General features: G+C 45.1%; 1 protein-coding gene across 1 annotated transcript; it reads right to left on the reverse strand.

Moving 5' to 3' along the window:
• Positions 1 to 722: 722 nt before the first annotated feature.
• ADPGK (ADP dependent glucokinase) lies at positions 723 to 27,096 on the reverse strand. The gene is made up of 7 exons (XM_065871742.1): positions 26,864 to 27,096; positions 19,857 to 20,082; positions 15,952 to 16,014; positions 9,244 to 9,364; positions 4,643 to 4,839; positions 3,922 to 4,020; positions 723 to 1,271 (listed from the first exon to the last, which is right to left on the reverse strand). The coding sequence occupies exons 1-7, from the start codon at positions 27,094 to 27,096 to the stop codon at positions 723 to 725; spliced, it is 1,488 nt and encodes a 495-aa protein (XP_065727814.1).
• Between the last annotated feature and the right edge of the window lie 44,993 nt (positions 27,097 to 72,089).

Genomic DNA, 72,089 nt, shown 5'->3' on the forward strand with positions numbered 1-72,089 from the left:
CGCAGCCCTTCAGCTCACAGCCCCACCCTGCAGGCCAGGCAGGCTCCTCAGCTGCAGAGTGACCAGCTCCCTCAAGGGAACCACGAGGCTCCCAGCCTCTGCTGTGTCTCTGACGCACAGGAGGGCCTGTTTTGTCCTTCCTTGTGGCTCTGTCCTAAGTTTGAGAGCAGAAGACTGAGAAGGTGTGCTCATTAAATTTTTTCATTAGAACACTGAATGGAAATCATGATCCTGCCGTGCGCGCTGAGCTGAGAGAACGCGAGAACTCACACTGCACTTTACCAGAGACATGGGAGCGGGTGAGGGAGCACGCACTCCCAAGGTTGGCAAGGAGGAGTGCTTTCTCCAAACCGACATGCTCTCGAGGGTAAAGAAGTCAGGCCTAAAATACTTGAAGAGGGGATCTGGGAATCAAGTTTTCACCCCTGTAACACACAACATAAAAAAAAAAAGACAAACAACAAAAAACAAGAAGAAAAATCCAGTCTTGTTAGTAAATAGCTGAATTTTGATTAAAACCTGAAACGTTTCTGTGTAATCGTCAACTGGCTGGAATGTATCTGGTATAGTTTAATCTGCTGTTGTTTCTTTGGCTGTCTTCCAACTAGACCTAGAAACGGTTTTGGCACTCTCAATCCTGTTTCCCAAACCACTTAATTCCTGTCATTCTTAGGTTGGCTAGTTTTCCTCCTTCAGAAAAATGACCCACGACAATCTTCCTGCTAGTGAGAGTGTACTTCTGAATAGAAGAGTCCTTCGGCTGAAATGGCATCTCCAAGGCCCACAGTTCGAACAGGATCTTTACACACCAACACTGGCGTGAAGTGGAAGGACACTCCCTCCCTGTGCCATTCGACCACTGGCTCGTTTGGGTTTAACATGACCCTGGAGGCAGCCGCCGAACGGGAGGTCATGAACTCACGGGGCGCCTTCAGAGACACTCGGCGGGTGTCTATGGTTTCTGTCGCACAGGCCTGTGTCCCGGCCACGCGAGCTCCTGCAGCCACGGCCGCCAGCTGGTTGGCCCAGTGTCCGTCCACAGTTGCCAGGATGTGGTAGGCCAGCGTGTGGAAGTGGATCCTGGTGAGGTCTGAGGCTCTGCTTTCGCTCTTCCCATGTTCCTTCAAGATCCAAAAGAGGATGTCGCTGACCATGCCCACATCAGGAACACCGGTCCAGGAAGAGAGGGAAGAGTGAGGTCCAGATGCCGACTGGCTGAGAAATAACAGCTCCTGTTCATTCAGCCCAAGGGAAGTCACGGCAGAAAAGACCTGCTAACAAAAACAAAATGCGGGTCTTTTTCTGATGGACATCTAGCTCCTAAGTATCCTAGGACACAGCCGACGACTAATGTCAGGGAAGGCAGGTAGGGCCGGCATCCTTCTTCTTTACCACAAGACTCCCTGCTCCTGAAGTCTGCGGGGGGAAGTGACAGATCAAGGTCCCTATTTTGGCTATTACACCTCTATCTCCACGCTCATCATCACTTGTGGTCAACTGGAAAGTTGCAGTAACTCTGTATTAGAGCCAGTCTTCTGTTTATATGCTGGCATACAAAGGCAGAGGGGTACGCTCTGTACTTCTTTCCACGGTGCCCAGTTTCTGCCTCTGCACACACAGCAGAGGCTCTCACCACCGACGGGGCCTGATCTCAGTTCCTGAATGTCAGCAGGTGTCACACCAGTACAGTGGAGAAGCCCACAGGCAGGGTTGTAAAGGTTCCTCGCACGCAACACCAAGAAGCAAGGAGAGTGGCTTCACGTCTGATCTAAGCTTTCTAGGCAGGTGTGGGTTAGGAAGACTGAATTTAGTAATGACACTGTGTGTGAAAGGGCACCAAACAAGAGCCATGGTTTTCTATCTTGAGGGGTACCACTATGTCCACCTTGCTATCTTTCTTACTTAGCACTTCCTTCCTTAGAGCCAGGGACCTGAATAAGGTGAATGTTTGTGCAAGAGAGATGAGCCCTGTGGGACACACCCTGCAGGGGTGTGTCTGCATGCGCATATATTTTTTAAAAAATCAAGGGCCTGGGAATCCCCTGGCGGTCCAGTGTTTAGGACCCTGCACTTTCACTGCCGAGGACGTGGGTTCAATCCCTGGTTGGGGAACTAAGATCCTGCAAGCTGGCACGGTGTGGCAAAAAAAAAAAAAAAGAAAGAAAATCAAGGGCCTGTCCCTTTGCTAATGTAACACCACTTCCGTTTACTGCATGTTCTGTTACACATCGAGCTACTGGCTCTATTTCATTCACTTCTTACTGTAATGCTCTGAGGGAAGGAGGGATTGCCTCCATCTTACAGATAAGGGGACCGAGGCTTAGAAAGGTTAAGTAGACAGTTACACAGAAAATGAAATAAAAATGGCTTTTTAAAGAAGTGAAAAAAATAACCTCAAAAAGAGAAATATGAGAATAAAAATTATACCGAATGGGACTTCCCTGGCAGTCCAGCGGTTAAGACTCCGCGTTTCCACTGCAGGGGGTGCAGGTTCGATCCCTGGTCAGGGAACAAAGACCCCACATGCCGCAAGCTGTGGCCAAAAAGTAAAAAAGAAAAAAAAAAAGATACTGAAAAACACCAGGAGTGAACCCTAATGTAAACGATGGACTTTGCGTGATGTTGACATGTGAATGTAGGCTCACTGACTGTTGCAAACGCCCTACTCTGGGGCAGGGGATGTTGATGGGGGAGGCTCTGGGTGTGGAGGGCAGGGGCTACATGGGGCTCTACATTCTGCTCACCTGTGCTGTGAACCTAAAACTGCCCTAAAGGTAGTCTATTAAAAAAAATTATTCTGAAATACCACTTTTTACCTGTCAGATTGGTAAGAAAGCATGTTTTTAATCACATTCCAGTGGCAAGGATGTGAGGAAACAAGCACTTGTAGAGAATTCCAGTGGAAGTAAACTGGTACAGTGCTCATGGACGAGCATTCTGCAATATCAAACTTACAAATGCTTTTTGTGCCCCAATCTAGCAATTCTACTTCTGAGAACTTATCATACACATGTACCTGCTCATGGGCAAAATAAACTCATGTACAAAGTTACTTGCTGAAGTGCTGCATGGGGCAGCAAAGGGCAGACAGCCCAATGCCCAGCTGTGGCTGGAGTCAAAGACACTGGATGTACCACACGCTTCTTCTAACCAAGTGATGACAAAGAGGAGAGCTCCAAAACGCATCCAGTGAAAAAAAGCAAAGTGTACAACAGTGTATGCAGTATGCTATGCTATCTTTGGGGGTAAAAAGGGATGAAAAAATAAGGCTATATTCCCATATTTGCTTATATATGTACACACTAACTCTGGAGGGAGCAGGTGAAACTAGTAAAGAGGTTACTAACAGTGGATACAGGGGGCAGGAGGAAGCGAGACTTCATGTACATATTTTAATATTTTTTGAGTTTTGAACCACATGAATATAGTACCCATTAAAGAGGTTAAATAACAATAAATGAAAGGTTAACTAACCTGCCCAAGTTCACAAAGCTAGCGAGTGGCAAAGCTGGCATTCCAACCTGGTTTCCAAAGTCTGTGCTCTTAAGTACTGCACTCTTGGATTTATCTGATCATTGCTACTGTCGAAAGGCTGAACACCTCAGGGCATGACGGTGAGGGAGTGAAGCGCCCCCCCAAACTTCCTTTCTCTGAACTTCCTGAAGTTCAACTGAAAGCACCCAAGTTGGGCTTTCAGTTTTCTCCTTTGAGTTCTGCTGCAAAAGGCATTCACTTCTAACTTCCCCATTCCAGAAGAAGAAACACGCCCCAAGAGCCCATCAGTAACACCGCCATATTCCTAATCTAGTAGGAGATCCTGTTCCAGCACAGTCCTGGCTCCTGGACTTGGATCTCATGGACCCAGGTCTGAGTGAGACAACACCCACACCTCAGTGACCCCCCGTGCTGCCCGTGGGTTACCTGATGCACAATGCTGCTCATGAGCTCCCTGTTGGTCATGCTGGCCAGCTCCAGGTGAACTGGAATACCCGTGGGGATGTCAGAAATGGAGGTCATGACCTGCAGAGACAAGAGGAGAGCACTGCCATCAGAAACGGAAGGAAGTCAGGCAAGAGGGAAGGAACAGGTCCCGAGAGGCAGTGCATCCTCATGAAAGCTCCCGGCCACGTGGGCGGCCACAGACACTGTGGACAAGGGAGGCTTTTCCCAACAGGGAAAACCAGGCTCTGCAGAGAGGCACTGGGGTTAAGGACTCAGAGAGCACAAGGAACCGCCCCTAAACGTTCACACAGCCAGCCTCTGCCTGGGGACCTAAACTGAGCAGTCAGCTTCAACTGCTGTGTGAGTCTGCAGCACAGCTGATGTGAATGAGACGATACAGAAAACACAAAGGACACAAGCTACAGACACTGCAGTCTGCAGCCACGTTCAGCTTAGCACGGGAAGCAGAGGCTCGGGCAAGACGATGTTCTGATCTGTCCTACTCAAGATGCTGCCCGTGCCTGAGAGAACCCCATGAGGAGCCTCGCTGGAGTGGGAGGCAGGCTTCTCGGCTGCCACGACACGTCCCGGGAGCCCAGGACCCAGGGCAAGGCAGCGCAAGCTGCAGGGGCTGAGAGAGGCAGGGATCTGAAGGAAGACGCTAGCTGCGATCTGTGAAATCCCGTAACAGTGCTATTACCTCCAAGAGTCTCTTCCTCTGGAACTCCTTGCTTTGTCCCTCCATCATGTGCAATCCAGAGAGGACCACCAGGTCTGGCTGGAACTCCTCCAGGCTAGACACAAACACCTCCAGCATATTCATGGCCCCGTTGGAGAGGTCGTGGGAGAAGATGAATCGGTTGGCATGGGGAGCTTTTAACTGGCCCCACTCCTCCCCTAGAAAAGCCCAGTCGACACAATGGGAAGAAAAGGAAGAGGCTTTAAGTCTCCTAGCTGTGTGGCGCCTGGCGGGGGCCTCACTGGAGCCTTGGCTCTGGGCAGGCTGGCCTCTGGCTGAGTGGACCCCAGCTGCCATGGCCTAAGGGAAGCATGGTGCCGCAGCCAGGAGGATGGCGGTCAGAAAGAAACAAACCCAAAACCCCAACCCCAGCCCCACAAAAACACAGAAACACAGCACGGGTGCTGTGTGCCTTTGTCAAGGAGCTGGCAAGTAGCTCCCCTCGAGTCCCAGGGAAGCTCTCCTGTCCAAACACAGGATGCCCGTGTCCCTCCCAGTCGCAGAGCACAACTTCCAAACACTGGTGCACAGTGGGCACCATGCGGGTCTCCGAACGTAGGACATGCTGCCTTTCCCAAAGCACCTTCCACCTCACAGTAACGCCCCAGCACCTGTCATTTAGCTGGGACCTAAGGAGGCTGGAATGACTGTACCTCCTCCTCCCTGCCGCCCACTGGTGGTTCCTGGGCACTGGATCCAGAAGCTAAGAGTATTTGGCTGCTCTAGCCTCCCGTGAACGAGCTGCTTTGAAATAATGAATAATGAATAAAAGACTAAGTTCAAGTGTTACTACCTCCTGAAAGGGCTGCCAACTGCTCCAGCCTGAGGTGTACTCTCACTGCTTTGAGGATCCAGAGATTCTCCTTTACGTGGTTTGGTGATTCATCACTTTGCTTTGAGTTCTCTCTTCTACTAGTATTCAAACTTGTATCATTACTTCACTTTTCGCAGGTTTGTGCCCCATTCCCCCTCAACACTGTATGTCTCTGATTCCCACAGCCCAGTCACAGTCCCCTGCACAGAGTGCCCACTCAGCGTTCACTAATCTGACTCAAGCAGAGGGAGGCCAGACCCTCCCCGGTGGGGTCTTGGGCGGGGGCAGGAGCTGGGAATCTGTGTGCAGCTACAGGGGTGCCTCTCAGCACCGCGGCCGGGAGGAAGCATCTCCAGCGGAACCTAGTTTTTAATGTGCAGGTGGCAGGGCCCCACCCCTGGAGACCCGGATGTGCAGTCAGGTGGGGAACTACCAACTGAGAGCCCCCAGCTGCCAAGCACTTGAGGGGAGTGCGCCAGTGCCCGAGTCCTAGGGGAGGGGGGGCAGTGGGGGGCGGAGAGGCCTCTCCAAGTTCACTAGGTGCCATCCCACGCGCATCCCACATTCTTCTCCTTGAAGTCTTGAAAATCTCAAAACTCAGCCTGAGGCAGTGCCTTGGAGGCCATGTCCCCCGAGCACCAGGAGGAGGAGTCATCCCCAGCCTGGCGCGCTGCCCGAGACTGGGGGGCAAGGATTTATGACCTAGGGTTACACAGCTCTCCCTCCACGCAAAGGACCGGTCCCATTTACAAAATCAAAGCCCATATGCTGAAGCCTAGTCTTTCATTGGTTTTATCATTTACTGGCTATTCCTTCAGAAAGTTTTTCCCCACGGCAGCCACCCCAGCAGAGGGTCTCCTCATGCTGCCGGCTGATGTGCCCCCCGCCAGCGTCAGGGCCCTGCTTCCTGCTTCCTCTGCCAACAGCAGCAGCCCCGCCTCCCTGCAGAGTGTGCGTGGGGGGAGGGGAGGGGCTTACTCTAGAGCGGGTGTCAAGGCGGGGGAAACCTATCCTTCCTTTGCTCTGAGTTCACTTTTACCGAATCCATTCCTCTGAAAAACATTTCATACGTGGGTCATTTGTATAACAGGAAAGAAAACATCACCTATTTCCTAAAACCTGATGCAATGGTTATACTTGTTAAAACACCACGTTCCTTTCTTAACTCCTGGCCCATGCCTTATTATTTGTCTAAAGAAAATACCCAATGGTGATCCACACGGCTGACAGCAGCATTCCAACTCTGCTTCATTTCTGAAGACCCAACGCAGGGACGGCCTCCCCTAGGAAGCCTTTCCGAACTCTGCCACCTCCAAGCAGACTCGATTACAGTACCTCCTTCCCTGGGCCACCACTGGGCCTTATTATAGGACTTGGCACATAACTGTGCAATCATTCATTCAAGACTCCACCACCTGTAGGGAAATGTGGACTGAGGGTAGGGCCTGTGTCTTCTTCTATCATTATATTTCTACTGCTTCATATTGCACCCAGCATATAGCCACACGATTGAGTCAGCAAAAGAACACACGAGGAAGAGAACAGAACGATGACTCCAATGTCCATGACACAAAAGATGCAGGTATGAATTCTAAACGAATACTTCCCCAACTAACAAGACGCTGTACAATGGGAAAAACACACAACATGAGTGTCCTCCATGAGCAGAGACCTGGAACTGCCACTCAGAGTGAAACTGTGAATAAGCACTATCTAACTTACCCTAGGAGAGAAGAGCCACATGGCATTCAAAACAAATGAATCTGCTCAGGGAAAAAGTGAGACAGGCAAAAATAAACAGGCTTCCGCAAGGCAAAGACAAGGAGGGATGTGGAGAGCTGTTCGCTGGCAGCTTCCACAGGACGCAGGACTGACTGACGGAGTGGCCCGAAAAGCAAAATGACTGAAACGCAGACAGGGTGAGCCCGTAATAATATTCAGTGCCCCTCTTTTCTCACCAAGCTTTGAATTTATTCCCTTAAGTGACCCCTTCTCTCAATTTATGATCTTGCCCTTCAGTCAGTTAAGTCAGCAAAACCTATGCAGTGACTCACTGGATCCCCAGCCCAAAGCCTGAAAATAAGCTTCTCTGGAAAGGTCTGGTAGGAGAGAAGGAAAAAAAAGTTGACAAATCCCCTCTGGGAATTTATTCATTTAGAGAGAAGCAGGGGATGGATTTCTGTTAAGAGAGATGACCTGAGGGCTGCTAGACTAGGTTTCCTCCAGGGGCCAATGAAAATGTAACTACATAAAGTTGAGTGGAAGGCCACTGCTTTGTACTAAGAAATAAGGCACAGGAAAGAAAAACTGAAATGGGAAGCTTGTAAACCCAAGGATGGAGACAATCTCCTTTCAAGATAAGCTGTGCTGTCTTCTGAACCACATACAAGGCACAGCTGTCAAATACAACAGCAAAGTCTTGGTGAAGAAACTAGTCTCTCTACTCTGTAGTCATCAGGGAAAATGACAGGCACAGGGACCAGAAAGGTCCCAAGTTCATGATGTGAGCGCCAACAGAGCGGATGTGAGATGAATCTGGAACTGGCAGCAGCAGCAGCGCCTCAAAGGCATATCTTCAGCTCTTCTAGATCCTTCAACAGACTTGCTCACGCCTTTCATTTGAGCAGCTCACTCCATACCACTACCTTCAGGCAGTAAGAGCCATCATTCTGATTTCCCACTGAGAGAAACTCAAAAACTGTGCAAATGGGAACTGCCCACTCGAACATCTTGTCTTTAATTTTCTGACCCTGCCCTTCCTAACTCCCTCATTCTAGTAAGCACCCCAAAGAGAACCAGAAACAAGAAACAATTATTTTTTTTTGTACTTGGCGGAAGGCATAATTTTTAAGATATACTATATTTTGTATCTTATATTAAAGTCAATTACTCTAGTAGGTGAGGTTCTCTTAATCGTCTGACTTGGAAGCAGTTCACTGATGCATATTAAGCAAGTACTGCTCTAAGGTACCAATTAGTCTGTTTAGATGCTTGAATCTTTAACGTGAATTAATAATGTGTTGAATCAGAAATTCAAGAGTCTGAGTTCTGAGCAGGGAAAATACACGGGACCAAATAAACAAAATTAGAATACGTTCAGGTATTTAGGATTCTCTCAGAAATCAGATCTGTAGTCTGTATAACACATAAAATCTACTGGGGGGAGGTAGGGTGGGATGGGGTGGATTTGGAGTTATAAACATTGGAACATTATGTAATGGGAAATAATATGTGTTGTTACATACAAAACACTTCCACTTACACACCCAAGGGAAAATAAAATGCTTCAGAGGAAGTTTGCCAGAGGCCTGGTATTAACCCTAAGCCGCTTGGAACAGCTGGCCAGAAAGGCCTAGGACAGAACCCAGCACAGAGCTCAGCAGATTCTACCTGCCCTTCTTTCCTCTTAGTAATAAAGAAAAACTTTATATATATGCATTTAACACGTTTTCATTTTTATTCAAGATGCTTGCTTTCCTACAGCCTGATATCTCTTGGGTTCAGATCAATTACATTTGCAGACCTGGGAATTTTCTTCAGTGCTGTAATACTCTATCTACATCACTCTCCCTTGAGACAATGGTCAGTACCAACTTAGCAGAACCAGGGGCCAGGAAGCTTTTGGTAAGGCAAGAACAGGATCCTGCCAATTTACAAAGATGAATTTCTAGCACAGTGATATACCCCCATCTGACAACACACAGCCCTCTAGCCAGGTTTACACCATTACTTACTCATTTCCTCTTACCTGCCTGATACTCTAAAATGAGGTGGAACTCATCCACTTCCTGCAGTGACTCTGGTGGAACAAATACATTGTCATCAAGAAGTTCATGCAGCTTTGGACCAACCGGACCACAAAGAAGAACCTGGAGACAAGCAATACGAAGTCTATCAGGAGATCTGCCCCTTGTCCCACGGAATCTGTTCAGTAAGGTACATCCAGCACTTCTATTCATTTCAACAAAATGCTGGATTCCAAATCCAATTCTGAAAGCTTTTGGTTTGGAGGTACGGACTAGAGGGGCTACTACCAGGGCCTGGGGGGTACAGACACAATGTACCCAGAAATGAGAGGCTGATAAAAGACCCACATCACACATGTTACACAGGTACCTAGGCTGCTGCTGAATCCCATGCACCCTGTTAGGGACTGAATGTTTGTGGCCTCCCCACCCCCACCCCAAGTTCCCATGTCGAAGTCTAATGGCCAATGTGATGATATCTGGATAGGGTTTTCAGGAGGTAAATGAGGTCATATGGGTGGGTTCCTAATTCAACAGGATTGGTGGCCTTATAAGAAAAGGGAGAGAGAGAGAGAGATCTCTATTCACCACACCTGTTAAAGAAAGGCCATGTGAGGACATGCAAGTAGGTGGCTGTCTGCAAGCCAGAAAGAGAGCTCTCATCAGAAACCAAACCCTGCTGGAACTGTGATCTTGGGTTTTCCAGCCTCCAGAACTGTGAGAAAATAAATTTCTGTTGTTTAAGCAACCCGGTCTATGGCATTTTGTCATCAGGGCAGCCTGAGCAGACTAAGACACACTGTACCTCACTTTCTCTCTTTTCTTAACTGACTCACATCCTGTGTAGGCAAACAGATACAGGATGCTGTCTGCTCAAAAACTGCCAGATGAAAACAGCTGTTTGAATTTACACAGTATAGAAAAGGACCACAATAATCAACCAGGGGACCTAATTTGTGGGATCAGGCTCCCTACTATACTTAGCTGCTTTGTGAACAAGACGGCCTTCCAAATAGAAGAATTAAAGAGCACCTCGATTCTGAAAGTATGGGGGAAAGTGCTCTGCGACTTTTTAAAAAGCTTTTCTTCAACTCCAACCTGGGCCTCTTCCTGGCTTTTCCTTCTAGAAGCCATTTCACACCTGCTGCTGTTTCTGCCATGCCGGCTCTGGCCCGACTCATGACCAGGTTAACAGACTCAAAGCCCCTGAACCAGGATTCGAAGGAAAGTCCTCAGAGATGATTGTAACCATTTCAGATTTGATATGTCCCATCCAGAAGCTTCCAAAAGCATTTTTCCTTGCGAATTCACTGCTTGTTTGTACAGAGGCATTTTCATGCATCTAAGAAATCCCAGCTTCCGAGTGAAAATACACTTCCCTCTCGACACATGCTCGCTATTTGTCAATTCTGAAAAGTCTTGCCCCTATAATTTTATTTCTTTTCTCTAATTCTTGGCTAGAACTTCAGCTTCCAAGATGAGATAACAAGGGCCAGATTTACCCTCCTGCCTGACACAACAACAAAACAGATAACATGTATGAAATAATGGTTTTCAAAACATTTGGGCACTGGGCAACAAAGGACAGTGATCCCTAAGAAACAGAAAAAAAACTGAGTAAGCCCTACAGATCCTGCTGCAATTTAGCCTAAAAGAGTTTCCAGATATACAAAATCTGAAAGAATTAATCACCAGCAGATCTGCACTACAGGAAATAGGAAATCCTTTAGGCAGAAGGAAAATGATACCAGATGGAAATACTGATCTAAACAAAGGAATGAAGAACGCCAGGAATGGTAACTCTGGGTAAGTATATAAGATCTTTTTCTTACTATTTAAATGTCTTTAAAAGATAATTAACCGTTTGAATAAAAATATTTAACAGCATAGTATGAGATTTATAGCCTATTTAGAAGTAAAGTAATTTTACTTACTACTACTTAATTTGCCAATAATAGTATAAAGACTGGAGGGGAGAAATGGAAGTATACTTCCATTCCATGAATAAAAATATTTAACAGCATAGTATGAGATTTATAGCCTATCTAGAAGTAAAGTAATTTTACTTACTACTACTTAATTTGCCAATAATAGTATAAAGACTGGAGGGGAGAAATGGAAGTATACTATTTTAAAGTTCCTCCATTCTATCTGGTGGTTTAATAATATCACTTGAAAGCAGACTGTGATAAGCTAAAAATGTACATTATAAACCCTAAAGCAACCACTAAAGAAAACAAGTAGCAAGGTGTCAGATTTAAACCTATCTGATATAGCAATAATCATATTAAATGTAAATGGTCTAAACTCCCCAAATAAAAGACAGAGAATGTCAAAGTGTGTTTAAAAAGCAAGCCCCAACTATATATTGCCTACAAGAAACACATTTTAAATATAAAGACACAAATAGGTTAAAAGCAGAAGGATGGAAAAAGATATATCATAACACAATTCAAAGCTGGAATGGCTATTTTAATCAAAATAGATTACACAGCAAAGAATATTATGAAATTATTTTCTTTATCCCTGGTAATGATAAAAGGGTCAATTCATGGAGGGAGGTAACAATTCTAAGGAGTTATACATCTAATAACAGCTTAAAAATACATGAAGCAAAAAAGTTATAGAACTGCAAGGGAAATAGACAAGTCCATAAGTATAGCTGAAGATGTCAATACTCCTCTCTCAATAGTATTAGATAAATCAAGTGGACTGAAAATCATTAAGAATATAGAAGACTTGAACAACATTATCAACCAACTTGGCCTAACTGACATTTATATATAGAACACTCCACTCCAAAACAGAAAAATATGTACTTTTCAAGTGTACACTGAACTTCACCAAGATAAGACTATACTCTGGGTCATAAAAAAGTCTCAATAAATTTAATAGGAATCAGAGAAGCATATTCTCTGATCACAATGGAATTAAAATAGAACTCAGTAACAGAAAGATATCTGGAAACCCTCCCAATATTTAGAAACTATATAACACACTTCTAAGTAGTACATAGATGGGCCATTAAATACCTCATCTCAAGAAATCAAAGGGAAATCAGAAAGCATTTGAACTGAACAAAAATAAAAACAAAAAGTATCAAAATCTGTGGGATACAGCTAAAATAGTACTTAAGGGGAAGTTTATAGCACTAAACACCCTGTACCAGAAAACAAAGGTCTCAAGTCCGTGACCTCAGCTACTACCTTTATAAACCAGAAAGTTAAATTCAAAGCAAACAGAAACCAATGAAATAGAAAAGAGAAAAATACAGAAAAAAAAAAAAAATCAGTAGAATTGAAAGTTCATTGTTTATTGAAAAGATCAAAATTGACAAACCTATAGCCAAACGTATCAAGGAAAAGAAAAAAAGAAAAAGACATAAATTACCAGTATCAGGAAAGAGAGAGAGAACATCAGTACAGATTCTACAGACCTTAAAGGAATAAGGGAACATTATGACTAACTTTATGCCAATAAATTCAACAACTTAGATGAAATGGACAAATTTCTTGAAAGGTTAAACTACCAAAGCTCACTCAAGAAATAAAAAATTGGAATTTCTCTTTATCTATTAAATCGAAATTGTTAAAAACCTTCCCGTATCAAAAACTTCAGGCCTAGAGGGCTTTGCTGGTGAACTCTACAAACATGTAAGGAGGATGTGATACCAATTCTACACACACTTTTTTAAAAAAATTGAAATACTTCCCGATTCATTCTATAAGGTCAGTATTACTCTGATACTAAAACCAGACAGATATACAAGAAAAATACAGACCAATATCCCCCAGGGAAATTGATATAAAAAATTTTAACAAAATTTTAGTAAATTGAATCCAACGATATATAAAAAGGGTAATACATCAGAAGCAAGTGAGGTTTATTCTGGGGATACATGGTTGGTTTAACATTTGAAAATCAATGTAATAACCATATACCAAAGTTAAAAAACTAAAACCACAGCAGCATTTGACAAGATCCAACATCTACTTCTAATTCTTGGCTAAATTCCAAAATATATTCCATAAAGACACTGCTCTCTTCTGCAATCTGGCTTCTATTTCACCATTCCACTGAATTTACCTTTACTATATTCACCAGGGTCTATTTCTGAGACAACATAGCTTGGTTGTAAAGAGCATGGACGCTGGAGCTAGAGTACTTGGGTTCAAATCCCAGCTCTACTCCTTCCTAGGTATGTGACCTTGAACAGTTTTAACTTCTCCATGCCTCATTTTTTCTATCTACAAAATGGGGATAATAATAGACTTCCCTTATGGGGCACTGTGAGGATCAAATGAGTTAATATAATATAAAGCACTTAAGACAGTGCCTGGCATACAGTAAGAACTATGCAAGTGTTAGTGATTATTATTGCCTTTGGAAAATACCTAATCCTCAATCTGCGGTTGTTCTCAGATGATCACTTGGTCCATGTCGAGAAGCATTTCATCAAGTTAAATTGAATCTCTCTGAGAGAGCAGTATAAGGTGGTGAGGTCATGGCAGAGCCTAGTGTTGGAATCCTGGCTCCATCATTTACTAGCTAGGTGACCCTATGCACAATACTTAATCTCTTACATTACTCAACCTCTCTGGACCTCCTGTCTTTAAAACGGTGATAATACCTTAACTTCATCAGACTGTTGTGAGGACTGAGTAACAGATATCCCTTTTCTTTCCTCAATCTTCTACCAAGGCCAGACATTTTTTTTTTCTTTTTTTAAAACTCAGAATGCTTTCCAGTCGGACTGGTCTCAGGCCCAGCTTCTCCAGAGACCAACAGCAAATACTGGTCCCAGACGAGGGCAATATTGAAAGGTCAATGTAACCCAGGACTTCCAGGGCCAGAATTACTTCTCAGGGTCAAGAGAGTGGCCTTTTATGGACCCATTCAAATGCCCAGGATTCTGGTGGGAAGGGCCTGGGTTCTCTCTAATTAGCTTATGACTGATCTTTCCTTCTCTTCCATCCATTAGCTGGTAATACTTCTGAAGGTCAGCCCTGTAATTTCTAATATTCTCTGTTTGGGAGTTAATTACTATCTATAAAGATAATGACTATTTAAAAAAAATTTCCCACACCCTAATATTTTATGAAAACTTTAATTCTTATTAAAATGTGAATGTTCACACTTTAATATGCTCTCCACATCTAAGCACATCCATCCCTCGGTGTACAGTGTGGCTCCATATGAATTTTTCCCCCTCAGACTGTTGAACATTTATCTGAATTTTTGGGTCCATCTCTGGGCTTCTGATTCTGTGCCCCTGAGAACTGTTTATGGTTTCCTTTCTCTGTCGTCAGTAGCCACATTTATTCTGCACTTCTCAAGCTCACTTACTCTAGAATCATCTTTGTTAAACCTATCTTCTTTGTCCCCATGCATGGTCTAGCACCAAGTGATTCCATTTTAGTAGGCTTTAGATAGGCTTCTCCTCTTCTGGCTACCATATCCAAACCTCAATCATTTTATAGCAAGACAGCAGCAATAACCTCCTTGCTGTCTTTCCCCCTCAGACCTATTCCACTTGTAGCAAAAGAGCTTCTTACTCAGATGTTATTTTGAACATAGCAGTAATTTTTAATTCTACTTAAACCAAATGGCTTAAGACTTGAAGACATGTCCCTATCTAGTGGCGTTCATTTTTCAACACTCTGGATCCAGGCTCACAGAACAGTCAATTAAGTCTTCTCTCATCACTGTACAATTCCCAGCCTCAGGCACTGACTCCAGAGCCCACGTGCTCTTAACCATTACATGATAAGGTACTCAAGAACATGGACTCTGGGGTCCTAGGTTAAAACTGTTCTATTTCTTTTCTTTCTTTCGTTTTTTTTTTTTTTTTTTTGCGGTACACGGGTCTCTCACTATTGTGGCCTCTCCCGTTGCGAAGCACAGGCTCCGGACGCGCAGGCCCAGCGGCCATGGCTCACAGGCCCAGCCACTCCACGGCATGTGGGATCCTCCCGGACTGGGGCACGAACCCATGTCCCCTGCATCGGCAGGCGGACTCTCAACCACTGCGCCGCCAGGGAAGGCCTCTTTCTTTTTTTAAAAAATAAATTAATTAATTTATTTTTGGCTGCATTGGGTCTTTGTTGCTGTGCACGGGCTTTCTCTAGTTGTGGTGAGCGGGGGCTACTCTTCTTTGCGGTGCGCGGGCTTCTCACCGTGGTGGCTTCTCTTGTTGTAGAGCACAGGCTCTAGGAGTGTGGGCTTCACTAGTTGTGCTGCATGGGCTCAGTAGTTGTGGCGCACGGGCTTAGCTGTTCCGTGGCATGTGGGATCTTCCTGGACCAGGAATTGAACCCAGGTCCCCGGCACTGGCAGGCAAATTCTTAACCACTGTGCCACCAGGGAAGTCCTTGTTCTATTTCTTATTAGCTATGAACTTCCCTATGCCTCAAGCTTCATGTGGAAAGCAAGACAACAGCAGTACCAGCACGAGTACCAACTAGCCTTACAGGTTGTTGCAGGGATTAAATGAGGTAATCCACATCAAACACTAGCAACAATGTCAGGCACACAGTAAGCACTCAGAAAGCATTAGCTACCACTCCTCTCCTTCCACTACTATATTCCTAACAAGAGCCTCAGGGTCTGGCACAAGTTGAATCAAGGAACAGAAAGATACTCATTCTTACTCCTAAAATTACTTAAGCACTAGTGAAGGACACAGGTTTTAATCTGGGAATTTGACTTACCTTTAAATCTGAGTTGGCTGCAAATTTCTGTCCAATTAAAGCTGCATTTCCTCCTACATAGTGCTATAAGACAGTTCAAGGTTATTAGACAGTATTTTAGCATTAACTATGTTACTCAAGCTTAATAATGTTTTGGTTTATTGAATTTACAGTCCATTTTTTTCCCAAAAAAATTTGCGGTGACTTCATAAGTACATACAGATGAGGTTAATAAAAACATTAACCCCATAGGTTAATAGACAATGAGTTATAAGGAAAGGTGGAAAAAACATATTGCTACACTGGAAATTAGTATAATTGCCTTAACTGTACATCAAATTTGGCCTTGAGCTTCCAGGGAACCAGAACAGATAAGGAAACGAAAGGAAATATGACAAGCATGGACAGACCTTATCTTCAGCACTGTAACCCTTCTAAAATGAGTATATGACTATGACAGTCTCCTCCTGAAAATCAATCAATAAATACTACAGCGAACTAAAACCAACTCAATTTTTTTTATCAAAGCATAGTTGATATATAATATTACTTAAATTACAAGTGTACAATAGAGTGGTTCACAATTTTTGGAAGTTATACCCCATTTACAGTTACTATAAAATATTTTCTATATTCCCCATGCTGTACAATATATCCTTGCAGCTTATTTTATACCTAATAGTTTGTACCTATTAATCCCTTACCCCTTTACTGCCCCTTCCCCATTTCCCTCTCCCCACTGGTAACCACTAGTTTGTTGTCTTTATCTGAGTCTGTTTCTTTTTTGTTATAGTCACTAGTTTGCTGTATTTTTTGATTCCACATATAAGTGATATCATACAGTATTTGTCTTTCTCTGTCTGACTTTATTTCATTTAGCATAATACCCTCCAAGTCCATTCATGTTTCTGCAAATGGCAAAATTGCATTCTTTTTTATGGCTGAGTAATATTCCGTCTCTCTCTCTCTCACACTCACACACACACTACATCTTCATCTGTTCATCTACTGATGGACACTAAGGTTGCTTCCTTATCTTGGCCACTGTAAATAATGCTGCTATAAACATTGGGGTGCATGTATCTTTCCGAATCAGTTTTAAAATCCAACTCTTAAGTGAGGCACACAGGCCTTTCTTTATCTGTCCCCTGCTTTCCTCTCTACTTCCATCTCCTGCCCTCCCTTCCGTACCATGCCTGCAGCTCTCCAAGTCTGCCTTCCTCCCTGTCTCTGTGCCTTTGGCACATGCTGCTTTCTTTGACTAGGATGCCTCCCCATTCTCATTCATTGGTAAGACCCTGATCACTTTTGAAGTATCAGCTGCAGCATCACCTCTTCTGCAATGCCTTCTGTCTCCCTTTTCCCATGGCCACCTCCACCTCCACAACCCCCCTTCCAGACAGGATTACAGATCCCTTGCTACTCGCCACCCCTATACTCAGAACAAACCTCCATTACAGCCCTTGTCCACTTGGGCTAATGTCATCTGGGGACATGTCTAGCTCTTTCAGGGCAAGGACTGTCTTCTTACAATAAGTGCTCAGTAAATGTCTGTTGCTAGATTTTGAGAAAGGAAGAACACACTGATGCATCAGGAAACATAAGAGCTTTCCTGGGAGTAAATTCTAAAGGTAACAGACTCCAATAGAGGACAATGTTTTCTCCTAAACACCACATCTCTCAGCTGAGGACCTAGAGCAGAAGAGCAAATAATTCAAGGCTAGTATTCCATTGTGCTAAGGACGGATTCATGTGTTTTGGAAACCTGACAAGTAGGAAATACGGCGGATGCTCTAGTTGAGAAACCTCATCAACAGCCTTGCCTGGGAGGAACGCTACCACCTCACCTTCCTAGTTCCCAGTCCCATGCAGAGGCACAGAATAAGTAACTCATCTCTGGATGCTAGACCTCACTTTCAGCCCAACCAAGGTTTGTGTTGACTGATCACTGGTTTCGGGTGGGACAGTAATGGCTTACTATAGATAAATTTAAAACTGTGATATACAGGCTGAAATTTGGCCTTTTAACATGTTAACCTTATTTTTTATTTACTATGGTGGCTAGAAGAATTTACTAAAAATCTTGGGTGAGACATTAAGATTCCATGAAGTGGATTTTAGAGTTTTCATATAATAGTTATCATTAACTGCTGTTTATCAGTCAATCTGCCTTATAGTTTAAGGGAGTTTGACAAGGCACCAAATGAAGTGTCACACTAGTGCAAGATAAATAACACATTTTAGGTTTTACGATGTTAAGAAATAATTTAGATGATGTAAAAGCTAGATAAAATTTTTGTAGAAAAAAATGTTTGCATTATGAAACAAAAGGCCGAAGAAACTAGAATAGAAAGCAAATTGGTGGTTTAAATACTACAATCTTAAAGACTTTTAAGCAGTTGACTTGCCATCTTTTTAGAACTATCACGATTCTTTCATAAAAGATAAGAATCTCAGGAGTTCCCTGGTGGTCCAGTGGTTAGGATTTGGTTGGGGAACACTGAGATCCTCCAAGCTGCGCTGTGCAGACAGAAAGGAAAAAAAAAAAGATCAGACTCACTGCCAAACTCAGCTGTCAAAATGATTGTAACTGAAGTTTTAATAGCTTTGCTGTTTCCTTTAGAAACTCAGCTGGGTACTGCTCATGCCCATTTCTAATGTTCACATGGGCGGCTTCAAAGGGAAAAAAAACTTTAAAATCTTAATAGTTATAAAAATAAGTGGTCACAAAGAATGGTCTATGAAAGGTACCAATCAAAAATGGCATTAAGAGCTCCCCCTGTGAGAAGCACACCCAGAGTGGGGTGATGGGCCAAAGGAAGATTTTAGGTAAGAAAATTTGGGGGTTAGATGTGGTGGGGTGGAGAGATGCTTAAACAAACAACCAAAACTGGCCGGTAAGAGGTGTGAGGGCAGGTGTAGCAGCAGGTGTGTGAGCCTTGAGGAAGTGTCTGGACCATGCAGGCCCCAGGGCTTTGTTTATGATCACCAGGTGGGCTTGGGGAGCTCTAAGTTCTATCTCTGAGAGGCTCTACCCTGTAGAACAATGGTTCTCAGAACAAGGTGTTCAGAACAACAGCATCAACATAACTAGGAAACTAGCTGGAAGGGTAAATTCTTGGGTCCACCCCACAGGCACTGAATCAGAACTCTGAAGTGCGGCCCAGGAACCTGTGTTTCAATATCCCTCCAAGTGACTGTGATGCACACTCAGGTCGAAGAGCCACCGAACTAGACCAGTGGTCCTCAACCAGGGTGATTCTGCATCCCTCCTCTCCCTGACCCTGGAAACATATAACCATGTCAGGAGACATTTTTAACTGTCACAACCGGGGAAGAAGAGGAGTGAAACTGTCATCTACTGGATGGAGGCCAGAGATGCTGCTAAACATCTTACAATGTGCAGGACAACCCCCACAAGGAAAAATTCTCTAGCCCCAAACGTCAATAGTGCTGAGGATAAGAAAACTTGCTCTGGACCAGCAGAGCAGAGGTAAGGACCCAGCTCCCTTGTTCCCAGGTAAAGGCTAGAACTCTTTCTCTGTGGGTTTGGCCTTGTTTTGCTTAGGAAGGACTCAGCCATATTAAGATTACTGCAAGTTATCAGCCAAGCAATACCCTAACAAGTTTGGAGTAGATATCTTTCCTACCTTAAACTTGAATAACACGAAAAAAGAGCAATTTAATGGATAACCCAGAACCAAAATTTTAGGAAATATGCTTCATAAACGTTGGCTGAATTGCACTGACTAGAAACAGCTGAGTTAAAGGAAGGTCAGATACAGTTTTCAAAAAAGAGAAATACACTGTAGAACTGGATTCCTAACAATTACCCTCTTAGGGCAAAATGGAGAAAAAAGCTGCTTGGTTGCTTTTAGAAACCATACGAACAAGGTGTCTTTCCCCACCACCACTGGCAAACAGACCTGGGCTCCTGGGAACTCTGATGCAATCTGGGCGATGTTATGGAAAGTTTCCTTATCACTGAAGAAGCGTTCAGCAGCTGCTCCCTTCCCCATGAAGTGAATGAAGGCTTCTTTTAGATCATTCCTCGAACGCAGCTCAGTGTGATCTTTCCCATTCCCAGGATTCAGGCCAAGTGCCTGCAAGAGCTTCACCCCTGACAGCACTACATCCACACATGCATTGACTCTGGAAGGAAGGAAGGAAGAAAGAGACAGTGTGAAAGAAACAGAAGCACTGGGGCAACTACTACTTTGCATTTAACAACAGGGAAATGTTTCAGAGGCCTGTATTCAAACAAAAAAAAAACTGATGAAGTGGATTTGAAACCTGAATTGGAAAGTAAATAGCATATGGCAGAAAGAGGATTACTTTATCTGGATGTATGTCTTAGGATCAGAACACAGGACTCTTGGCAAGAGTTTGGCAAACTTTTACACTAGGTACAAAGAGAGTAGACAGATGCTCAGCATTCCAGAACAAAGTATCAGGATAACACAAATTCAGCATTTCTGAGAAAATGGTGGCAGAACCAAACTGTCTGGATTCACCCTGGCTGTGTGACGTGGGCAAGTCACTTTAATTTCTCTTTGTCTCAGTTTCCTCATCTATAAAATGGTGTAATATGAGTATTTAACTCAGAGCTGTTGTGAAGATTAAGTTAACAAATGCTTACAAACACTGCTTGCTGCAGAGTAAGCAAAATAAAAGTTTTGGTGAAAATCCATCTTCCCCTGAAAGATATATTAGGATGGTGGTAAAATACACTAAATACCTAAATGTCTAAATACTCCCAGTTGAAATTCTTAGAGCTGAGTGGTGCCTTAAAGACTTAAGTGCACCTTCAGCCTGTAACAACTCATCACTTCACAGGTGTTCACCGGACCCATCCATGAACTTTAAAGGCTGGTAAGAAGCCAGTGCGACATCACTTGGTTGGTGCTACAGAAATTATAAAGTACATATAAGGCTGTCTGGCATGGCCCCTCCTATGTGTGCATGGAAGAGTTCTGGCTTACATTTTCAGTGTTTCTTTGCTAAAAGTCATCCCTTAAACAAGAAGTTCCAAACACTTTGGGTAGCTAAATGAGGTCTTCCTGCCCCACCACAGGCACCCTTATTCCTGCCTCTGCCATCCCTGCCAGTGGGGCTGGAAGACCAACCGAAACAGCTTCTGGTGACAAGGCTGTGCTTCCAGGTTAATTCCGAGTAGCTCTGAAACCAGAAGGTAAACTCATCAATAAAGAAGGTCCAATGGATTGGATTTTAGTGTATAATATATAACTACAGTGTTTCCCTTCCAGTCTCCTTTAAAAATCTCCTGATCAGATCATTAATGGTGGCCAACTCTAAGATGAGGAATGAGATGGTGGTAAGGGAGAGGAGATATATTTTTTTTCATCAGATATATTTCTAATTTTTACAAGCATACATTACTTTTAGAACTTAATAACAATTTTTAAAAGGTTCTCATGTGGGCTAGATATTATTTACATCACTCAAGGAAGGTTTACAAGGGCAAGGAAGAAACACATCCCTCCTCATGACGCAAAACTGACTGCATACTCATCATAAAGATTCTTTTATTAATTCTTCCCCTATGAATCCCAAGGTTTTGAAAAGGTTTTTGCCTACCGCACAGCATTTAAATACTCAAATGTTCTTATTCCTTTAAAGTCAAACACACATATAATTACTCTCGTCAACTGGAAAAGCATAATCTAAAAGTGAGTATACTTTTCAGCACATAGAACACATTGACATGCATGTGGAAGATTCTTAATGATACATTTAAAACATAATCCTTTCACAGCCTTACATACTAATGAACCAACACACCTTGTAAACTGGTCTCAATCCTACCTCACAGGAAGTGTCCTTTATTTCTACTGGATGCAACGTTAGATGTCTGAAGGGTAGAATCTTAACAGGAATACAGGCATCCCTGGCTCTCAGACTCCAGTAGGCTACCAATGTTCAGACAGTGAGAGTTTGGATAGCGTGAGACACCCATTCCCACCAAGCAGCCCCACCTAGAAAATGTATCCAAATGGATTTGGGTCCTGAGTCTGGACAGCAAAAGTTCAGATACTGAGGGATATACCCATATTTGGAAATAACGACTTCAAAACCGACTTCAGTAAACACCACCTCCATATCTAGTTGTGCTGAGACTTTAAATAGAGTTTGATTCTTTAAAGATGAGAATGGAGGAAGCTGCACTTACAGAAAAATAAAACTGAACGGAACAATGTTCAGCACATTTTGCAGCACAAGACAAAACCCAACTGAACAAATTTTGAGTTAAAACAATGTAACTATCATAGGAACATTTTCTATCCCCCACCTAATCATGTCATGAATACTAAAGGAAAAAATCTTAGGAAAAAATTTACTTGGTAGCTTTTTAAAACAAAAAAATCATTGAACACTACTATGTGCCAGAGAGTAAACAAAGTACTTTTAGGTGTGCTTTCTAGTTATATTTTATAATACTTCAACCAGAACAAGAATCTTTCTCTGCACTTCAACGGCGTACTAAAATGTAAACAAGCACCTAAGGTGCTTTCTTATCGGGGAAAATTAAAGGGCGGCGGGGAGGTAAAAAAACCAGAAGACAAAATTATGCTCATTTGACACTTAGGCAGAATTTCACACCTCAATAAGAAATGTATAAAAGATTACAATGTGAGTTTTGAGAAAACACAGACACAGATGAAACAACTGGAAGATAAAGTGAGGCAACAGATGCTGAATGCCTGAACAAGTGGCTGTGCTAGCAGAGAGGATGCTGGGAGCCAGGGCTGCCAGGCATATTATTAGAGACTTGGGGGTGGGGTGGGAATGAGGGACAGTTTCTTCTGGATCGTAAATTCCTTAAAAACAAGGACGGTGGTCTTTATCACCTCTCCTCTGTTTTACTGTCTGTAAATGGTTTCCTAAGGTTCTTTCTAGCTTTCACACTCTACCTGAGATATTATGAGAGCTAATCATAATCGCTGTAAGATACAGAACCGTAGAGAAGAGAAATTCAAGAGGCAGGAATAGTGGTCCTTGGGCCACACCCTGGATGGTGCTCTGGACAGAGAAAGAAGACAGGCATTTTCAGACAGACCACACCAATCTGCAAAACATTCTAAGATAGGGAAGTAGTCATCACTGCTTGCAGCTGAGAAAAGTGAGGCTGGGGGTCAACTAACATTCCAAAGGCCATGACTGGAGAAGCCTAAACTCAAACCCAGATTTATCTGATACTGAAACCCACAGGGAGCATACACAAGCAAAGATGTAGACAAAGGGATTAACCTTGTTTCTGGACACAATAGGAATACTGATCCAGTTAGAGGAGAGTTTCAACAGGGGAGAAGAGCTAGACAGGCTTCAAAGGTCAGGGTGAAGCCAGGTAAGGGAGAATGAATTCTAGGATGAGGGGTTCATCATTCACCCAATGAACCTTTGGACCAGGGCCCGATTCTGAAGCAGGGGAGGGAGAACATGCTTTAGAAAGATGTGGCAGTGGGCTCGCCATTGACCATCTTCTTGAAACCTCTCCTATCCTTTATTTCCCTGTTCCCTTCCGACCTGCCCCTTACATAGATGGCAGTGCCTCCCCGAATCCCACCCTTGTCATTTACCTTCCCTTCTTTCTCTTCCTGGGTGATGCTGTCCAGTCTCTGGCCTCAGCCTAAATGCTGGAGTCTCCAAGGTCTACAACCCTGCTCCTCAACTACAGCCTCTGGCTGTCAGCTGCTGAGGGCCCAGCTTCCTCTAAAATTCCACAGGAAAGAACATTTCCCCTCCTCTGAAATCAAAATGCTTACCTTCCACCACAAACTTGTTCCTTTCTCTTGATCTCTTCGTGGCAACAACGTGGCACGAAAGTGGAGCCAGGAATGGGTTTAGGCTGCACCTCGGGCATTCGACAGTTGTGTGATCTTAGGCAAATCAGTATTTCCAAGCCCCAGTTTACTCCCTGTGAAAGCTGGATGACAATCTCTGTATCTGCCTGCATAAGGTTGTTGTAAGATCCCCAGTATTAAGATCCTGTCATTTTTGATGCCTCTATTTACTGTACAACACCCAACCTTTTCTCAAATCTCACCTGTTGAAAACCATTGCCAAACAAGAAAAAGCTCTATGGACTCTTAACTAGCGTCAGAGTCTCAAGACTTACCTTTTTACGAGTCATATCAAATTGTGTGTTCTGACTGAGTATGTGAAAGGTGAATGTGTATGTGTGTGTGTGTGTGTGTGTGTGTGTGTGTGTGTGTGTATTCTCCTGAAAGATCAAACTACAACACACATGCACCTGCCAAATGAGATTCTGGTACCAGTACTGCACCCACCTACTCCTTGTACATTCCCATCTTTAGGCTGAAAATCTGGGTAAGGAGAAATGTTGGTAACAATGGATGTCTGTTACCCACAAAAATAGCGTGAAGCAGTCAAACAGGTTACAACCACAGCTCAAATTTCACATTCCACTGGTTAGTCTCTGCAAAGAACTTAGCATCATTTACCTGCTTATAAACCTTTATGGCTTTCCCATCACCTACCCTGATACAAAAGGCTCATTTCAGCATCATTGCTTGACATCCCTCTACCATAAGGTCCTTGCCCTAAATACAGGGCCAACTTGCTATTCACAAACAAGCCAAATACCTTTTCACATTTGGTCCTCTCTGCCTAGGTGGGCTTATTCCCCCATCTTCTTGTGGAGAAATTCCATTTCTTCTCCAGGGCCTGGCCCTTGCAAGTCACTGTAGCAGAATATGTTTTCCAAGATGGCCACAAGATGTGCCATTCCACATGTTCTTTTTACAATGTGACACTCACATTCCCCCCATCCAGGTGTGTTCTATGTCCCCTCCCCTTAAAACCGTTTGGACCTGAGCCTATGACAGAAGCAACACTATGTGCTTCTAAGAGTAGGTCACAAAAAGGCATTAATGCTTCTGCCTGGTCCTCTTGGGGAATTCCCTCCCCTAACCCAGTCACCCTGCTGTGAAAAAGCTAAATAGAGAAACCACCTGTAGGTGTTCAGGTGAAACCAGTTGAGGTTGTAGCTGACAACAACAATCAACCCTTGAGATGATCCCAGTCCCAGCCATCATCTGCCTGAAACCTCACAAAACCCCAAATGAGAATTGCCTAGCTGAACCCAATCAAACCTCAGAATAATGAGAATAAAATGACCATTGTTTTAAGCTACTAAGTTTTGGGGTGATTTGTTATGTAGCAATAGTAAATGGATTGTCACTTTCTCAGATGGAGCTTTCCCTGAAACCTCATCCTGGGAAGAATCAGTAATTCTTCTTTGGGACACAAGACTACCTTGTTTCCACCACGAGTTCAGCAAAGCACTTTTCTTAATCATTACAAACAGCCTTGTGTCACCTCACCACCCCCCGCCCCCCATTCATATTGAAGCCCTAACCACAGATCAGACTGTATTTGGAGGTAGAAGCTATTTAAGGAGGTAACTGAGGTTAAACGAGGCCATTATCCAATAGGACTAGTGTCTGTTTAAAAAGAAGGAGAGACACCAGAAGTGCTCATGAATGGAGGAAAGGTCTAATGAGTACACAGCGAGAAGGCAGCCACCTGCAAGTCCTTAAGAGAGGACTCGCTCTTGGGCTATCAGCCTCTAGCACTGTGAGAAAATAAATGTCTGTTGTTTAAGCTACCCAGTCCGTGGTATCCTGTTATGGTAGCCCGAGCAGAATAACACAATAACGAATATATTTGTTTCCAACAAACGAGGCTGGGACCTTGCCTCATTCATCCCTGCATCCTCAGAACCTAGCACAGACCTGACACATACTATGTAGTTGACAAATATTTGTTGAATGAATGCTCACAAAACCAGGGAGGACAATTAAGGAGCTGATAAGGATGCAGGTGAAAGGGCTTGAACTTGAAAGAAGAGGTAAAAGAGGATACATCTGAAGAAACAATATGCTGATATAAAAAAATAGTAGCTAACGTTAGGTGTCTGCCCGTTAAAGCAGACACCATGCTAAACAACATGGATTATTTAATTGAATCTTCAGGATAACTCTGCTTTACCTTAACCTTTCTGGTCCCAATACTCACAGGAACTAGTAGAGCAGTAGAAGGCCTGTTTTTGTGGTGAGGACAAGATATTAAAGTCGAACTGAGACAAGAACTAAAATTCGTGTAAAGGGAATAATTACACGCGGGAGGGGAATACAAAGAAAGGAGGCACTGTGATTTGGGAGAACCCTAAATATGCAATGTCACTGAAATCAGGGGAAGAAAAGAGTTTCAAGGAGAAGGGTGTGCTTAACGCGTGGAAGGCTGCAAACAGTCGACAGAGGAGGCTAAAAGAAGCAGTTAATGTGAAAATCAACACGGTTCCGGTGAGCTTTGAGAGAGAAGTTTCAGCAGAATGGCGGTCTCCAGACTACGGCATTAAGGAAGCGGAAACAAGGCGTGAAGAAATAAACTCGGTAGCTAATGGCAGCGACCCCTCCTTCAAGTAGTTCAGAAGCAAGAGGGTGCCGCCAAAGTGCTAAGACCAACCATCGCTGACTGCCAAAGAGCAGCCGCCAGAGAAGGAGGGCTTGGAATGAAGGAGGCTCGAACTATAAGGAGTCAGGCTGAGTGGTATTGCAAAAGGCTATCAGGCTGGTTCTATGGAGATGAGAGAAGGGGGCTGGTCCTACCGAGACGAAAAGGGCGCAGGGGCCAGCCGACAGGAAAAAGCAGTCTGGTGAGTCCCTGCAGCAGTGACGAACGGGGCTCGTCCCAGACGTCCGACGCTTCTCGCCAAGGAGGCAGCGTGGACACCAGCGCCGAAGGGCCTCCCGGGGACCTCTGGGAACCCGTTTCCGCGCCGGCTCTACCTCCCAGCTCCCAAGCCGCCTGACCTCCGCCAAGGCGGCCCTCGGAGGCCCGGGGCGTCCGCACCTCCTGGTCCAGAGAGGCAGGCTCCGCAGGCACTCACCCCACGGCCACGCGGCGCCAACGCCGGGCCGGCCGCACGATGAGCGCGTCCCAGGCGGCAGCCAACCGGCCCTCAGGGGAGCCGGGTCCTGGGGGCGCGGGCGCAGGCCCCAGCTGCAGCGAGCTCCACAGCGAGCGCAGCGCCGACCCCGGCAGCTGCGGGTCCAGCAGGAAGACGCAGCCCACCGCTAGCGCCAGGAAGCCGGCGTACGCGGAGGCGCGCCACAGCGCCATAGACACAGAGGTGTAGGAGCTACGGAGCTCAGCTCCTTTCCCGGTCCGCGCCTCTTCCGGGCTTAGCTCGTGCCGACGTCGACACGCGCGCTACGTCACGCCGGCGCGCCGCGGTCCCCCCGGAGAGGCGGGGCGAGGGGCGGGGCGATGGACGTGGGAGAGGGGCGGAGAGCCCTCTTGCTTTGTCCAAGTCCTGGCTCTTGGGGGCGCTCGCGGTTCGGAGGCCCTGAGGGAGGTTGGACAAAGGCTATAGTGCCTGTCCGGACGCTGTACCCCTTCCGGGAACTCCATCCGTACCCCGAAATAGAGCGGCACGGATACGTTTGTTTTCCCAGTAAGATGAACCCGACGGATTTTGAAGAAGCGGGCAAACCTCATGTCAATCTTTCGGCCAGTCGGTGTCCTCATTTGAGCTGCGCCTGCAGTTCCTCAGAGGGGCACAAATCACACTCCCCCTGTTTTAATGTCCCTCTGCCCGTCTGTCCATCCTCCACTGTTTTGTTTTGTTTTTACGTAGAGGGAAGGATTTTTTATTTATTTATTTTTGGCTGTGTTGGGTCTTCGTTTCGTGCGAAGGCTTTCTCTAGTTGCGGCAAGCGGGGGCCACTCTAAATCGCGGTGCGCAGGCCTTTCACTATCGCGGCCTCTCTTGTTGCGGGGCAAAGGCTTCAGACGCGCAGGCTCAGTAGTTGTGGCTCATGGGCCTAGTTGCTCCGCGGCATACGGGAGCTTCCCAGACTAGGGCTTGAATCCGTGTACCCTGCATTGGCAAGCAGATTCTCAACCACTGCGCCACCAGGGAACCCCCCCATCCTCCACTGTTAACTAAGCTCATCCTCTTTCAGGCCCGGGGCTAGGCGCTCCCCCGAGGAATCAGATGGCAGCAGCGCTGCTGTGAGCCCTTGGGGCACGCGTGGCAAGAGGAATTCTATCCCTTTGGAGCATGGCGGAGACCCGCAGCTGCTCGGGGCATTTGCCGAGATTGGGAGAGCCCGCAGTGATCGTCCTTGCTGGATGATCAGATTCAAACCTAAAAATAACCCTTTTGGGGGCGCTGTTCCCTTTAACAACCTCAGAAAATGCACAGATGCACACATTCTTGTGTACCACATAAGGGGGTTTTGGACCTGGGTTAAGAAACCCTCATTTCTCCTCTTCTCCCTTGGTAATATGACTTAAACCCAGTAGGCCTTGTCTTCATTGTGACTCTTGTGTATGAGCCTAGGTCGAGAGCCAGTGAAACTAGGCTTTGCTGCCCACTCATTCTCAGCAGCCATGATGCCGGGTCTGGTCTTGTTCCTGGCCAGTTTCCGTTTTTCCAGATCTGCTGGCTCCTGACTTTGGCTCTGTGTCTGATTTTCCACACTGCCCCTGACCTTTGGACTTGGCAGTGGATCTTATTTCTCTAGCTTTGATCTTGGGCATTAGGCTTCATTTACCCCAGCCCCGTATTGCCAGCACTTCCCTATCCTGGTCATCTATCCTCTCCGGCTCACCCCACCCAGCCCACCTGACCATAGCATCGCTTTCAAAGGAGATGTTCACACAGGAAGAGATTTGGGCTACCACGGAAAAGAAAGAAGCCAAGGAGCCAGTGAGATCTGTGTGAAGCTGTCTTCACTAGAGTTGCCCCTATCCCTTCTCTCTCCTCAGGGAGACGTGTCATTTAGTTCCCAGAGAAACTGCTCCCCCAGATGACCCCCAGTGAGCAGGCTTTCCTACCACCCCAGAAGTGACTGAACCAGTACTTATCTCAAAAGCAATGAATTCACTGGCTGGCCAGAGACAATTTCTCTCTACTGAGAATTTGAACCAAGAGTCTGTAGCTAGTTGGTTTTGGTTGTGGACCTGCAAGATCACATAAGGTTGAAGGTCAGATAGGGCCAGTTAAATATATTTCCAAGGTAAAGATTTGGGGGAGCAGAGGAAGCTGAATTGTGGGAAGACCATGGAGCAGACGGGCTTAGAGGAGCAGGGAAGCGCTCCACGCCAAGTGATGTGGAGAGAAAGCCACTTGAGGCCTTCCCTTCTGGCTCCCAGGACACCTGCTGAACTGCCAGCACTTTGTACTGAATTCTTCTGCTTCTTTCTAGCCTTGCCAGAACTTTTTCCCCCTCCAGTTTTATTGAGATATAATTGACATATGACATTGTATAAGTTTAAGGTGTACAACATAATGATTTTCTATACATATACATTTTGTGCAATAAAATGGGGATTACCACAATAAATTTAGTGAACATTCATCACTTATATAGTTACTATTTTTTTTTCTTGTGATGAGGACTTTTAAGATCTACTCTATTAGCAACTTTCAAATATACAATACTAGAATTTGGGGCTTACCCACAGAGGCAAAACAGAGGCAGGCTGGAACCTGGGACCTGGGACCCTTTACCGCAGTGCTTGCACCTGGACAAACATCTCCTCCTCTCCTCCTGGAGCAAGAGTACAAAGAAACTATGAGGGACTAAAAATAACTGCATGCATATGGGCAGTCGCAGCAAATTATGAACAAGATACAAAAAGGCCAAAAGCCAACTGCCGCTTCTTTGTTTCTTTTAATTTATTTTTAAAATTTATTTTTATTGAAGTATAGTTGAATTACAATGTTGTGTTAATTACTGCTGTACAGCAAAGTACATATATACATATACATTCTTTTTCATATGCTTTTCCGTTATGACTTACCTCAGGATATTGAATATAGTTCCCTGTGCTATACAGTAGGATCTCGCTGTTTATCCATTCTGTATATACCAGTTCGCATCTGCTAATCCCAAACTCCCACCCCAACCCCCTCCCACCCTTCTGCCCCCCTGCCAACCACCACTTCTGGGGGGCGGGAAGCAAAAGCAGGGTACTGCACATGCCCCCTGCACACAGCACCAGCAAGGGAGTGGGCATACCACCTAAGCCACCCCTCCAGCCCGACCCACCGATCCCCCCCTACCCTCACCCCACTTAAGGGACCAGCTTGCTCCCCTCCCCCCGACCTCGGGGAGCCAGAAAGAGCACCTGTTACTTGTTTTCACTCCCTTGTGTGTCCCAATAAAGCCTTGCCTGAATTTCTCATCTGGCCTGTTACTAATTTCTATCGATTAAAGAGTCCAAGAACCCAGGGTGGTAACAAACAACAGCAGCTTGAACAAAATGGAAGTTCATTTCTCATGGAAAAGTCTAAACAGGCTGCTGGTACTCTGTGGGTGGCAGCAGCAAGCGTGCCCCATCCCTTCATTATGGAGGTACTCTGGGGCTCCTCTTTGTTGTTCAGTCAGCATATGTTTGCATTGTGAGTGGTGGCGGGGCTGGACAATGTGCCCGGCACCAACTTCAATTTCAACAGACAGTTAAAGGCAGGAGCTGCAGGAATTGAAGAACATGAGTGACAGTTGCCAGCCGTGGTGGAGCCTGATGTGGGTTCTGGTCTTATACACAGTCACAGGGGCCTTGATTCCTTCCACTCCTCACTAGAGGCTCAGGGGCAGGCATTCAGCTCTCTTGGTAGTATGGTCCCTCTTGAAAGATTTCCTTAGTGAACAATAGTCATTTCAGATTCTGATCATCTATCTATTTAATGAGTTTGGAATGCTTCGCAAGCCAATTGTCTGTCTAGAAGTTAGATTTCTGGGGGCAATTATACAAAACAGCCCTGAGTGGGCAGCTATGGCTCCCCTGCCTAGTCTGAACAAAGAGAAAAGGACTGGACAAGCCTCAAGACACCCCTCCCCCAACCCAAATTGCGTCCAGACATGGCCTTTGTTATTGGTTCTCTCTCCCAGGACCTTGAAATGAGAGATAAAAGCAACTTTATTCCAGAAAATTCAGAGGCAAATGAAGGCTACAGGTGTCCCACCCAAGATCCTGACCTGGAAGGTCAAGGAGCAGATCCCATATTTATAGAAGGGATTAGCAGAATCCCGTCAGTCCCAAATTAGCTTAAGGCTTTGGCTTTGACATAAATGCCAGTCAACACAACCCATGTGATCTCAAGGGTTTTAAGGAGCACGTTTGTTCCCACTGTTTGGAACAGAAACTAAAGTAGGACCAAACATCCTCATGAAACCTGGGCTAACCCACTCTTCCCGTAGCTCCAAGCCTCTGGGGATTTATCCAAGCTGCTCGCTGAAGTCTGCTCTGTGTCAAGGCCTTTGCTGATGCCAAGGACACCACAGGCTATACCCAAAGGCCAGTGTCAGAGAACAGCTTTGAAGGTTATAGAAAACTCCCAGGAGACAAAAAAGAAGGAATAAAGGATCCCAGGATCTGAAAAGGGAAGGCTTTGTGTCTGCAGCCACAGCTCTGGGCAATTAGACATCCTCCTCCCTGACCTGCCATCAGGAGGGCACTAGCAGAGTGCAGAGGATGGGCTGCTGAATGGGGAGAGGCAGGGCCGTTGAAGGCACAGGAGCTGGGTGACAAGAATGTTAGCAGCAAAGCAGTGAGGAGGGCATGATAGCTCCTAGACAGTGACAGAACTTCCTACACAGGTTGGGAGCAGGGACCTTCTTAGTTTGTGGGGATGTAACAGTGTGGTGGCTCTGGATTTCCACTTTGGGATGAACTGCTTGGACTCAGAGGGAGTGCTGAGCAGGGGAGAGTGGAAGGTGCAGAGCTGTTTGAACTTCTGTGTGGCAGGGACCCAAGAGCTTCACAGGGCAAATGAGTCAGGGGTAGTGGGGGGCAGGTGGTGGGGAAGCACAGGCTGGTCCCACAGTGCTCTCCTGGAATGGCTCAGCCTCCCTGCAATGCTGCTATCACACTGCCTATTGCAGCCCTTTTGCACGTACAGGCCCTTCTGCTTGGCGTTCCTCTGCAGGCTGTGTCAACCAGCCCTGATGGAGGCCATGCAGCATATGTTATATTTCTGATTTGCGTTCTGTAACACTTGCTATGTACGTTTGGAAGGCAATGGAAAGTGTGCCTTCCAACGGCCTTTCCTTCTTCATTCAAGAACCTTAACGGTTCTCGAACCACTTAGCCTAAAAGTTGTTTTCCAAACTACAATAAAGGAAAAAATAAATGAAAGGAAGCAAAAACGTTCAACTGGTCTAGCAGGACATCAGTGCTCTCCAGTCGTCAGGGGCCCAGGCTTGTTCTGTCTTTGGCTCTGCCATCCTTAGGGTGACAGCACAGAGGAGGGGGTACATCATGACAAAATCAGGGTTCTGGAAGAAAGGAGAGGTGGTGAATGGTTGTTGCCAGGCAATCACCACTTTCTACTTAAATGGAGAGAATGTGGGATTTGATGCCTGGTTTTAAAACTCCCTTCTGCCATCCACTGTCTGTGTGACCTCAGGCAAGTCAGATAACCTTTTCTGTCCCTCAGTTTCTTTACCTGCAGCATAATTCCTACTTCACTGAATGGTTGTGGGAGCTAGAGTTATCTTAAAAGAGCCTAGCACATGTCTGCTACATGTTGACACATGTCAAAACACTCCCTGCCATTGCTATGATTGGTTCCTGAGAACTATATTTAATTTTCTTCTCAGGCCTCCTGGGTTGCCACTCTCTCACTATAAGGAGCACAGGCATCTCTTCATAGATCACTGTACAGTGACCTTTTCTAATATTTAGCTGCTCAGAACCTAAACAATATTCCATTGAATGAAAATACTATAATTTATTTATCCACTTTACTGTGTATAGAACATTTGGAGTTTTCCCAGTGCTTTACTATTATATATAATATTGCTCTGCACATACTACTGATACACAGGGATAGAAGTTCCTTTAGGGTATAAACTAAGCGTGAAATTTCTGAGTCATATGATAGCGCTTGTCCTCCTCAACTTTACTAGATAATATCAGACATCTTTCCAAGTGGTACATCAGTTTACCCTCTCACTGGCAGCATATGAGAGTTTCTGTTGCTCCACGTACACACCAAGATTCTTAAAATTTTGCCATTCTATGGGATGTTAGCAGCAAAGAATGGTGTCTCACTGTGGTTTTGACAAGGTTTTTCTCTGTGTCTCACTGTGGTTTTGACAAGGTTTTTATCTGTTAGTTAGTTGCGAATATCTTGTCTTCCACCCCCGTTGCTTGTCTTTTCATTCTCTTTATACTATCTTTAGTGAATAAAGTTCTTAATTTTAATGTAGTTAATAGTTTCTTCCTTTTTATTGCTGCCTTTTCCTTTACCATTGGTACTTTTTGTTACTTGTTTAAAAACATATTTCCCTACTTGGGGTCACAAAGATATTCTCCTATACTACCTTTTCAGAGCTGTATGGTTTTACGTTTCATATTTATGTGTGTAATCCACTTTGAAATTGATTTTTGTGTACTGTGGGAGGAATTTTTATAGATACCCAATTGATGCAGTGCCTTTTATTGGTCATTTCTCAATGACTCTGCTTTCCCACCTCTGTCCAATATCAATTGTCTACATATGCATGGATCTGTGTGGGGGCTCTTTTTTCTGTTCCATTGGTCTGTACTCATACCAGCACCTCACTACTCTGATGTGATAATGTAAATTTTTTACCTTATTTTTCAAGAGTGTCTCGGCTGTCCTTGGCCTTTTTTCATTCCCGTATACATTTTCAAATCGACTTGTCAAAAAAAAAAAAAATCCAGTTAGGATTTTCATCAGTTTCAGTTTGGGGAGGACTGACATCTTTTCAATGTTGAGTTGTACCATCTAAGACTACAATATGTCCATTTATTTATTTAGATCTATCTAAATGTCTTGCAATAACATATTAGACTTTTATGTGTAGAAGCTTTGCACATCTTTAGCATGATTTATTTCTAGGTACTTAGTATTTTTTAGTACCTTTATTAAGATCAAATGAACATACAATAAACTTCACAATAGAGTATACAATTTAATAAGTGTACCCTATATACACACCCTGAAACCATCACTACAATTGAGATAATAAGCATATCCATTACCACAAAAGCTTCCTCCTGTCTCTCTGTAATCCCTCTCTCCCACCATTTCCTTTCCAGACATCCTTGCTTCCTACTCTGTACCCAGGCAGTTGATGAAATACTTTCTGTTGCTACGGATCAGTTCACACTTTCCAGAAGTTTATATAAATAAAATCATACAGTATGTGCTCTTTCTGATCTGGCTTTTTTCACTCAGCATAATTGTTTTGAGATCAGCTAGGCTGTAGTGTTTATCAATAGTTAATTGCATTTTAAAACCCTTTTTACTTTGAAATAGTTATAGATTCACAGGAAGCTGCAAAAATAATACAGAGAAGTCCTCTGGATCCTTTATCCAGTGTCTCCCCTGGATCGCTGCATGCCTGCCATTCATATCTCTGCTCAAATACAATCTGCTAACACAGAGTTTTCCTGACCAACCAATATAATAGCATGAGCCTGTAAGGCTCTATCATCTCTCCCTCCTTTACTTTCTGTCTAGAACTTATTCATATCTGATTTTCTCATTTGTTTATTGTGATCTCATCCAATTAGAACATGAATTCTATGAAAACAAACAGCTTGTCTGTCCTAGTCAGTGACTAGACTAGTGCCTGGCATTCAATAAATACTTGCTGAATAATAATAAATCTTCCAGCTACTGCACAATACGAATATTGTTCTTTCCATGTCACGGATGAGAACCTGGCAAAGATTAAGCAACTTGCCCAAAAGCACACAGTTAGTGATAGTTGGGGTTGGGACATTGGGTGCTGAGATTTGAATCTCTGATTTCTAAAGACATGCTACGCTCTCTTTTAAAAAAATTCTGAGACAGAAAGAAAAAAATTCTTCTGAGAATGGAGCCGGTTGCATCTATCTCCTTCTATGGCAGAAGCCCTTCTTTATACCACAGACTTAGACCATAGTGCTCAGCCCAGGGGCAGCAAACAACCCAAGCGGTCAGCTCTTGGGGTCACTGGCCTCAGCAGCAGTGGCAGGGCCTGCAGGTTCCAGTGTGGATGTTACTTCCCTACCTCCCAGAAAGGGCAGGCAATTCATTTCCCACCATCCTCATTCAAGTTTATGTTTTTCTTTTTTTTTTTTTTTTTAGTTGTTAATGACTTAATACTTCTAGCAATTTATTTCTAAATCTTTCTTTAAAGGGTCATTACAGTTCATTACAATTTAATGCAGATTCCTTTAAACAAGTCATTCCTGATGTTAAAACTATCATACATGTTTTTCTTAGGTTTTGGCACTATGTCCTGTTTAGAACAATAGAGAATAACTTCCAAAACAAAAAGTGGATACTACTTCACTGGAAAAATATGCTAACAATTAGATTTTATTTTCACACATAAAAATTCTACATATCTTTAGTGAAGATTTACGAAAAAGTTAACTTCCAAAAGAGATACAGGCTTAGTAAGTCATGATGAAAGTTAGCTGGCTTTCTTGAGAAATGAAATTAAAAACAGACTGTACTGCTTACTTTTCAGCAAATTCCGCTTTGCCAAGTTTCAAAAGGAAAAATCCTAAAGTAGTTTTCAGTGTTGTCTCCTTGCCTGGGAGAATATGGACGACTTGCTCCTTTCTGACAGCCTACTTTGTCACCACCGTTCCCAATCACAACTGAATCCATCAACAGGATGGCTTCACATGCTCACCATGCACAGCCTAGAGCTGCCAGCCCAGGTTGGTGCAGATAAATCCCCTCCTTCTTCAGTGGATTTCAGACATTGCTCTATGTGCTCCAGTCGATTTGCATGGAGCTAGCACATGAAAGGAACCGCATTACTTACTGCATGTTTGTCAACTTTCTGGAATCTGGCACATTGGTCAGTTACTTTATCCATTACAACTTGAGTGGGTATCCAGTAGCGATTTTTCTTCCAGAGCTCCTGATTTGTGGCCCAATTTATGATCCACCAATTGAGTCATGTTGCAAACTGTGTTATAATCAACACTTTGGAAAATGTATCGTCACTGTCACATTCTTCAGAAGGAGCAGCTCTTGGTGACCATGATTCCTGTGGCTGTCCTGGGATGGGGGAAGGAAATGCCCCAATAATCCTCTTTCTCACTTCCTTGATGCAACTCTTGAGGCTGCTCTTCTTGGGGTAAGTGAATACTGGGCTTTTTCTTCTTAAAAAAAAAAAATCATAAAACAATACATATTCAGTATTAATCATTTAGAAAATACAGAAAGGTATAAGTACTTTAAAAGTCACCCTTAATCCCACTGATCAATGTTAATTTTTTGCTGTATATCTTTGTAGACTTTTTTATTTAATGAGTGTACACGGATACATCCATCTTTACAAAAGTGGAATTTTATTATTGTATATGTTGTCTTGTAATGATTTTTTTCTTAACAATATAATGAACATTTTGCTATATCACCAACATTTTTTATCCAATATGATTTTTCATGGTTGCAAAGACCAGTAGTTATTTAACCGACTGGTAGAGAGTTAGACTTCTCACAAGCTTTTGCTATTACAAACAATGAGGGATGAACATTCCCACAGCAAAATCTGCTGAGTTTCTTAAACGTCTCTTAAGGATAGAGTCACACCTATGTCCAAGGGCACAACCGATGATGTTCTCTGATTTGCCTCCAGTAAAGTTACTCTACCTCCCTTCTGTAGTAGACAGGAATAACCCCACTCCACATGCACTGCTGTCCACACCGCAGCCTTGCCAGCCCGTTCCATGAAGGATGCTTCAGGCGACCTCTCCGGCTCCAAGAAACCCTACAGAGAGGGAACGTAGAGTGCACTTCAAACCATCGAGTCTGTGGCCACACTAGGCTCTCTAGGGCAAAGGAAGTGGTCCCTAGGCGGAGAAAGACGAACGCGAATGAGGATGGGCCTTGGGGTCCCACAGACTCCACCTGGTGCCCGTGGATGCATCAGGCTCCGACTTTGAACCTCGGCTTCCTCATCTGCGGAATGGGGATGGAATTCCCTCGGTGATGGACATGCGTGGATGCGGCACCTTCGGGAATGCATCAGAACCAAGCCCCGCCTGCAGGAGCGTCCCCGGCTCCTCGAGGGGGCCGAGGACCCGACAGCCTGGCCGACATCCTGGTGGCGCCCCTCAGGCTCCGGCTGACGCCTCCCCCGGCTGGCCCGCGCCAGGAGGGAGAGCCATTCGGAGCCCGCAGGGGGCGCCGAGAGCCCACTGCAAGAGCGTCAGACTCCCGGGGCGGGGACCGCGCAGGCCAAGGGGAGGGGTGTCTCGAGCCGAGCCGCTCCTGGCTCTGGGGCCCGGCCAAGCGCAGGGTCTTCTTCTCGTGGGATTTCTTTTCCCACACAACAAAAACACCATCAGCTCAACCGGTCCGCGCTTGGAGACTCGGTTTTTTTCATACCCTGCTCAGTCCAGCAGCCGCCGTGCTCCTGGGCTTGAAGTTTCGACTCCAGGGTTTTCAAACCTCATTGCGGAGGCCACTGGCTCCGGGTAGCCTTACTGGACTCCCCCAGGACTCCGGGGCGTGGCGCCCGGGGCGGTGCCTGGTTCTCCAGGGGGCGGCCCACTCCCCAGGTTGCGCTGTCTCTGAGGATGCGGCTTGGCCTGCCTCCCCGGACTCGAGCCCCTATCGCAGCACCCGAGCACCACTCCGCCTCTGGCCCACGGTTATAAGTGAGGGAGCCACCTCTTCTCCCTGCGTGGCACAATCGAGGGTCTGCGGGAAGGGACCACGCTCCACCCCCAGACCTTCAGACGCTTTGTAGAAGAGAACCCGTGTTCCAGTGGTGCGCGCGCGCGCGTGGGTGGGAGGGGGAGGGGAGGGGTCCTGCATCTGTGTGGGAGTTCGTACATGTCAGCAGGGTGTTTGTGCGTGTGTGACTGTGTGTATACATATTTGTGAGAAAGCATCTTATAAATTAACGATATTCTATACGGAGTAAGTATTCAAGTCAAATTGGGAAGGGTTTCAATCCTTAATGATGTAGGTAAAATAGACACATTTGAGAGCACCTAACCTTGGGCAAACCTTTTCGTCAACTGGTCCTCACTGTCTCCACTTTCTTAAAAGATCATTGTTTAAACGGAAAAATCGTTAACTCATAAAAATATAAAATGAACACGTGTCAGATTTTATTTAATTAATGAGGGAACCAGTGATGTGTTAAACATCAGTTCAAAGGACAATACAACGACCAGATACACAGGACTTCCCTAGTGGCGTAGTGATTGAGAATCAGCCTGCCAATGCAGGGGACACGGGTTCGAGCCCTGGTCTGGGAAGATCCCACGTGCCACGGAGCAACTAAGGCCATGTGCCACAACTACTGAGCCTGCACCCTAAAGCCCTCGTGCTGCAACTCCATTCTCCCAATGCAGGAGGCATGGGTTTGATCCCTGGTCGGGGAACTGAGATCCCACAGATGGCAACTAAGCCCGCATGCCACAACTACTGAGCCCGCATGCTGCAGCAAAGACCCAGCACAGCCTAAATAAATAAATAAATTTAAAAAACCCCTGAAAACAGAAGTACAATGATCCAGCAATTCCACTCCTGGGTATATAGCCAAAGAAAACAAAAACACTAATTCAAAAAGATACATGCACCCCAATGTTCACAGCAGCACTGTTTACAATAGCCAAGACATGGAAACAACCTAAGCATGGAAACAACCTAAGTGTCCATGAACAGATGAACATAAAGAAGATGTGGTATATACAATGTAATATATATATATAATGGAATACTACTCAGCCATAAAAAAGAGTGAAATTTTGCCATTTGCAACAATGTAGATGAACGTGGAGGGTATTATGCTTAGTGAAATGAGTCAGACACAGACAAAATTGTATGTTATTACTTCTATGTGGAATTTAAAAAAATACAACAAACTAGTGAATATAACAAAAAAGAAACAGACTCAGATAAAGAGGACAAACTAGTGGTTACCAGTAGGATGAGGGAAGGGGGGGGCAAGGTAGGGGTAGGAGATTAAGAGGTACAAACTACTAAGTATCGAATAAATAAGCTACAAGGATAAATTGTACAGCACAGGGAATACAGCCAATATTTTATGATAACTATAAATGGAGTATTACCTTTAAAAATTGTGAATCACTATGTGGTACACCTGAAACTTATATAATATTCTAAACAAATATCCCTCAATAAAAAATATATTGTGGACATATTTCCATGTCAGAACCATAGAGGTCCACCTCAGCATTTTAATGGCTAAGTAGTATTCCAAGATATGTATACTTAACTTTTTTAAAATTAATTTTTATTAGAGTATAGTTGATTTACAATGTTGTGTTAGTTTCTGCTATACAGTAAAGTGAATCAGTTATACACACACACATACACACACACATATATATCTCCACTCTTTTTTAGATTCTTTTCCCATTTAGGTCATTACAGAGTACTGAGTAGAATTCCCTGTGCTATACAGTAGGTTCTTACTAGTTATTTATTTTATATATAGTAGTTGTATATCATTAACTTATTTGGCCAGTTTTTTTTTTTTTTTTGCGGTACACGGGACTCTCACTGTTGTGGCCTCTCCCGTTGCGGAGCACAGGCTCTGGACACGCAGGCTCAGCGGCCATGGCTCACGGACCCAGCCGCTCCGTGGCATGTGGGATCTTCCCGGACCGGGGCACGAACCCGTGTCCCCTGCATCGGCAGGCGGACTCTCAACCACAGTGCCACTAGGGAAGCCCGGCCAGTTTTTTATTAATGGATTTTTTTAGACGTTTCCAATTTTCTGGTTTGTAAACAAATACTGTAGTGAACTTCCTTAATCAGTATGTTTGTGTGGTGATCTCTCTCTCTATATATGTAAAATTTTATGAGTGGAATCACTGGGATTAAGGGCAGCTGCATTTAACATTTTGACATATATTGCCAAGTTACCTACCCCAGAAGTTGTAATTCTTAATTTTTTTCTGCCAGATGGCCTATCTTTACACACCCACCAACACCGGATATTATCAAGCTTTTAAATCGTTGCCAATCTGATAGAGGGAAATGGCACCTCATAACTTCAGTGTACTTTTCTACAATTATCTCTAGCAGTTATAGTCTTCCCTTTGGTGGGAAATTGCTTCATTATTTGTGTGACTTCCTTCTGCAAGATAATCCACATGGCATGATTTGAAAATGCTTGAGCTGGATTGATTCTCTGGGATCTCATATTCCAGTAGGCAGTTTCTCTGTAAGTGGGGATTGGGCTCTGCTGTGCCAGCGTGGAGCTTGTGTGTCACCTGCGTGTGTCTGATGTGTGTCTGAGTGCTAGTGTGTTCTTGTCAATGAGTGTCCATGTCTCCCTGGCAATAGGGAAACAGAGATAGTGCAGGTTACAGGGGGTGGGGGGCAGTTATTGTAGGGCACAGAGATCTCTCCCAGGTGGGAAAAGAACAGCTGGGTCTTCTGTGACCTAGAACTGCAAATGGGAAGTGGGCAGAGGACAGAGGCAACCTTGCGCTCTCTGTCTCTCTCACCACATTCTGCTTCTCCTGGAGTGCGCTCGCTTCTCTCCGTGGACTCATAAACTTGCACGTATGGGCCCAGAACAGCCACCTCAGTATGACTCTGCTTGCTTTTCAGCTGAAGAGGCCATTGCTGTCTGGAACAGCACTTCAGTTTCCCAAGAAATCAACCGCTCAGTGTGACTGGGGAAGAGAAAGCAGCCACCAACAAGGTCTGTTTGCAGGGGCTTGAAGGAATGATTATAAATCCCTGCTTCATCACATGCTCCATTGTTTGGAAAGTGGCTGGAAGCTCAAGCCACTGTCCTCTGGCAGTGCCAACAGTGTGTCTGGAAGAAAGAGTAGGAACTCAGGAGGGAGACAGACCTGGGCTGCGCTAATCTCAGCTCTTACTAGCTGTGTGACTGAGGGCAGGCTGCTTGATTTCTCTGAGCCTCCAGCCTTCATCTGTAAGTCGAGGTTAATAGTGCCCCCGTCATGAAGTCATTGTGAGGATGAAATGAAATAATAAATGTCATGGATCATAGTAAGTACCTCAGTTAGCACTCCCCTAAAAGTGACATAATCACACTTTTCAAAATGAGAATCTCGAAGAAGGTCCCCAGACATCAGAAATGGAGGGGATCCTTCCTTCTCTGGTGCACCCCTTCAACAGTAGCCTTGTGCCTGTGGACTCTTGTGAGGAAGACAAGAGCTGGTTCTGCCTCCCTCCTCTGCCTCTTGCTACTCACACTTTTAATTTTATCCACATCATGCCACTTCATGCCTCTGTGCCTTTGCTCCTGCAGCCCCCTCAGCCTGGATTGCTGTCCCCGACCTCACTCCACCTGGCAGATGCCTACTTGTACTCAAGACAAAGCTGGGCAAAAAATATATATTATTTAATCTGGCACATCTGGCTCTTTGTCTGAAATAGAGTCAGGGTGGACTCCTATCTTATGATATACAAACATAAAATTCCAGCTGAATTAAGGGCTTAAAATTTAAAAAAGAAAATATTAAAAATCTGGCAGGACATACCACAGTGCAACACTAGCATATACCCACCTAATGAAAAAGTCAGATGATAACCAAGTTCTGGGGTGGATATAGAGCAACTAAGCCATCTCCTACATTACTGGTGAGGGTGTAATTGGAATCACCACTTTGGAAAACTGGCAATACCTCCAAAAGCTGAATGTACACCTCTCCTGTGATCCAGAAATTACACTCTTGGGTAAATATACAACAGAAATGCAAACATAAATTCACCAAAATTATGTACAAGAATGTTCATAGCAGCACTATTTGTAAAAGACCCAAATTGGAAGCAACCCCACAATAAGACAGATAAACAAAGTGTGGTATATTTATGTAAGGAATACTGCACAGCAATGAGAATGAGTGGACTACATGAATGAATCTCGCAAACACATTGCTGAGTTAAAGAAGGTAGACACAAAAGAGTACATATGGATGATTCGTTTAAATAAACTTTCGACACTAACTTATGATGTTCGAAGTCAAGGTAGAGGTTAATCTTTGGGGAGGGTAATGACTGGAAGGAGACACAAAAGAGCTTCTAGGGTGCTGGGAATGTTCTGTTTCTTGAGCTGGGTCCCAGTTACATGAGTGTTTTCACTTGTGAAAATTTATGGATCCACAAAAATATGTGCAGTATTTCATATGTATGTTATACTTCAATAAAATTTTTGCAAGGAGGCCTCCTATAAACTAGGGGTTAGAAGACCTTCCCAACCAAAGTTGGAAATCTAGGAGATCAAAAATATAGACATTTTTGCATAAAGATATTTTAAAAGCACGTTTGTGACAAAAGATACTGTAAGCAATGTCAAGAGCAAACATTAGATTTGGAAAAAATATGTGTAATACAGCTCATAGTCAAAGCTGTAATATGGAAAGAGCTTTTACCCATTGATAAGATAACCCAATGGAGAAATAAATAAAATGATAGTAAATGCAAGTCAGAGAAGAAAATTATCCAACTCTATGGAAAGATGCTTAAATTCATTAGAATTCTGGGTAATGTAAATTAAAGTAGTAAAAAGATATCAGTTTGCACCTTTCAGGCTGGCAAAATTAAAAAGGGCTTCTACACCTATTGCATATGGGGCAAAAGTGTGCACTTAATCATTGCTGGTGGAGGGGGGCGGTGGTGGTGGTGGGATGAATTGGGAGATTGGGATTGACATATAAACACTAATATGTATAAAATAGATAACTAATAAGAACCTGCTGTATAAAAAATAAATAAAATTAAATTGAAAAAATCATTGCTGGTGGAGATATAAATTATTACCGCCTTCTTGGAAATCAATCTGGAAAAATCCATTAAAGTTAAAAATACATATGCCCTTTGACCTAGTAATCCCACTCCAGGGAATCTATTCCAGAGAAATGAAAGCCTCCACCTAAGGGCCCATGTACAAGGGTGTTTTATTGCAGCTTTGATCGTAGAGGTGCATGCACGATGCCTGTGTGTGTGGAGACACACACACACACACACACACACACACACACACACACACACACACACCCTGGGAACAAAGCAAATGCCTCTCAGCAGAGAGATGGTATAAATGACAGTGCTTTCTCTCGGGGGCTCACGGTCCAGAGGCCCCGGGGTAAACTGTGATCTTTTCTGTCCATAGGAGATCTCCACCTCTAGTGTGGGGCAGGGTGGACAGTTGTGGATGTTTGGAAGCTCACTTCTTCCTGTCCTTAACCAGCAACATTGATTCCAGAGCAGGGCTTGGAGGAGTGACCATCTAGAACAGAGGCATCCTCTCTCAGCAGGACTCAGATCCTGTCCCTCCAGGATCAAAGAAGGGACACCCACAAAGGAGGATCACGGAGGTGGCTCTTACAGACATCCACTGTCAGTCACACCTACAGTGACTTCCTTAAGCCACAGTCAGACAAAAATCTCTACTAACTGAAGAATAAATGAGACATGAGATCAGTTGCAAATAATTATTATCTAAAAGCCATGTTTCCCTTTGGATATTTGTGTTCAAGTCATGTCTCCATCCACCTGATGCTCCCCTCTTAAGTGAAGTAAAGTGTGCAGTGAACTCACTACCCTCCGGTCAACTGCTGGGCAGCTCTACCTTAGCTCAGGAAGACAACTCTAAGCAGGTCTATATACTAAATGGAGGCCCATGTAGTACATGGGTAAATATTTAAAATTATAAACAAAGCCAATAAACTATTAGGTAAAAAATTCTATCCCCCTATCTTGAAAAATATACCTTCATAAGATCAAAAAAATTATTTACCATGTAACACAGTGTAACACTGTGGTTTTTATAGGAATGAAAGTTGGCAAGCCAGTTAAGATAACAGAATTTAATTATTTTTGCACATATTTGGACATTCTGTGGACTGGCTGGTGATGTTTAGATAAGTAATAAGATCAACATCTACATAAATCATAAACTGTTGTGTATCTTTTCATTAACTTTATTTTTCTTGCTTTCCTTATTGCAATATTACTTAATTACCTTGATTACTTAATTACCAAAAATCAAGATTTTTGCACAATTTATGTTCTATTGAAAATGATGATAAATTAGACTATCTTTTTTGAATCAATGTAATTCTTAGATAATTAAAAAAATTCATTTTGATTTAGAGAAAGTTTCAATAATAAGTGAGATTGTCATCCAAAATTTTAAAACCATATTTAAATTTGCAAGTGAACCACGAATTGTACACATTCTATTCAAATATTTTAACGGAGTTAAGATAAATTATCATTATTACAGAAAATACTACAAAATATTTAATTTTCACAATATAAATTTCTACCTCTTACATTGTAAATTTCACCATCTCTTAAAGTAATATCTAGATTCATGCAGTGATGGGAAGAATTAGTGTCATGTATCTATACTTAACATATATATGGTTTTAGAGGTAAAATAAAGTGTGAACACTGCAAAATGTTCCTCAGCCACCATGTGAAACTGTCAGTACCACACCATTTCATGAGTATCCCCTGGACCACGAACTGGAGCACAAAGAAAAGCATGAAAATGGATGTATGGCCTTCCTGGGAAATGGCGCTTCACCCTGCAAGAAACTACTGCATTCATGCTATCTGAGAAAAAGGATTTGACAAGTTAATTAATTTGTCTCTTTTTTTTTTCTTACCTAAGTGCTTCTGCCACTCAAATCTTCCTCTTACTCTGAAGCAGTGTCTGTCTCTGATGTGGGTAGACGCACAGCCAAGAAACCTTTGGGACACTCAGACACAGTTGTTTTCTGTGTCTAGGGCATAGGGCAGTGGTGTTTCCTGGGGCCTGAACCGTGTTACCTGCATACCTGCACTATGCCCGTGCTGAGCACCAGATCCCAAGTGCTCCTTAATCAATTTATTTTGTGTGTATTTGTGATGTGTAGGATCTTCTAAAGCAGGGCTTTGCAAATTTTCTGTGGTGCAGATCGGTTTTTAACTTTCCAATCCAATCCAAACCAATTCTTTTGTAAAAATCCAATAAAAATAAATCACTAGAAAAATGAAATTTTAAAAATCCATACAAAATACAAGGCTAAAGTTTTACAGATTCAACAGACATGAAATTAGTCTCGGTTTTTGTGTGAACTCATCAAGAACCAGTAATAGACCGTTTGTGGACTGGCACTGGTCCACGGACCACACTACTCAGAAAGTCAAGAGACTCTGGGTAGGGTTTACTCTTGCCTCTGTCTAAGGGTGGTACCAGAAGCCAGGAGGATGAGTCCTACCCCTCAGTCTTTTTCAGTCTCTGGTTGAGCTTTACCCTATGTCATGCAGCTCTCATTTCAGGCCACCGAGACCTCTATTCTCTCAATGTCCTGACATAGGTGCAGACCCCTAAGTTCCCATCATTTCCACACGCCTCTGCAGCTTCTGCTTCTCCCTGAGTCACCCCACACCTGTGCACAATGAGGGGGCCTTGAGCGTCATGCCTGGAGAGGAGGCTTCTGAGCCAAGGACCACACCGAGAGTGTGATGTTGCCTTCAACACAGCCAGGACCTCTCCTGGGCCTGATGGTCAGCTCCACACATTGTTGGGATAGGGGGTCAGGCTCAAGAGGGCTTCTTTGTCCCTTGGACTCAGGGAATGTGGCTACTTCTGTGGCAGGGCCAGAGGGCAGGTGCATTTCTAGAGCTGAGAGTAAACTATTTACCTGTCTTTACTCTTAGGGGCTGATGCTAAAATCTGAGACTGAATCGCTTCAGTTGTTGTGTCTGCTGGAGGACTTGGGACCCTACATCCAGGGCAAATGGTCACGCCTGCCGTAGGAAGCAGGAGATGTTTGCATCTGAGGTGTTTACGAAGATGAGACCAGAAAGCCTATGGTCAGTCCCCAGACAGGCAGCTGGTGAAAGAAGGCCATGAGAGCTGGTCAGAGCTGATGCTCCCCTATGTTGGGGAGAGCAAACGGGAGAGAAAGAAGATTCCCAGGATGCTTTCCGCTTTCTTAGTGGAGGTAGGAACTTCCATTTCTACTGGGGTCGGCAGTAATTCCAGAGCTCACAACCTGCTTCCAGAAATCCCACATGGGACAGATACATGCCTCTAAAATCATCCATATATTTTTTTATCCCCACATATTTTTTATGACCCAATTCAAACTTTCTATGCTTGTCACTTCTCCTTCTCATAGATATTTTTGCAGTTTTATTCATTACCAGCTACTGGCAATTCATTTAAGCTTTCTCCTTTAATGTTTTAAAATTACAGAAGGAATTTAGAAGCATACAAAGTGGGAGTCTATCTTCATCATTCCCACAGTCCTGTGGCCCTCAATCCCACTCCCAAGAGTTAAGGATTTTTACCAACTGTTAACAGTATGTCCCTCCCAGTTCCTGCCTACACATTTGCAAATATGCCTCTTTCAACACTCTCTGTGGGGGAAGCAATGTCATGAACAGCCCTGTGGAGAAGCCCAAGGGGAGAGGAATTGAAGCCTCCGGCCAGCAGCCATGTGAGTGAGTTTAGGAGCAGATCCTCCAGCCGTCACCAATCCTTCAGATGGGACTGCAGCCCTGGCTGACATCTTGACTGCAACTGTGTGAGAGACTCTGAACCAGGACCACCTTGAGGAATTCCTGACCCTCAGAAACTGTGTGAGATAATAAATGTTTGTTGTTTCAAGTTGCTAAGTTTTGAAGTTATGGGTTATACAGCAATGTAATTAACACAACTTTCATTTCTCTCCAATTCCTGCATCATTGTTTAGTTCCCCTTGATAGCAAAGCCCTTCAAAAGAGTTGTCTCTGCTCATCGCCTTCTTTTCCTCCCCAGGCCTATTATCCCCCCAATGCTATCTGTTCTAATATGTTAGCCAATAACTACTACCTGTGGGACTAGGACGGGATAGGGCAGTGCCACGTTCTGATTAGCTGAAATGTTCTCATGTGAGGTACCTGCTGCAGATCCTGAGATGAGGGGTCACCTAAAAGGGATTTATTAGGGAAGAGCTCGTCAGAAAAGTTGGAAAGGGAGTGGGGAAAGCAGGACAGGGGAGAGGAAGAGGTGAAGCAAGAGTGAAATCTCAGGCAAAGTCCGAGTCTTAGACTGATCCTGATGGCTCTGGAGAAAATTACCCCTTAGTTTGTTCCACCTCGAGGCAAGAGAGCTAGGCTTTCATACTGCCATACTGATTGGTCATTGTGTGGGCTCCCCCAGGGGACATAAACTCCCAGACACTTCTGGCTGTCTGCATGTACAGACAGAACAGCTTCAGTAAGGATCCGAGGGGAGCTGGGCAGAGTATAGTCAATATTTTCTCCTGCAGTGCTTCTTAAACTTCAATGTGCACTCAACTCATCAGGGGTTCTTGTGAAAATGCAAACTCTGCCTCAGTAAATTTGAGATGGGGCTGAAATTCTGCATTTGTAACAAGTTTCCAGGTGGTCCTCAAGCTTTGAGTAGCAAGGAGCTACAGCACCATTCGTGGGAATTTAACGTTATGGGAACTGATCCTTTGGCGAAACAACATCATGTATGCTCTGGGTATCTACTGCTGTGTATCAAACCACCCCCAAACAGAGTGGTTTACAGCACAATGTATTATTCTGAGAGTTGACTGGGCTTAGCTCAGTGGAGCTCACTGGGCATCTCTCAAGCAGTTGCAGTCAGAAGTTGGTTAGCGCTGTGTGGTTTTCTGTGCTGAATGTCCAGGAGGGCTCACTCACGCGGTTGGCAGCTGACACAAGGTGTTGTCAGGGAGCTCATGTGGGGCTACTGACTGTCACGCCTCCCTGTGGCCTCTCCATGTGGCTTGGGCTTCTCATAGCATGGTGGCTGTTCTAAAGTGTACCCTGGATTTGTTTTAATCAGGTACGGTAAGACATGCAGACATGGAAATGATTGACACGGAGGAAGACGTTTACACTCACAGATCCCTAGAAGCAGGAGGCACTGCGTGCCATGCAGGGCCACACAAGGAAGCACTGGGGTCATCAGGAGGCAGAAATCAGGGAGAGGAGAGCATGTTCCAGAGCCTTTATCAGGGTTTTTGCAGGAAGGCATGGGTGAGGCAGGGTAGGCACAGTGAGTAGGTTTAGGATTGGATAGTTTGAATAATCTTGGTAGGCCCTGGCTATGGGGGTGGTCCTTGGTTGTCTGGTACGTGGCCCTGGAGTGAGATAAGCCACAGGGGATATTGGCTTAGTGTGTAAGAATATGATAAAGGAGATGGTGGAAATGTGGGCTCTAGATTTGTTGGTTTGTATATCAAGGGCCCACTCGTAAGGGAGGGTCCAGGAATGAACTAACCCTGGGAGGGGCATTCTCTCCAGATCAAGGCCTCAAATGCCAGAGCATTAAGAATACAGAAAAGAAGAAAATATAGTCAATAGTGCAGTTCTGAAAGGGACCCAAGAGAGAGCATTTCCAGAGGCAGGAGGAAAAAGCTACTAGGCCAGTTAAAAGCTATGCCCAGAACTGATGCAATATCCCTTTTGCTGTATTCTATTGGTTGAAGCAAATGTTGGATAACTTAGACACAAAGGGGAAATAAACTCAACCTCCTGATAGGGGTGTGGTAGGTTTACATCATAGAAGGACATGTGGGATGGGTGATATTGCTGTGGTCATCTTTGGAAAGTACAATCTGTCAGATGCCTATCTTAATCAATGTAAATATCTGTATAAATATCTGACAACAGCCAACTTAGTGGATTCTGCAGGTAAAATGCTCCCAAACAAAATATCTCAATGTATGAAGGCTCTGCATCCCCACCAATCTGAATAACAGGAAGTCCAATCCTTCCAAGTGTTTCCCTCCTCAGTATTTCTAAAGTTTCCAGTAATGCAGAAGTCAGCCTACAAACGACTTCTGGTTCTTGCTCATTGCTGCCCCCTGCTGGTGAATCAGAAATTCAGACACTCCCCATCAGCCAGGACTCCAAACCACTGCTCCCATCCTCATCCCAGCCTACAGGTAACTCTAAGTCACAGGCTTAAATTCAAGTGCCATTAAGTTGAGCCCTTCCTAGGGGTTCAGCAATGAGACATCTATCTGGGGCTGCCCCAGTCCATTAGATATGTTTTTCTATCCTCCTCTATTAAGAGTTATAATTTTCTTTCCCCCAGGGCAACACGTGGGTACAAACAGATACTAAAGACTCAGCTGAATTCTCCTGCCAGCAACTTTCAGGCCCACCCCTGTAGAAACAGCTGTATTCGGCTACCTGAGTTGGATCAGCATGGCAACCCCAGCTTTTCCAGGTGGAAATAGGTGGGCAAGGCTTGAAGAAGAGAGGAAGGATGTGGTTGTCTCCTTTTCTCAAGGCATGTGGGAACCCAGCAACCACCCAATCAGAATGTCCTGTGACTTGAGAGTTTATAGTGTATAGAAGCTGCCCTCAGGCAACTGAAACACGGGCATCTTTTCCTGTAAAGATCCATTCTTCCACTTTCTTGCTTTAGTTTGGGTCTCTTTTTCCTGTGGTCTGGTGAGGCCTTTGCAGCCCACTTCCAAGTGGAACAGCCCCTGCTAGGCTCTTCAGAAGGATCTCAGGGCAGCCTGGACAGGAAGGCCCAGGTGGTTCTGGGGAGGTCCCACAGCCAGAGTGACCACTAAAGCTGCTCACTCATCCTCAGCCAGGCCTCGAACTGTGCTTCCCATGGAGTTCTGGCACTCATTCACAAGTGAAAAAGGTCTGACGTGGAAAAATACTGTTTGTTATTTACAACTTCCCACTGCCTTCTAAAGAAGATGGAACTCAAAGACTGTTGAGTGAGGTCATGGGAGGGAGACTAAAATTGGAAGCAAGACAAGGAAAAGTTAAACTTCTCTTCAGAAAGAGAGAGAAATATATGGGGGTGGGTGGCAGGAGTAGAGGCTGAAGCTTCCTGAAAGGGTCAAGGGGGAGGGGAATTGTGTGGCTGACAAGAAACTTTGCAGGGAGAGTGGCATGTCTAATTGGAATTTCTGTTGAGTTTGCTGTGTGCTCTGCGATGTGACCCTCTGCTGTGTCTTCCTTGTTGAAACTTCAGAACAAAATCAATTTCTTACTCTAATGCATTGTGTGGTGGATTTTCTTTGGAGGAACAAGGAGGAATGCTTGAGGGTTGGTGAGGGTGGATCAGAGCCTTGCACTGCAAGAGCACCAGGCCCGGGTTCAGGGCTACATGGAGCACTGGGTACCTCTACACTGTGTTCTCCAGTCTGACAACTCCCTTCTTTAAGGAAAAGAACATTTAAAATAGAGGGCACAACTGGAGCAAAAGGTGAGTTTGGAGAAAGATGAAGAGACTCTTGTGGTTGGGGAATGTGAGTGGGTAAGGAGCACAGAGGCAATAGGTGAGTTAGGGCTCTGGGTAGGACCTTGCTTACCTTCCACATCAAGGATTCTCCCAGATGTCCCACTCGTCAAAATCTAAGGGTACTCTCAATTAATCTCAGCGTTCCATGTGTTACCGACTCGGGTACTTGGACTCTTTTAATCAGTAGAAATTGAGAAGAGTCCAGACGAGGATTCAGGCAAGGCTTTATTAGGACTCATGCTGCAGCATGAGGGAGTAAAAACAAGTAATCCTTGCTCACTCCCTGAGAAGGGCGGCTGGTTCCTTTACCAGGATGAGGGTGTGGGCAGATCGGTGGGTCGGGCTGGAGGGTGGCTTAGATGGTCTGCCCCTGCCCTTGGTGGTGCTGTGTGCAGAGATCATACACAGTACTCAGCGTTTGCTCCCGGCTCCTCAGAAATGGTAGTTGGTTTGGCCTTTTTGTATCTTATTGTTCCTAATTGCCCTGACTGCGCATGCGTGCCGTTGTGTTTGGTCTCTTATAGGTTCTTTGTATTCTGTTGCTCGAGTAGATGACATGTTTGTCCAGGTGCCAGCCTATCTCACTTGTGGCCCAGGCTTGATTCAGTATCACAATCAAAGTAACACAGTCCGTCTCCGTTGTGTGAGCCCTATTAGCTCTAATCATCCATTAGCTTCCTCCAAATGAAACCTTCAGTTCTACAGTGAGGGAGGCTCCCATGCTTGCTCTGTCCCTCCAGCTGGGGCAACCACCATGTTAGGACTTGGCCAAGGCATTGCACAACCCTAGGCTGCTTGAGAAAGTTTGTAAGGCATGTCCCAGTGGGAGATGAACTAGTACTGAGAGGCAGGGTCCTGTTGGCTGTAGGGAGGTGTTTCGGATACCCTTCTCCTCTCTGTATGTTACCAAAAAGGTCCCCAAAGAGTTTCCTGGCAAAGACATTTCACACTTTTTAATTACTTGGCGAGTGGCTTACAAATCCTTCTAAACGCCAACAGATTAGTCTGTGGAAATCCAAAACTTTAGAAAAAATTAATTGAAAGAGCTATTGAATTGAGGAGGCTTTGCCCGAGTAAACATTTTCTCTATGGAATTCGGATCTATTCATTTAGTAATCCTAATTATGGTTTTGCTAATTTGGGGGTAGTTTCAGAGAAAGTGCTTTATTCCATCAGGAGTCGGTCACTAGGTTAAGAGGATTTTGTTTTTCATTTGTGATGTTTCAAAGGAAATTCTTTCTTGAACGGCTTTAGCTATTCTTTGCTACGTCTGCTGCTTTGCCGCTCAAGGTTGACGAGAAGATACCTCTGGCTTTTGTTAGTTGCCGTGGCTGGTCCCTTGTGTGCTGGCCACGTTCTCTCTCTACCAGCCCTCCTGGGGGCTCACAGGAGATACAGGCAGAGGTGGATGTGCTGCATTTTCCAGGAATCTCCATTTTCTTTATTATTTTCAAAATGAAGGCCAGACTGTCAGAGCAGAGGCCAACTTCTCTCAGGCCTTGGGGTCTTCATGTACGCAGTGCCTTCTACCTGAAGCTCTCCCCCTTTCCCTTCACCTAGCTCTAAGTCATTCTTGGGTTCTCAGCTCAGCTATCACTTCTTCTGGGAAGTCTTCTCTCACCCTATGCCTATATCCATAGCCATGGACCTGTCTTCTGAACTCCAGACCTGTGGACCCATTATTGGACATTTCAGTGGATGTCTCATAGGCGCCTAAACCTCAACATGTCTCAGACTGAACACATCACTGCCCTTTCCTTCTCACATCACTGCCCTTTCCTTCTCACCTCCATCTCTTCCCTCTCCTCTGCTATAAACCTGTGTCTTCTGCAGTGTTCTCTGTCTCCAGGTAGGGCACTGTGGACCATAAAATTACCAGTACCAGAAACCCAAGAGTTATTCCAGAATCTTCCCTTTCCCTTATCCCCATGTCTCTCTCAATTCTACTCCATTCCTGAATCCAATGGATCCCACCTCTTAAGTTTCTCTTAAGTCCATTCTTTCCTTTCCTTCTGTTACAGACTTAATGTTTGTATCCCTTCAAAGTTCATATGTTAAAATCCTAATCCCCAGTGTGGTTATATTTGGTGATGGGGTCTTTGGGACTTCCTTATAAGAAGGGAAACAAGATGGCTTGCTTCTCTCTCTGCTCTCCACCACATGAGGGTACAATGAGAAGATGGCCATCTGTAAACCAGGAAGGTGGCCTTTACTAAGAACCCAACCATGCTGGTAACCTGATCTTGGACTTCCAGACTTCAGAACTATGAGAAATAAATGTTGGTTAAGGCAGCCAGTCTATGGTAATTTGTTATAACATACTAAGCTAAGACTCCTTCCTCTTCCTAGCTTGGGATGCTATCTTTGTTTGCTTGGATTATTGCATTAGGCTCCTAACTTGCTTCTCTGCCGCTGGTCTTGTCTTCCACCGTGGCCACCATACTAATCTCTGGTGTGAATCACGCAAATCATGTAATTTTACTCCTCGCTCTGGCTTCTTCAGTTTCTACAATGCTTATCCCACTGGATAGAATCTAAATTCCGATCTGGCCCTTGCCTACTTGTCTAATTTCATATTTTGTCACTTTGGACCAGTCAAGACTCTTTGAATTGCAAGGAACAGAAAATCCAATTCAAACGGAATTAAGCAAAAAGGAAATTTATTGGTTCACGTAACTGAATGTCCAGGGGTAGATCTGGCTCAGCTTCAGGTGTGGCTGGGTCCAAGAGCTCAAGCAGTGTCACCAGATCATCTATCTCTCAGCTCTGCTTTTTCCCTTCTTGGTTCCTTTCTCCTATAGGCTTGTCTTCACATTGTGGCAAGATAACTGCCACAGCTCCAGACGACTACATCCTCACAGGAACAAATCCAGCAGAAAGAGTGTCCCTCTCACATGGGTACTCAAGCCAAGTACTGGATTAGCTCTGGTTGCATCTGATTGGCTTGCCTTGCATCAGGTGCCCACTTATTAACCAATCACAGTGGTGAGAGGAAGGTGATGCTCTGATGGTCCAGGTCTCGAGCCCATCCCCGGAGCAGGGGTTGGAATCAGCTTTTCCAGGGTGGGACAGCTTTCCAGAGGAAAAGTGGAGAACTGACTCTGGGAGAAGCTGGAATGGAGATTGGGCAGGCCAACACAGACATGCCTGCTCACTCCCTTCCCTGAAGGACCATTCCTTCTGCTACTCTCTCTCCAGCTCTCCCTCCCAGCTGACTCCTTTCCTGTCAAGTTGCAGCCTAAATTCTTCCCCCTCTGGGGCATTCTCTAATCCCCAGAGAGACCTGGTTGCCCTTCCTCCCTCTGTTTCCATGTCCCTTGCTTTGCAGCAAGGATGTTGCTACTTTGTAACCTTGGGTTCTCATATCTCTCTCCCTTCTAGACTGTGAACTCCTTGAGGACAGGGACCCATTCTTTATTTATTTTTTGACTGTGTTGAGTCTTCATTGCTGTGCACGGCATTTCTCTAGCTGCGGTGAGCGGGGGCTACTCTTCGTTGTGGTGTGCGAACTTCTCTTTGTGGTGGCTTTTCTTGTTGCAGAGCATGGGCTCTAGGTGCGTGGGCTTCTGTAGTTGTGGCACGTGGGCTCAGTAGTTGTGGCTCGCGGGTTCTAGAGCGCAGGCTCAATAGTTGTGGCGCACGGGCTTAGTTGCTCCGTGTCATGTGGGATCTTCCCGGACCAGGGCCCAGACCCGTGTCCCCGGCATTGGCAGGCTGATTCTTAACCATTGTGCCACCAGGGAAGCCCTCATTCTTTACATTTTGGTATTACCAGTACCTGGTACAGGGTCTGACCTACAGTGGATGCCTACCAAGAGTTAAATGGGAGAGGATTTAAAGAGACTGCATACTACTCAGCCATAAAAAAGAATGAAATAATGCCATTTGCCGCAACAAGGATGCAACTAGAGATTATCATACTAAGTGAAGTAAGTCAGAAAGAGAAAGACAAATACCATATGATATCACTTATATGTGGAATCTAAAACGTGACACAAATGAACCTATCTATGAAACAGAAGCAGAATCAGGGACATAGAGAAGAGATTGGTGGTTACCAAGGGGCAGGGGATGGGAGAGGGTTGGATTGGGAGTTTGGGATTAGCAGATACAAACTTGTATATATAGAATAGGAAAACAACAATGTCCTACTGTATAGCACTGGGAACTATAGTCAGTATTTTATATATATATATATATATATATATATATAAACGGAGTCACTTTTCTGTACAGCAGTAATTAACACAACATTGTGATAAACTATACTTCAGTTAAAGAAAATTTAAAAAAATAAAGAGACTGAAGAGGTCACATAGACTTTAATCCTGAATGCCACCAAGATAGGAAGAGTAACAGCATCATGGATAACAGAATCAGGATCCATACAGAGCTCAATAACCTGGAAAAATGGACCAAATCTGCCAAGATAAGCTGAAATAGGACTAGGTGAGTAGTTCTGTATTTAGGTCTAAAAAAGCACTTATTTAGCTGGGGGTGGTAGGAATATCTGACATAGAAACCTGGTAGTCTCTGTAGCTACTTAAAAATGCTAATATGATCTTAGGCCACATTAATGGAAATATGCTGTTTATTCAACCTCTGATTCTTGGCATATCACCATCTTCAGTCCACACAAGCCCCTTTTCCTTGTTTCATTTGTTTTTTAATTTGTTCTTTTTTTCTCTCCATTCCTTGCCTGCTTAGAATACACTCTTCTTATTTGTATATCTTCTTGTAAAGCGTGTATTGCTGTCATTCCAAATTTATATAAATGTATCATATCATAGAGCTCATTCTGTGTTTTATTTTTCCCAAGCAGCACTTTGTTGTAAATTCCATCCATGTTGCCACAAGTACATCAAGTTCATTGCTTCTAACTGCTTCTAAAATGCTGAATCCTCCCATATTTACCTACTCCCTTGGTGATGGATGCTCAGATTGCTTTCAATTTCCTGCAATTACAAACAACTGTAAGAACATCCTTGGACATGTCCTTATGGACCTGTATGAAAAGGCCTCTGGGCATTTAAATACCCAGGCAAGGATCTACTGAGTCAGAGGGTAGTGTCTCCTTATTTTACCTGGGCAGTCCAGGCTGCTGTCCCAAGTTGTTGCATCATTTGACACTCTCACCAGTGGTGAGAGTTCCAACACCCACATCTCTGCCAATAGTTGGTATTTCTTAGCTTCTCTTTTTGCCAGTCTAACACATATAAAGTAATCTTTCATTGTTGTTTTAACTTGCATTTCTTTGATTGCTATACAGTTTGAGCATCTTTTCAGATACTCCTCAGCCTTTTGAGCTTCCTACTCCTTAAATTGTCTGGTTGCTATCCTTTGCCAGTTTTCACGGTGCCTGTCTTTTTTACATTGATTTGTAGGAGATCTCAGAATTTTCTAGATATCAGTCCCTATCCCTACCTTGTTTTGGATATGGCAAATACTTTTCAACTGTCCTGCCTACTCTGATCTGACTGAGTCTGGAGAATCATGTTGAATCCTGGGGGTCATATTTCAAGAGACCATGACAAAGCTGGCACAGGGAAGAGACACTTGGTTTGTGAAACCTGTCAGATAGAACCTGTGTCAGTGAGTGGAATCTGCAGGGATACTGATTTCAGGTAATATAAAGAAGGTATTTCCAGTGATCAGAGCTACCTGATAAAGAGATGTACTCCCTGGAGTGGCAGTGAACACCCTAGGCCTCTTCACGAGTGTTTAAACGGAAGAAGACAGCTACTTGTTGGGGGTGCTGCCAAAGGGTTTCAGGCATTAGATGATTCCGTCCAACTCAGATTTTTTCAGAACGTTTCTGAGTCACCATGTGATGAAAGTCAGAGAAGGTATACAGAAGAGGAGGAGAAGGGAGAGACACAATTTTACTTCCTTTAGTTCCTGTCTTAGCTTGGGCTGCTATAACAAAATACCATACACTGAGTGGCTTAACGAACATTTATCTCTCACAGTTCTAGTGGCTGGGAAGCCCATGATGAAGGTGCTGGCAGATTTGGTGTCTGTTGAGAACCCTATTCCTGGTTTATAGACAACCATCTTTTTGCTGTGTCCTCACATAGTGGAAAGGGAGAGAGGGCTCTCTGGGGTCTCTTTTATAAGGGCACTAATCCCATTCATGAGGGGTCCACTCTCATGACCTAATCACCCCCAAAGGCCCCATCTAACAGTATCACATTGGGGGGTTAGGATTTCAACATGTGGATTTTGGGGGGAGACACAAACTTTCAGTCCATAACAATTTCTTTTTCCACTTTCCTTATGAGATTTTCATATACGTCATTTATCATAGTATGGCACCCCTCACTTCCTTGTCCTTTGTAAGAGTTGTGCACATACATGCACACACCACTTGTGCTCATTCATGTTCATACAAACACTTGCACATAAGCAGACCCACATACACACATGTCCCACCCACAAGCACACAGGCACACACACATGTTGCAATGAATATTCCATGCCGCCCAAACCCACATGACTGGACACATGTATCTCTGCCCTCACACAACGCCTCACACATATTATGTGTGTTCCCAACATGTGGGGGAATGGTTTGGGGTTCAATGTGAAAGGCCACAGTCCCACAACGTCTTTGGTGTGGAGGCTCCATCTATGAAGGTTCAATGTCCTCAGCACATATGAAGGAGGTGTGGCCCGTGTTCTACAGGGAGGTTAATATTCTTCTATAACTCACCTCACTCCATAGGCCAGAAGCCTGAGCAGGCACAAGGAGCCCTTGGTAATCAGGGCTTCGCTCCAGCCCTCTCCACTCCCAACTTGGTGTCTGCCGGAACAATCGTTTAGCCTTTCCCGACAGGGGCTAAAAAAAAACCTCTGGAATTTGGCCTTTTTCCTCCCAGGAAGCCCACCCACCAGATAAGCTGCTCCCCAGTGTAGCATCTTGGTCACTGAGCTTCTGGGTCTTGCACATTCTTCACCCTGGTTTAGGACTGCTCATTTATTTAAGCACGTGTGGGTGAGGCAGTTCAGGAGACAGCATGTCCAGGGAGGGCTGCAGCTCCAAACCGTGGAAGCTGTTTCTGCGGGTGGAGATAACTCTGAGTCCAGACTGATTCTTTCCCTCCCAAGAGCCTCTGGGCAGAGCCAAGCAGCTGAGAAGCACGCATAGAACCACGGGCAAAGGGTAACGACCAATTTATGGAGGAGGGAACTCAAAATGCTAAGGAGTATTTAAGAAGATGCTCAAACCACATTAGTAATCAAAGAAATGCCAATTGCAACAACAAAGAAAGACTGTTATGTAATAGACTGGCAAAAAGAGAAGTTGAGTACTACCAAGTGCTGGCAGGGATGTGCAGATGGTGGAGTGTCTCATGGTGCAACCACCTGGCTCCGTGCTCGCTTTCTGCCTGCACGCACACAGAGGCGCTGGCCACAAGTTCCTTCCCAGTGACCTTGGGGCACAGGGGCCTGAACACCTGAGAGCTGTGAAGGCCCAGTGCGGTGCTGCAGAAATGTCCTTGCTGATTGTGGGGGAGAGAGAGGGAAACAGATGTGGCTGCACATCTTGACTGGGAGAAGCCTTCTTAAAAGACATGATGGGAAACCTAGGAGAGATGTGCCACCAGGAGCCCTGCCCTAAGTGGTCGCCCACTGAGCCTCCATCTGACCTGGGGAAGGGAAGGGAGAGAGGTTCGTAAGTGGCCCTGTGTAATTTCAGGTCCCCTTGAGCTCCAGCTCTGGCTGATTCACAGCCTCTCCAAGGCCCGCAGGAGGCAGTCACGTGCTTAACAGGCTACCTGGACAGATTGTATGCAAGTCCAGATGACACTTTGAGAAACACTGGTGTGGCGAGGGAAGAGGACCGAGGGCAGAGCATGGAGGGAGAGCTTCATCTGGGCGTGGTCAGAGAGCAAGGAGATCCTGGGAGGAGGCGTGGGTGCAGGAGCCTGGGGAGGTGGAGACCTTATGTAGGATAAGGGGTGAGAAAGGGCCACGGCACTTCAGGACAAGGAAAAAGGCTACAAGATTCCATGAAAAGGCTTTTTTCCTCATGATGTATAATCAAGACTAAACGGTATTTAAGCATGATCGAGGAGATGAAAAATTCTGATATTGGGAACTGAACATCAGATGAGAATACCTGCACCTCTAAGTCTGATGCCTATTCAGAAAAAACCCAAGAAGTTTGCCCAAGGACATGAAGTGTCCATAAAACTTTCATTTGTTGCCTGTAAAGGTTGGTTGCATCGATTCAAAGATTGTGCTGGCCTTCCTGATGCTACAGAGAATAGTAACGCTGCACACGGTCATGCAGAAGCAGCAAAAAGCTTTATGAAAGGGAGAGCCACTCTCCTCACAAGGGTCCCTGCATTTCTGACCTCAGTAAGATTCATGTGAGGCGCAGGACCGTCAGTGTGGCTTTATGTCTGACTCTGGGATTTCAAGAACCAGTAAGAAAGGTTTCTTTTTGTTTTAAAGGGAGGTAAACTTTAAATGGAGTATAACCTATAAAAATATTGAATCACTATGTGTACACCTGAAACTAAGGTAGTCAATCGACTATACTTTAAAAAAATAAATGAAAAGGGAGGCAATACTAAGTTGAAATTTTTAATTTGTCAAGTAAGTATGTGAAAAAAATATCTCATCATATCATAAAAAATAGGAAGGACAGAACCTGAGAATTAAGGACAGCGCTTTGAATGGAACACGTTCACTTCAGGTGGAGCCCAGGTGTGACCGAGTGTCTGCTATCACCTGTGCCCCATGCTGGGGCAGGGCTTAGCATGATCACATCCCTCCAAGGTCAGGTAGGACTCCACAAATCATTAGCAAGTGATGCAGATTTTACTGATGATTTGATGAAGCAATGGGACAGAGGGTGACCTCGCAAAGCACAAAACAGAACTAAAGTCAGATACCCCTGGGTGATCTCTGTTTGATCCTTGAGTCTCTCTTTGGTGGCCACTTGCCTCATCTCCAACTCACTGTTCCCCATGCTGCTTCCACCCTTCCCCGACTCTCAGAAAAGCAGATGTAGACACCAAAAAGCCAATTTATTGCTTTATAATAAAAATCTGCAACCCAGGGAGCAAAATAGTCGAAATCTGTAATCCAGACGCTTCAGCATTCCAACGTTCTAGGCTACCCTTTTCATTAACATCTAGGTAAAGTGACTCCAGTGTGGTGGGGAGGAAACCAATGCTGTCCTCTAGGGTGTCAGGGCCGGAAGGGCTGTCGGCACAGGGAGCTCCTTTGCGGCAGCTGCCTTTTTCCTTAGGCCCCTGACTTTTCCCTTCTTGCCGGGGACCCCTTTTCTAAGGCGACCTCCTGGAATGGTTCCAAAATTCCTGTGAGTTTTTACGTAGTGCAATTCAGCTTCCTCTTTGTCTCATCCTCACATCCAGAGCGGCTCTGGTGCCTCTCTTTGCATAATTAAGAGATCCATTAAGGTGTTTTCCCAAGAAAAAGAGCAGCTCTCTCCCTCTGAGGAATTCTATCATCCTCTTAGGACCACGTCTCCGACTGCAGTCAGATTTAAAAATAATAATAGTAATCACACACACGATACACACACACACACACACACACACACACACAATGTATGTAGAGAGAGATATTAGGGCTTCTTTTCCCTATGGTCAATGTACACATAAAACAGATCATACCAGAAACCTGGAGTGAATTTCCCAGAACTGACCAGGAAGGCACCTGTGGCCAGCACCATGTCTCTGTGTCCCAGACAGAGAGGGCACGTGGAGTCAGGAGAGCGGAAGGCTGGGTGCTTGCACTTCAGGATTAGAGATGTCTCACCTCTAGGACTGGAAGGCCTCCTTGATCTGCTTCCCCCGACCCCTGTGTTCATCTTCACGAATATTCCCAGGGCCGTGGGCAGTATGTCTTTCTCCTAGCACAGTTTGCATCACCTCCCTCCACACCCTTCTTGGTTCCTGTATTCTCTTTTGGAAGCCTTTCCTAGTTCCCTTGTGGGACTCACCCAAAGGCAGGCTGGTGCCTGGACACTGGTTATAGTGGGTTACAGTGCAGGGTCCTGCTCTGGGTGTCATCTCCCACATCTAGGGGACTCTCCACATGCCTCGTGCAGCTGGTGTCAAGAGATGAACTAATTCGTTGTTGGTGTCTCACCATAGGACCCAAGCGCCAACAACCTGATACCCCGTGTTACAGCAAGAGGCATCAGAATTGGCCTAAGGAATGACAGAAATGTTGGAGTTTTTGAACTGTGAAGCATTTATTAAAGTTTGAGGGCAACTAAATGATCAGCACCCCTTGCACATCTCCTCAGACTGCTAGGTTCTAAGATGCTCCTGTAGAGGAGGAAAAGCTTCCTTCTGCCCTCTTAGGTTCTGTGGCTGGCCTAAGAATTAAGCAGGCACAAGACCGGTTAACAGTATAATCTACCTGTTAGATTTGTATACTGAAAAGTATACAAATTTATTTAATATTTTTATGTGCACAGGGGAGTCTTCAGAAGGAAAATGAAGACCCGAAGAAGCCATTAGGCCCAGAAGCTTCTATCCCCTTTTGTACAAAGAACGATAAATTGTGGGGATGTGTCAAGACAAAGGGGACTGGGCAGTACATTGTGGGACAGAGACTAGAGAATATATGGGGGAAACAAATGGAAGATAAGGGTTATTTTAGTAGGTTTGCTTGTACAGGCTCATTTAGGCGTCAGCTCCCAGGCTCTGCTGATGAGAATGTTCTTCTCTTCCTGGTGCAGGGAGAGCACCTTTCTCAGGGGAGATTTTATGACCTGCTTTTAGGTAGAAAGGGGGAGGGCAGAGAGCCCTTCCTGCACCTGCTGTTTCTCAAGTGCCTTCAGCCCAAGATAATCAACATGCCAAAGCAGTATATTTGGGGGTAGCATGTTCTGAACCACTTCACATCCTTTGCTGCCCCCCAAGGGGGATCACAGCCCCAAACAGTTCCCCTAGTCCTCAGAGCCAACTGTGAGACCTTCCTCTCACTTTGTGCCAGCTGAGACACAGATCTGCTCTACTAGCGGTCTCTTCTCTCCCAAGAATCCTCTTGGGGCTGCTTGAGCCCAAGAAGAACACACTTGGGGATGTCGTTAGCATCGTCTTTGAGAAGATTGTGGATATTTGGGTGATGTCCAGTCAGAGAGTGATACCGCACTCAAACTTCCCTGTAAATACAGAAGCCAAAGGTAACAGGCTACAGCTTTTCAGGATAGAGTCACTCAGGGTCAGACTGAAGGTGAAATGAAGTTGGGATGTGAGCAGGGTCTCTGGTGAGGCTGGTTATCAAGACTGCAGTGTCATGGGTCCTCAGGCCCTGTCTCAGAGTAGCAGGGTAGAGGCTGCAAAACTGAGCAAGGGTACTAAGGCCAGAACTGGAGGAGTGAGGTGGGGTGAGCTCTTGGAAGAACACTGGGTTTTAGCTCGGGTCAGTAATCCCTCCTTTCTTCAACACCAGCAGTCTTTATTTTATATGGAACAGAAGCAAGTAGAGCAAGGAGTGTGGGAGTCTAGATCCTCTGCCTTTGCCCACTATACTAGGGGGCAGGTGGCGGTCAGGTCTCAGAGCAGGGCGCAAGGATCCGCCCCTGGGAGACAATGTTCTTGTCTGTTGGGCAGATTCAGGTGGCGTTACTGGTGGGTGGCTCCAAGCCGGGGCCTTGCTTCTGACATTACTAGGGTGCTGTCATTACTTCTGTAGGCTCAAAAGGTGTCTGCATGTAATGGGACTCCATGCTTGAGCCAAACCAACGTCTATCTCCAGAATTCAGATGAGGCTAGATATTTCTGGCAACCGGTGAGACAGCATCCTCTTTCGTGTAGACCATCAGTCCTTTGGGAAGAGGTGACCAGGCTATTGAGTTTTTCCAATGGAGGCATTAGGGACGAAGTAGTTCTGGGTCCAGCCTTGCCTCTGTCTCCGTTCCCAGCGCCCACGGGCTTACGTCTGGATGCTAAGGCACAGGAGGGGAGAATGGCTGGGATGGTCAGAATGGCAAAACTCATTTCCTTAAAATTCTGTAAGGCAGTGGGGCCCAAGCAGCCCTGCTCTGGATGCCTCTGACTGAGCATGGCAAGGGAGGAGAGAGGTTTTGCCCCACTTTGCCTGGCTGGGGAACAGGCTCTGGCCCCATAGAGGTGTCAGAGGGACCCAGAACTACCCAGCAGAAGTGGCAGTGTCAGGCGGACACAGTCCCTGGCAGAAGAGGAATAAATCTGCAGTTGTTGTATAGCAACCGACGAGCTTCATCCACGAGCACATGTGGGTCACCTTCTGGGACCCCTAGAAACACTTGGGGGGATTTAGCAGGTGGTTGGGGTCCTGCATGAGCCAGGGATCTCGTGTGCCTACTGGTTTCTTCCTTTCTAGAGTTTGTCAGCAGACTTGGAGTTATGTGAGATGAGAAAGAAACCAGATTTTCTGTTTAAGAAAACAAAACCCCATCTTTGTCCACAGACAGATCCTTCCAAGCAGCTGCTTTCTAAGAGGATGGGCCCCCAGGTTCCGGTCTCACGTGTGCCCAGGGCTGAGAGGCTGTCTGGAAGGAATGTCGGTGGCTGTGGCTTGGGCTGTTGGGGTCTTGGGGCCTGGATGCTGTGTGATCTGACCCTGGGGGGCACAGACAGCCCTGCCAGGGCTCACTGCAGCCAGAAGCTGCCGGCAGTCCCTCAGGGTGGAAGCACTCACTAGTTTGGTCATTCTGGCCGCGTCTGAGTGGTTTTCTGTTCGCGGAATCATTTATTTCTGATGTCAGAGAGGCCCAGGGCAGCTTTTCCCACTGGCTGTAAATGCTCTGAGCCTCATCGATTCCTTTGCTCCCGCCCCTGCAAATCTGCTGGAGCAGCAGGTCTGCATTGGGATTCCTAGTGAGGGTGGGGGGAGGGCAAGGGCTGGGAGGTTTTATTTCCCTCCCTCTCAGCAGAAGCCCCCTCAGGCCCGGATAGCAGCTCCTCATTTTGGACACTGGGTTGGAGTTTCCTGGAGTGCAGTGTGGGGAACGTGGCTAGCTGTACACCCCCAGACTTGCAATCACCTGACACTTCTTTTGGAGCCTCCCCTGTCTCAGGGCCACGGGATGCATCCCTCAGCCTGGCTAAGGACTTCCTCAGAATGCATCTTCCTCCCTTCTCCATTTCCCCTCTTCCCGTCAGAGGCTTCAGACCACCCGGGTAGGGGCTGTACTATACCCCAGGCTGTAGGGAGCACCGCCCAGCTCCGGGGTAGAGCCACTGTGATGCACCTGCCCACTGTGATTATGAGATTTGGGCAACCTCATGCGAACTAGTCTACGTGCAAGTGTCTGTGTGCCGTGGCTGCAGCATGTGTGTATCTCCATATTATTTTTGTGTTTGCCCATGACCCTGCGTGATGATGTGAGTGCCCTATGTCAGGAGGTACGTTTATGTGTGCATTTACCTGGGTGTGACTGTGTGCAGGCATTTGTGTGTCTAAGTATGTGTGTGTGTTGGTATGCTTGTGTGTGTGTGTGTGTGTGTGTGCGCACGCATGTGCGAGCGTGCGCCTGGTGTTTGTGTCTCTGTGTGCATGTACCTTGTGGCATGTGTGTGCGCCTGTCTGAGAGGCATGTGCAGGCCTGAGTCTGTGTGTGCACGAGGATCCCTGTGAGCGTGCACCTCTCTCCAGTCCTCCCTCACTCTTCTTAGTCCTTTTCTCCCGGTCACCCAAGGATTTATGGAAAAATCCCAGGGAGGAGGTGGTGGCTGGGGAGAGGGACATCAGCTCCGGGTCTCTTTGCCCTCAGAGCTGCTCTGGACGCAGAGCAGGCAACATTTCCCAGGCTCTAAGAGCCTCTCCTGAGAGGAAAGCATCAATCTGCTTGTCAGAGGGAAATGGCTATTTGTCCGTGTCTGGAAGGACCCGAGGGCAGGGCTGGCTCTGCATCATTGCTCTCTCCCAGGCCCAGCGCAGAGCAGGGGCAGGGAAGGTGACTGACTGATGAGCTCAGGGCTGTGCACTCTGGGGGCTGACACAGGTGGGCGTCCTGGAGGGGGTGGGAGGGTCAGGGGAGGTGGGGGCTGAGGGAATGGGGCTGGTGAAGGCTGTGTCAGGGCTGTCCCAGTTGGCAGCTGGGGCAAGAGGCTGGGGATACTGGGTGAGCACTGAGTGTTGATGGGGGGAGGCAACATTCCCCTCTGATGGACCAGGAAGAACACGGCAAGTTCCGGACCAAGAGATACTCCCAAGACCTGGCCCTGCTTCGTGGGGTTCCTGCTGACGGGAGGCCTCAGGCGGAGAGAGGGTTCTGTTAGGGGGATCCCTGGGGAAGGGACAGCCTCCTCTCTCTTTGCTCACTCTATTTCCCCTGCACCCTCTCCTGAGTGCCAGAGGCAAGCCTTCAGATCCAGGTCAGTGTCTGCTGAGTGACCCTCTAAGAGAATAAATGGACTACTAAAGGTCAGACCCCCAGGCCTGAGGCATGGCTCTGCCACTGACCAATGACCAGAGTCTCCTCTCCGGGCCTCCATTTCCACCTGTGCAGTGGCTCAGGCCCTCCATGGCCTATAGTTCTGTGGCTGGTGAGGTCATGCTGTGGTGGGGACATTCCCGTGCATCCTCTTGTCCACCCCCTCCTTTCTGTTCTTTGCCATCATTCTGGGTCTCTGGCCCAAAGCTGCTGTGCTGGTGGACTTCAGGGGAGAGCCCATTGCCATCATGGTGACCCAGGCATGATGACTCCAAGCGGGGAGTGGGCGGGAACCTGTGGCTACGAGGGTTATCCTTCCGGTCTTGGCTCCACATCTGCGGGTGAGAGTGGAGAGGAGGGGGCCAAAGCCAGAGCTTACAGTGAGGGGATGGCGATGCAGCAAAGGGCAGGACTGGGGCATTTCTCTCTCCTGGGGCAAGTTACTCTCTCAGTCAGTGAGGAGAGCAGGTTGCACATGTTCATTTGCTCATCTGTCAGCACTGACTGAGTAGTTACTCTGGACCAGAGCCTCTCCTTTGGCCTAGAGGGTCCCAGACCAATTCCAAGCTTTTAGGCTCCTGATATAGTATTGAGAACCAAAGGTGCTGAATTTGCCTTTCTGTAGTTCTCTCCCATGACGAATCTGGGCTGGGCTTGTGACTTGCTTGACCAAAGAGAATGCAGAGAAAGGGATGTTGCGCAAGTTCTGAGCCTGGTCCTTACGAGCCTTTCCCGTTTCCTGAGACTCCCTGTAAAGGAGAACCTGATAGCTTCCTTGAAGATAATAATCCTCATGCAGAGAATGAGGCCCAGGCCATCTTCAATCACGTCAGTCATCCCAGCTCAGTCTAGGCATGTAAGTGAGGCCATCTTTGCTCCTCCATCCCCAGCTGAGGTACCAGCTGGCTGCAAATGCTTGAGTGAGTCAGATGAAATCATCTGCTGCAGAGACAAATTGTCCAACTGAGCATAGCCCAGACTGCTGACTTCAGGCCACTAAGTTTTGGGGTCGTTTTTTTTTAATGTATCAGAAACTAATTGAAACAGAACTTTGTACTTAGGAGTTAGAGGTGCTATTAACAAAAATTTAAAAACGTGGGTAGACTTTGGGGCTGAGTGGCAGCTAGAGGCTGGAAGGATGATCAGGATGTGGTTGCTGGAAAGGCAGTGAGAAAACTGCTCTTTAGATCTGGAGATATTGTGGAGACCTGTGTTATACTGTGGAGGAACAATTAGTGTTACCTTTGAGAACAAAACATGTAGTTAATGAACCTGTGGATCTGGCTAAGGAGACTTCCAGAAAGAATATTCAAAGTGCCCATTGGCTTCTTTTAGCAGCACATGATAAGTTACTGGAAGAGAAAAAGAAACTCAAGACTATTCAGTTTGCAGGAAGAATTTAGAGGCAATATGGAGATTCCAGGACACTCTTCGCCAGCAAAAGATTCTCAAAGTAAGAAATGGTCTCAGGTAAAGAATGAATCATGATTATGACTATAAGACTCTTTGTTTAGATCTCAGAAAGATTTAAGGTGGTGCTTAATAGATCCTCTCAGATAGACACATGAGCTTCTAGCTCAACCCTGACACCAACCTAAGGTAGAAAGACACATAGTTTGGAAAGTATGAATGTGGCTTTTGAAGCATGCAGTGATTTTCAATCAGACTCATGGGAAACCCACACAATTTTAAAGAGAATTGTACCAGCAAATACATTACTAGCTTGGATTAAAGGAACAGAAACAGCAAAATGAAAAGAGGTCTCTGGGCTTTTAAATTTTTGTAGGCAGGAAGCAGGTAGAGAGAGCTACCCAGCTGTAAATATGATCCACTAATTATTGAAAAGGAAGGAAGTCTCAGATGGTGGAGCAAAGAAACAAAGGGAACAATAACTAGGGAACTACTCCCAGGAAGCAGAAAATAGACCCTTAATAAAGGAACACTATTTGACCCTAGAGTTGGGGGAACTGCTGACATGTGCCCAGCTGGATTTCAAAAATGCTATGAAACAGTTACTATGATGTGTCTCCCATTTACCCTCTTTTTAAATGGAGGTGTCTCTTGGGGGATAGCCTATTCCTGTCTTGCCACTTTCTGTTAATTGTGTTGAGGTCAAATAACTTGTTTTTTTAATTCATAGGTCTCTGGATCAACATGAACACTCTCCAAGGAGTGGTTCCCAAGAAGCCCCATCTACAGTTGAATCTGATTTAGGTGATGAGCTCTTGGACTTGGAAACCGATGCTGTAATTGTGTGAAAATTTGTGGGTCTCATGAGAGGGTGAGTGTATTTTGCATGTGGCAGGGGTGTGAATCATTGGAACCAGAGAGCAGTTTGTGGTAGATCATTATAACAATGGACCCCAATGGATCCTGCCTTCCCATGGTCACACATCTTTATAAGCGATGTTGCCTCTTCTTTCATCATGAGGTAGAGTCAATTCTCTACCCCCTTGACTCTGGGCTGGCTTAATAACTTGCTTTTCTCAATAGAATGTGGCACAAATGAGCTTGTGTGAGTTCCAGAGCCAGGCTTTCAGAGGCCCTGCGGTATCTAATCTCCCTCTCTCGGAATGCTGCCCCGAGCCCATCATGTATGGAAGTCAATGCTGGGAGATGAGAGTCCACATGGAGGAGAACCAAAGTGCCCCAGCTGACATACAGCACTAGGCATGTGAATGAGGCTATCTTGAACCTTCCAGCCCAGCTAAACCTCCATCTGAATGCAGTCAAATGAGTAAGCCCAGGAGAAACCAGGAGAAGAATTTCCCAGCCAATCAATATAATCATGAAAAATAATAAATCATTGTTGTTTTAAGCCACTAAATTGTGGGGAGATTTCTTCCATGGAAATAGATAACAGATACATCTACTATTCATGCAACTAAGGAAACAGCTCCATTCATAATTGCTTAGAAGAATATTCATTGGTTTAATCTTTTTTTATAAGGACAATTTGGAAACAGTCGGGTAGACATAAATTTTAGTCTCTTCACTCAGGTGTATGAGAAATACACACGTTCTTCATTTCATTTAAAGTAACCTAATAATGATGCTGTAGCTTTATCCCACAAGGGCAATGGACAATTCCATTAGAGTAATTATTGAGCCTCCTTTTCCTCTTCAGGATCTCACCAGCATATCGAGGCTGATGTGGTACCTGGAAAATAGGGATAGGGTGTCTAATTGCCAATCTGTCAGGATTGCTGCTGATACCCAAGCGCCTCAGCCTCTGCCTCTGCTGTTCCCTGATGTTCCTCTGCTTTTCCCTGATGTTCCTCTGCTTCTGTACTGTGTGTGGAGAACAAGAATTGCTGCTCAGGGGCCCTGGCATCTTGGGTTCCACTTTCTCTAGGGGAACAAGTAGCCCTGCTGACCTCCGAGCCCCCTCAAAGTCATTCTTCTCTTCTCTTGAAGGATAACAGTTGAGTAGCTCTACTGTCTGGTTTCCTGCCTGTAGAATCCCAGCAGTCAGTCGCGTTCCTTCATTTTGTTCCATCTCTGCTCTCTTGCGCCCAAGCTGGTAGTGTTTCTGATGGCATAACATCCTCAAAATCCTTGTGGGATCCATGTCACGGGACATGAGAGTTCTCTCTAGGTCCTTCCTGGATAACCCAACTCTCTTCCTTACTTCTGCTGAGATGGTTAGTTGGATCAACGAATTACACACAAAATCTCTTGAGTAGAAGGTCTGGCCACACCCTTGATGTTATCTCCAGAGTGTGCCTTAGTATCTTTTATAATATAGATAAGCTGAGAAATTCCCAAATCATCAAGTTCTGGTTGTTTTTTGCTTAATAGTTCCTTCTCAACTTATCTCTTTCCTCTCACATTTTGCTATAAGCAGCAAGGAGAAACCAGGCTGCACCTTCCATATTTTGCATGGAAGTATCCTTAGCTAACTATCCTTACTAAGGATATCCTTATCTAATATCCTTAGTAAGTAGAAGACCTACTTTCCACCCAACACTAGAACACAATTCAGCCCAGTTCACTGCCACTTTATAACAGGGGTCACCTTTCTTCCAGTTTAAAATACTGGAAGAAAGGTGACCTCATTTTCATCTGAGATCTCACCAGAGACATCGTTAATGTTCGTATTTCTATCAGTTTTCTGTACATGACAGTATATGTTTTCTCCAAGATAATAGAAGTGTTCTCTATTATCCTCTTAACTTCCTTCTGAGCTCTCAACAAAATCTCCTTTAATGTCCATATTTCTACTAACACTCTCTTCAAGGCAGTCTAGGCTTTTTCTATCATTCACCTCAAAATTCTTCCAGCCTCGGGGCTTCCCTGGTGGCGCAGTGGTTGAGAGTCCGCCTGCCGATGCAGGGGACACGGGTTCGTGCCCTGGTCCGGGAAGATCCCACATGCCGCGGAGCGGCTGGGCCCGTGAGCCATGGCTGCTGAGCCTGCGCGTCCGGAGCCTGTGCCCCGCCACGGGAGAGGCCACAACAGTGAGAGGCCCGCGTACCGCAAAGAAAAAAAAAAAAAAAAAAAAAGGAGTAAAAAATTCTTCCAGCCTCTACCTGTCACCCAATCCAGAGCACTTCCACATTTTTGGTATTTGTTATAGCAGCACCACTTCCAGCTACCAAAATCTGTCTTGGTTTCCTATGACTGTTGTAACAAAGTACCACACACTGGGTGGTTTAAAACAACAGAAATGTATTCTCTCACAGCTCAGGAGAACAGAAGTCCAAAATCAAGGTATTGGCAGGGTTGGTTCCTTCTAGAGGCTCTCAGGGAGAATTTACCTTTCTCTTAGCTTCTGAAGGTTGCTGGCAACCCTTGGCATTCCTTGGCTTGTAGCTCCATCACTCCAATTTCTGCTTCCATCTTCACATGGCTGTCTTCCCATGTGTGTTCTCTGTGTCTCTGTATGGCCTTCTTATAAGGGCACCAGTCATTGAATTTAGGGCCCACTATAATCCAGTATGACCTCATTTTAACTAATTACATCTACAAAGACCCTATTTCCAATAAGGTTATATTCTGAGGTTATAGGTGGATGTAAATTTTGGGGGGACTCTATTCAACTCAGTACAGATATTAATTAATTTCTTAACTCCTATAGAAGATAGATATCAGCCACATTCACAAATGCATAAGCAGGAGGAATAAATGTACTTCAAAGAAGACTGTAGAAAACATCTAGTCTTCTGTTCCACACAAGGGTATGTTACCCTCCACAGCATTCAGTGTGGTCTCACACCTCTTCCCGGGCTCTTTCAACGCAGTGTTTTCTGGTCATTCCAACTAAAAATACACCCCCTCGTGCACCTTAACATTTTAAATCCCACCTCCTTACTTTATTTTCTCCCTAGCATTTAGCATCATTTAATAAACCTTATATTTTGCTTATTTATCTTGTTAACGGTTTGTCTTCCCCGCTAGAACAACCTCTGTGAAAGCAAAGCTTTTCATTCATTTTATTATTTCTCTATCTGCAGTGCCCAGAATAGTATCTGACATATAATAGCTGCTCAATAAAATTTGGTCAAATAACTGAATGCATACATGATTCAGGAAATTCCTGAAAGTGAGCATCTAGCTGCTATGGACAGGGAGCTGATTCCTTCATTGGACAAATTTTGCCCTTTTATGTCACTTTCAGTCACTTAGAGTGAATCATTAGAAGGGGCAGTGTCAGGCCTGCAGAGTTCTCACTTAAAGCCCCATGGGTCTGTTTGACAATATTAGACTTTAGGGAGACAATTGGGATTGTTGGTTAGCTGGGAGTAAGGAATAAAATAGAGTTGGGGTGCTCCAGGGCTGCCACTGACCCACTGGGTCATCTTGAGAACTTTGTTCCATGTGCACCTGGCTCCCTGACCTCAGCTTCCTTTACTTGACTGTCAGGAAAGCAGTTGCTTTCTCTCTTGGCCCCTATTTCTTCTGTCTGGGATGTGATAATTGAAGACAAAAAGTCTCAAAATCACTTTGAACTCCGTGGAGGAAGATACCAACTAAGCTGAGGACATTATTAGTAAAAAGAAAAATCCTTTGGAAAGGGAAGTTGCCGTATCACACAATCTCCCAACCATGGGGTGGAATTAATGAGGAACTTGCTCAGGATTCACAGCGTCAAAATGATCTTCCAGGTGGCCAAAGGAAATTCACATTATTCCTTTGTAAAATGTAAGAGGGGAAGGCTTAATTTTCTGAGATCACAAATGGCCATCCTCTTCCAGAGAAGAAGAGAGCCTGAGATAAAGACCACCCTGGTATCTGTGAATTCTTCAGCTAATTAGAAAAGTGAATCTAATTTCACAGATTTCAGCTCCAATTAATTTATTCTGAGCTTGTTGGTAATGAAGCTGTGTGTTTGTTTCTTAAGAAGAAAACATCAGAGAGGAAAAGAATGGGTGGGAGGCTGTGCTGTTTGTTCCCCTGACTTCGTTACGTTAATTGAGGAAATAACATATGATTTAATATATATTACAATGTCATCAACACAGCTCTTGGTAATTTAGCTACTAAAAGAGCCCTGTGTGGTTAGCCCAAACGGGGAATCTATTTTAACAAGACTAAAACACACACCTTCTGGGGTCACTGAACATGTGACCCCATGAGAACACCTTTGGTGTAGATCAATATGGATGCAATTGTTTCCAGACACGTAGTCCAATCACGGTTACCTCATCTCATTGTCAGCACCCACATTTCCCTGGAATAAATGGCAGATTTTCCTTGGGGGCTTAAGTTCCATTTCTCAGGGCTGATGTTGAGGAAATCTAATGTTTACATCTCCTGAAACAAGTAGTTAATGTCGGCCTTGGCATTGGAATTTCACATTTCTGTCTTGAGATAGACCCCACTGCCTACTCTTGTCAGTATTGGGATTATACCTGGAATTGAACTTTTCTCATCTCTGAGGCCAAAGCCTTTATTTTTCTTTGGTTAGTGCCAAGTTTGTCCAGATACTGTTGATACTAGCCTGTTACAGAATTTTACATTTATTTAAACACTTACTTACCTTTATTAATCTTTACTGCTTAATTCTGAGTAGTTAATACACTAAGTAATATCTGAGCACCTAGATGAGCTTTGTCCTATAATGACTACAGAAGATTTATGGAAGGCTCAGAGCAGTCTCTAATGCCTGAAGTTTCCTATCAGGCTGGCTGGCAAGATATATATGTGGGAATAGGAAGGACAGAATACACTACTTCTTTGTAAAGCCCTTACAGCAATTGTAAATACATAGTTATTTATAATGATTCTCTGTCTAAGACTGTCTTTCATAGATTCTAAAATCTTTATCTGTCTTGTTTAGTCTAGCTTGCCTGGAACACGGGAGACGCTCAATAGATACTTGTTGGATGTTGCAGGAAAGAGTCAAGCAGTAGAGATTAGAAAAGGTACGGATCTGTAGCAGACCCCACGAGCCACTTCCCAATTATTTATTTACTCCCTCTTTCTTCTTTCTTAGCTGTAGAAGACACTGTAAGCTGTTT

The sequence above is a fragment of the Phocoena phocoena genome, chromosome 2, assembly GCF_963924675.1.
Source record: "Phocoena phocoena chromosome 2, mPhoPho1.1, whole genome shotgun sequence".
In the NCBI taxonomy this organism is placed as follows: Eukaryota; Metazoa; Chordata; class Mammalia; order Artiodactyla; family Phocoenidae; genus Phocoena; species Phocoena phocoena.

Excerpts from the sequence above, each read along its gene's own strand:
- ADPGK (XM_065871742.1), bottom strand. The coding sequence starts at position 27,096 with ATGGCGCTGTGGCGCGCCTCCGCGTACGCCGGCTTCCTGGCGCTAGCG. Across the intron at positions 16,015-19,856 it reads CAGAGTTCCCAGGAGCCCAG|CACTATGTAGGAGGAAATGC; the intron begins GTCTGTTTGCCA and ends ACTGTCTTATAG. Across the intron at positions 4,840-9,243 it reads CATTTTAGAGTATCAGGCAG|GGGAGGAGTGGGGCCAGTTA; the intron begins GTAAGAGGAAAT and ends GGGCTTTTCTAG.